Below are 71,285 nucleotides of genomic sequence, written 5' to 3'. Positions count from 1 at the left end.
GAAAGTCAGTGGCAGACAAGGGTGGGTATGGATTTTAGTGTTTTCACATTTGACCCCCAAGCCAGCATCAGCATCAGCTCAGAACATGCTGGGATGCAGGGTCCTGATGGTCAGAAGTTCTGAAGGTGTGGTTACCAGATCCCCCAGGAGATGTTGAGAATGGGCTGTTCAAGACCTGGACAGTGGGCATCCCAGCAAAGCACCTGGCCTCTGTGGGGAACAGAAGGGACAGAGGCTCAGATCATCGCCTAGGATTCATGGAAGGCATTCTTTATCTGTCAGAGAAGGATGTGGGAAGCCCACATCTTTGTTTTCTTCTGCTGTGGAAGGAGCAGAGCCCCTGGGCTGAGGACAGACTGGAGGCCGTGAATGTTGACCTAGCTTTCTAAGAAAGACTAAGAGAAAGGGCAGTGTGTTTGCCTCTGTAGCCATTCACAGAGAGTCGGTGACGCTGCTGCAGTCTGACAGGGTCTTTAATTGGGAACTGTCTCCCTTTTCTTCCTAGCTGCTGGCTCATATCTTTGGAGAAATGATGAACTGACAGCCACCGCTGGTCTGGTAGTGTCCCTGCTCCAGTTGAGGTGTGGGGACCCTGTCCCAGGTATTCAATGACATCCGGGTAGCCTGCCTGCAGTGGATAGAGCTATAGAGAGCATCTCAAGAGCTGGCTCCCTCTGTCTGCCTAGCTCAGGAGTTCCAGAATGCCTTTGTCACCAGTCTGGCATGAGGACCTCTCCTGGGAGCTCATTTAACAGCAATGTTCTTGGCAGGAAGCAAGCTCCTGGAAGCTTAAGTGTTCTGGATGCCCGCTTCCCCCAGCAGGGTCCTCCCATTGGAGGGATGAGGAAGCAGCTCCGTTTAGGCTGCAAATGGCTCCAATTAGTTTCTGAATCTCGACCTTCATTTATTCTGCATGAGGTGCGGAGGCTGAGGTGATTTATTCTGCATGAGGCGTGGAGACTGAGGTATGTCTCCCGTTGCAGCCCTTTTGTCCTCCCTCACTGTCCATCCTCCCTTTCCATGAGGAATGCAGAGTTCTCTTCTCTCCTGACTCCCTATCACCTTCCTCGTCTGTCCCAGCTTTCCATCACCATAGCAACTGCATCAGTACCGACCTCAGTGTCTGTTGTGATGTCTCCTTCATGGTGTCCTGGGTTTTGTCCCCAAGGCTAACTAAGCCATTAGGCACAGTAGGTATAGTACTAATCTACTATAAGAATATTTAACTTATTTCAAAATTAGAAAAAAAAAGGAAATTTTTAGGCAGAAGAAAACGGTGTGTATGTGTGTGTGTGCGTGCGTGTGCACACACAAGTGTTGGCACTGATACTCATGCATGCACATGTGGAACCTGGAGGTTGACATCAGGTGTCTTTATCATTTTATGCTTTGAGAGAGGATCTTTTAGCAAAACTGGAGCTCCTGATTGGCAAGACTGACTGGCTGGCCGGCAAGCTCCCAGAATCCTCCTGTCTCTGCCTCCCCAGCACTGAGATTACAAGTGCATATCACCATGTCTGGCTTTCTACTTGGGTCCTGAGGATCTGAACTGAGATATTTAGTAAGTACATTGCCCACCGATCTATCTCCCCAGACCCCAAAGAAATTTTTTTTTTTTTTAGCATGTTACAATATTTGTTTCTGTGTTTTGTTTTGAGACATATTTCATGTAGCTCTGGCTGGCCTCCAACGTGCTGTGAAGCCAAGAATGACCTTGAACTCCTGACCCTCCTGCCTTAGCCTCCAAGTGCTGGGATTACAGTTGTGTACCACCACAACCCTGCATGTATTTCTGTACAGAAGTTACCTTGTGGTCCTTTCTCTACCTCCAGCAGTGTTTTACTTGATATATGGTGAGCCTGACGCATCTTTGTAGGACCGGTTCAGTAATGATGAACAGCAGACAGGCTTTTATCCCAGCAGTGGGTCCTGAGCCGGCTGGACAGGAAGCCTGTGAGCAGTGTGTCTTTCCATCCTGGTCTTTCTACTGGGGGAGCTGTACCCAATTCAGCTGCCCCTGTGACTCGGGGCTCTTCCTCAGAGGGGCTGTGGCAAACCCTGGGTTCTGATGTCTTCAGGCAGATGGCATCCAAGGTGCCTTCTGTGGGGTGCTGGCTCCTTGCATCGGCTCACTCAGAGCTGAGTGTCCACCGTTACTTTGGCTGACAAGGGAGCCTAGCAGCTGGATCCCAAGAGCTTGCTAGCCAGCCAGCCTAGCCTAAGTGCTGGCCTTCTAGTTCAGTGAGAGACCTTATCTCAAGAGATTGGGGCAGAGACTGGGAGAAAAGCAATCTCTGCCTTTCTCCAGTAGCCCTGGCTGTCCTGGAACTCACCTGTAGACCAAGCTGGCCTTGAACTCAGAGATCCGTTTGCTTCTGCCTTTTGGTGGCTGGGATTAACAGTGTGTGCTACCATGTGGGCTGAGAAGAAGACGCTAAATGCTCTGCTCAAGCCTCCCCAGTGTTAGGAAATGCTGGTGTGCCTGTTATGCTGGTGCACGACCCAGCACGTGTGGAGGTCGGAGGACAACTTTGTAGTGTGGGTGCTCTGCCACACTCAGCCATCTAAGCTGGGTTTGGGGAATCTAACAGCTCCTCACGATTTCCCAGCCATCACTTCACCTGCAGAGCCACGTCCCCAGCCTCATGGTTCATCTTTCTATCTGGTGGGGCAGGTTCTTATCTCTAACCACTTGTGATTAATATCAGAATCAGTCTGTCAAAGCCATAAAGTGCCCTGCCGGCTTGAGACAGCAGTGAATTCATAGATTAAATCTGATCGTCTTCCCCAAGCGTGAAGGGGGAATATTTCTCCATCCTCCTGGGTCTCCTCCGATGTCCTCGGTGACTTTCATAATTCTCTCCATAAAGGTCTGGGATATCTTTCAATGGATTTATTCATGGGTAACTCAGTTTTTCTTGCTTTAATGATGGGACACTACCTTTCACTCACGATTCCTGACTGATTACTGTGGGCGCGGGGGACGTGAGCAGACTTTGTCCGCCGGAGCTTCTGCCGATGCTCTCACTAGTTCTACTTGTGTGTCCATGATCTTGGATTGTGTCCATAAACAACTGCAGTCAGTATGCACTAGCATTATATTCTCCCTCCCTCCCTCTATTTCTCTCTCCCCCTTTTTTCTTTTCCTTTTTCTCCCCTCCTTCCCCTCTCCTTTCTCTCCTCCCCTCCTTCCTCCTTCGGGTCAGGATCCTACTATGTAGCCTAGGCTAGCCCAAACTCTTGCACTTTTGCCTTCATCCTCCTGACTGCAGGGTCACCCCCACTTCTGGCTGACCTCCCCATCTTTCTGCCATGTGGTGTCTCTAGGACAAGACTGCATAAAAAAGCTGAGACAGATGGCTGGTTCCATTTCAATTTGTTACTCTTTCTATTGCGGTTGCTAGAGGCCGTAGCCAGGACACTGGGCATGCTAGATACATAGGCTCTACCCCAGAACTGTACCCCTCCTCTAACTTCATATTTTGAGACAAGGTCTTCATAATTTGCCTTGGCTGGCCTTGAACTAACCCTGTAGTCCAGGCTGGCCTTGAACATGGCAATCCTCTTGCCTCAGCCTACCTCATTTTGATTTAATTACATTTTAAATATCTGTTATCCATTGTGTTATGAGGCTTAAGTTCATTGATCGCCCCATGCTATCAGTCAGAAGCGCTTCCAGGCCACTGTGAGTATCCTCAGCAGGCAGCCGAGACGCAGAGCTGCTCCCCAGAAAAGTCGCTGTTGTATACTGCTTACTTTTTATTCACTAGGTGCTTTTACTTTTATTCCAGAACCAGGTAACACTCTATGCCACAAAATGCAGTGTGCTCTATGTATATGTTTAAAGATTATATACATATATATGCATGTTTATATGTACACACACACACACACGTTCTATCTGCATGTTTGTCTGCATACCAGAAGAGGGCATTGGATCCCCATTACAGAGGGTTGTGAGCCACTAAGTGGTTGCTGGGAATTGAACTCAGGACCTCTGGAAGAGCAGTCAGTGCTCCTAACCTCTGAGCCATCTCTCGAGCCCTGTAATATGTGATATATGTATGTATAGGTATATGATGTTTATTATGTATATGATGTATATAATGTATATGATGTATACATATATGTATATATATATATATATATATGCTGTGGACCAAACCCAGGGCCTTGCAGATGCCAGGCAAGTACCCTACCACTTCATTCCAGTCCCAATTTTCTTTATAAGAGGTCTTTCCCAAGGCTCCCCCAAGGCTGGCCTCCATCCACTTAGAAGGCAGAAGCAGAGGAATTTCAAGTTGAAGAAGTGTTTTAATTTTCAAACCTTGCCTTCATCTGACTGGGAGGCCCACTTCTCAGCTGTTCTAATCCTTAGCACTTGTTAAATTTCAGACAAAAGGTATCATTGCTTAGAAACATTATCTCAGTAAGGTCCACCTCCAGTGGCTCCTACAGATGGAGCTAATGGCAAGACTGTCAGTTTTAGAACCTTTTTTTTTTTTTTTTTTTTTTTTAATCTTTTGAGGTCATATTATAATTGTATCATTTACCCTTTTTCCTTTCTCCAAACCATTCCACACACACCCATGTGCTCTCGTTCAAGTTCATAAGGTCTTTTTCTTTAGTTGTTGTTGTGGTGGTGGCAGTGGCAGCGGCGGCGGCGGCGGGGTGTATGTGTGTACACGCTCATGCGTGCTTGTATGAATTTCTAAATATAAAAATACAACTCGCTTAGTCCGTATAATGTTTCTTGTGTCTATATGATTTCAGGAATGATCAACTGTTGTTAGATAACTGGCTTCATCCCCCGTGCTGGAATTACAGGCAGGCCACACCACCTGGCACTCACGTGGGCTCTGGGGATCCAGACTCCCAGGTCTTTAAGCTTTCAAAGCAGGCTATTTTGCCAGTGAGCCCTCTCCTTCTCCAGCATCTCTGAAGACTCCTCGTTTGTCTCCCTCCCTCCAGCGCTCTGCTGTGACACTCACTCCAGAACGTTCAGTCTCCTTTGAGACTGCCCCCCCACACACACACACACACCCTGCAGTCTCCAAACTTTGTGGATGTCTAGGTTATTGCAGGTTTGGTGGTTTGTTTGTTTGTTTGTTTGTTTGTTGGGTTTTTTTTTTTTTTGTCATTTGGGTGGCTGGATAGATAGATGGCTTAGTGGCTAAGAGCATGGGCTTCTGATTGCTCATCATAGCCCACTCAGCTCACAACTGCCTGTAACTCCAGCTCCAGGGGACACCTCTGGCCTCCATTGGTACTGCCTTGCCTGCTGGCTGCTAGGAAGTTGGTGGGCTGATGGCTCCCTGCAGGACTCTGGAGCTGCTCCTTCCTCAGCACTTCTCTTTCCGCCCACACTTGGCCTGTCTTCAACTTTGCTCATTTGTCTCTCAATGCAGAACGACTACGGAGTCATTCCAGAGAATTCTCTCTTCCACTTATACATTTCAATACCAACATTTACATTTTGTTCTTTTTTTTTTAAATCCATGCCCCTCTGTATTTTCTGCTTCAAGAAACATAGTTAGCCCACTTTCCTTTAAATTCTGTAGAACAGATTCCTAGCACTCGTTGACAGACTTCTTTAATAAGCCCAGCATGTGATCTGGAGTCCTTCAAGGACAGTTTCCATCCACAGAAGATTTTCCTTTGTGGAGACTGTGCCTTTTATTTCTTTACATGACTGAAAATTGTCTGCTAAAACTGAACATCTTGCCAGGTGGGTGGTGCATGACTCAGATTCCGGCGCTTTGGAGGTTGATTTTTTTATGTTCGAAGCCAGCCTGGTGTGTGTATCAAGTTCAGGGCAACCAGGAATACAGAGTCAGACTCCGTCTCCAGAAAACCAGACCAAAAACCAAGAACAAAAGACCTCAAACCAAACCCCCAAACAAGAACTGGAGCCACTTCAGGAACACAGTGTGACAACTGGATTTCTGCTCCCTCTGCTTCCCAACATTTGCTAATGTGTTTTTATTTTATTGTTTTTTATTTGTTTCTCTTCGTTGGTTTGTTTTGTGACCTTTCTGGACTAATTCTCTCAAGCTTGTGTTTCCTGCTATGTGCGAGATCCGAAGTCTCTGCTTACACACGATGAAGAATGACCAACTTCCTCCAAAGCTGTGGGGCCACAGGCTTCTGTGTGCGCTTTAACTTTCTGATGATGTGTGGCATCTCAAGGTCACCCAGAGGTGAGAAGTTAAAACCTCTGTAAGCTGAAGCTAGTTTTCCAGGAGGACAGAGGCTTCCCAAGCTACCTGTGGACTGTTCTATATATAATTTTTCATTTTAAAATTATTTTTTAGCTAGCTTGTGTGCTTGTGTGTGTGTACGAATGATAGAGCATGCACATGGAGGTCACATACCCATGTGTGGTTCCTAGGATTGAATTCAAGTGGCCCGTCTTGGCCTCTATTCTCTGAGCCCTGTTGCCAGCCCTGGGCTAAGATGCTAACTTTTTTTTTTTTTTTTTTTTTTTTTTTTTTAGACAGGGTTTCTCTGTGTAGCCCTGGCTGTCCTGGAACTCACTCTGTAGACCAGGCTGGCCTCGAACTCAGAAATCCGCCTGCCTCTGCCTCCCAAGTGCTGGGATTAAAGGCGTGCGCCACCACTGCCCGGCTGATGCTAACATTGTTACAATTACATACCACCGTCACTATTATCATTTTATTCTTGTTAACGTATTGCAAATGCTCTTTTGGGTTTTGCCACACAGCAAAGACTGAAGCAGATTAAGTGACAACAAGTCTTGCCAGTAGAACTTTCCAGAGAGCTCCAGACAGTTATGAGTACGGTAGTTCTCTGGGGACAGACTTTGAGTCTACATCCGGCTGGGTCCCCAGTGGCTGCTGTTCTCACAGCTTCTCCACAGTGAGTCTTTTGGCTTTCAAAGCTAACAGTCCAGAAAAGAAAAGAACAAAAAAATCCAGGGACCATGGAAATGCCCCAGCACTCCCTGACAGTCCTAAGATTCAGCTGTGTGCTTGAATATGGCCTTTGGCTACATATCACACTCAGAAAGTTGATTTTAAATGCTGACTGGACACTTACTGGTTCACTGAGGAGCAAACTCCTGGAAGTCAGGACCGATGTTTTCTGTTTAAAATGTCATGAACCAATTTACGATTTTCCCCAATGGTTCTCTGCATCTGCTGGGACGAGCCCATGATTACTGAAGCAGTTCCCCACGACAGATAATCTAATGGGTCACCCAACTCTGAAGCATCCAGGTGAGTTCCCAGGGTGGATACATGACTCTCCTCTGTGTTTGCAAGTGCAGGTTCCCAGGGTTCTGAGCCTGGGGAAAAAACTTGTACAGTTTAATGGAGTCTGACTGTGGAAACCAGGCAGAAAACTTACCCAGTCAGGATGCCTTACCCTCTCAAATATATGTCTGTGTTTGGTTTGACCCTATTTCTTTATACAATTTAATTTTTATTTTTCAGAAGTGTGTGTGTGTGTGAGTGTGTAGATGTGTGAGTGTGTGTGTGCATTTGCACTATTATGTAAGTCCTGGGGATGGAACACAGGCCCTCATTCCCATACAAAAGGCATGTCGCCAACTGAGCCATTTCTTCAGTGCCCTCAATTTGCTGATATTTTATTTAGAATACTGGGTACCCACATAGAAGTGTGAGCTTGATTTAAAATGTGCATCTCTCACTGTCCTTGTCTAGTTTAGATGTCCAAGTTAATACAGCCTCAACACAAAATGGAACAGCCGGAAGCTGGTTCTGTCAGTAAAGTGCTTGCCTTGCAACCACGGGGACCTGAGTTCAGATCTTCAGCACACACATGAATGCTGGGCCTGGCAGTGCACTCCTGTAGTCCTGATGCCGGAGATACTGAGACAGGGGCTTGCTGGTCAGCCAGCCTAGTCAGATTTTCAAGCACACACACAAGCACATACCTGCACAAACAAACATACCTGTATACACACACACACACACACACACACAAACAGACATGGTCACACAGGCACACTCGAATGCACACACTCACATGTGAACCCACAAGCACACACGCATGTGCGTGCACACACAGACATACACACACACTCACATTCACATGTGCATGTACATGAACACACGCAGACACACATACACACTCATGCACAAATGTCCACTCATGCCCAAACACGTGCGTGTGTACACACACACACACAAACACACACACACACACAGACACACACTTGTTCACTGTCCCCTTCCCAAACAAAGTAAAACATCAAGTTAAGCATCTGAGAACAGCCACTCTGCAGGGGCTCTGAAGAGAAAGAGGACAGATGCACCTTGGATGGATGAGGTGGAAGCGGCCAAAGAGACTCTGGACTTCCCCCTCAAGTCTGGGATACAAGAAGCTGTTGTGCAAAGCCAAACGGGGAACCCCAAGCCCTTGAGTTACCTCAGCAAGGAGGCAGGCCTATGGGGAATGACAGCAATCCTGCCCTCTATGACCTGGGCGTGTCCTGGGAACGCTGCCGTTACCTTACTTGGCAGGATGCCGGCTCGGATGAGGCTCATACCCGCCCCTGTGGTCTGGGTTGTTCAGACCCTGAAACCCCTTCTCAAACCTTGGAAATAAACTGGAGATCTCCACAGCCGAGACTGTATTTCCTGCTTGTGAGGCATCGGAAGAAGTTCAATCCTGACTGACAGAGTTAAGGAAAAAAATGGGGGGGGGGGGGGAGCTCAGTGGATAAAGCGTGCGCTGTGCAAGTGTGGGGACCAGAGTTTGAATCCCCGACACTCAAGTAAAAGTATGTATGTCTGGAGGCCTGGCTGGCATCCCAGTGGCCAGGAGAAGGGGTCAGGAACCCTGGAGCAGGCTGGCTATCTAGACCACGAGAGCCAGTTAGCTTCAGGTTCAGCAAGAGAGACCCTGTCTCAGTAAAGTGTCTCACTTCCTTCCAGAGTGAGGAAGACACTTGATGTCAACCTCTGGGCTCCACATGCTCGCACACGAGCACACACACACACACATGCACCCACATGTACATGAACACACATGCGTGGATGCATGTGTACTGTGTACTCCACACTCCTGCTGTGGAGGCTAAATTACAGTCCATATGAGTCAGCGTGTTATGTCTGTAACAAATAGTGGAAAAGGAAAAAAGGCTCTGATTTCTTGCTTTTGGGCTCCTGATGTGAGGCAAAGCATCATGGTGCTAGCAGGAGGCGGAGGAATCTGAGTGTCGATGTAGCTGGGAAGTGAGAGAGAAAAGAGAGACGGCCAAGACGACCGGCCTCCCAGTGACTTAAACCCTCCTACACCAGATATTTTTTTCAATTGTCTCTACTTTTTATAAAGATTTAATTTTTTACTTTGTGCGTGTGGGGTTTTGACAGGCCTGGGTATCTGTGTGCCACGTGTGTGCAGTACCTGTGGAGGCCAGAAGAGGGCGTTGGATTCCCCGGGAACTAAAGTTACAGATGGTTGTGAGCTGTCCTGTGGGTGCTGGGAACTGAACCTGAGTTGGGTACAAGAGCAGCCAGGGCACTTAACCACCGAGTCATCTGTCCAGCTCTAGTTCTGAGACAGGGTCTTTCGCCCAACCTGGAACTCACTTGTTTGGTTAGGCAGGATGCCCATTAGGCCCCAGGGATCAGCCTCCCCTGAGCTGGGACTGAGTTGATGCTGCCACGCCCTGCTTTTCACTTCTTGCGCTGGGGCTCGGGAACTCCACTCCCGCTGGCTGGCTTGTGTAGGAAGCACTTCCCCCACTGAGCTGTCTCCCATCCTCCCACAGTACCGTCTCCTGCTGTTTTCTTTGCTTCTTTTCTATTTATTTGTGTCTTTTTGTAGCCCAGGAACTCCAGCAGGAAGCTCGCCCAGCTTCCTTCATCTCGGGTCGGCAGCTTTAAACAGCCCCCGCCCCCACCCGCCCAACAAGCGCTCTCTGTGAGCCCCCGGTGGAGCTGAACAGACAAACGTCCTCTTAGGGAGCTCAAAGGCCGTTTCTGACTGAGGCTTTCAAGAAAAGAACCGCTCAGATGTGGAGAGATTAGCGGAGAGGAGGACGCCTCACACTCGCTTGTTCAACATTTATTCCAACCTCCTTCACGCGTGCCTTTTTATACCAAGAAGCCAGGAAAAGAAAACCAATTTCCCTATAACCCTCTTGCAAGGAAGACTTTCAGATGCGATTCAGCCTTCCCCAACCAGCGTCAGGCGAGCAGGACCGGCTTTGGAAAGAGTTTAAATGAGAAGAGAGATGGGGTGAGCGCTTCTTTTACTTGCGCGGTATGCTTAAGGAGCGTCCTGATTTGTTGGTTTCCTTGGTAACGGTGGAGGAGACCCAGAAGGATTCTGGGGACTGGAGGTTTTCCCTAAGGCTCAGCTCACAGCCTGCCTCTCCCCGCCTCGAAGGTTTGAGGCCTGCTAATGCCCCTTGCTAGGCAAAGCTCCTTCTGCTTAAACTACGGAGGCACCTTCTATTATCTCCGATGCAGTCTCAAGGGTTTTCGAGATGCAGTGGCCTGTGCTTGGTTTCCTGATCTGATTCAGAGCCAGCCATCGAGGGCAGTGTTTCCGTGTTGCAGTGCTTGCCTCCTAGGCACAAGGCCCTGGATTCTAACCGCAGCATTTGAGAAAACAGGGAAAATCTACGCAGTGCATTCAACGGAAGGGAGGACCTGAGAGCAGAGAGAATCAGACTCAGAGCCAGCTGACCACTTCCACAGGCTTGTTGGAAGAGCAAGGGAGAGGAGGATGGGGCTGGGGAGATGGCTCAGGACTGGAGACCCCCAGAGCCCAGGTACAAGCTAGATGCACCAGTGCAAACATCTGTAATCCCTACTAGGGAATGGGAAGCAGACACAGGGGAATTCCCAGTAGCCTGGCACACACACACTGGCAGAGAGACCTTCTCAAGCAAGGTGAGGAGGTGACAGTTGACACCCTGTCTTCTGACTCCCACATGTGTGCGACCCTTGCTGATGACATCATACTCTGCAGTGGCGATAGAAGGGACGTGTCCTGACCCCTGGCCTGCTAAACTCCCTTTTCACTGTATTGACTTATGGAGAAGTGTACCCTTTCACAGCCACCTGAGCCAGAGCTCTGAATGGCCGGTAGATGCAGAGACAGGTGGCCCTGGCCACACCCATCCTCACACCTATAGAAAGAAGCACACACATATTCACAAGTGTGTGACATAGCTCACAGTTCTATGTGATGGTTAACCCGGGCCTCATCAGAGATCCAGGGGGCATCTGAAGCTGCCTCAGACTAAGGCCTTGTCTGCTCTCCACAGGCAATGCACTGAAATTTGGTTCCGCTCTTTGACCCTGAAGGTTGCCTGACCACAGTGCAGCTGGCCTCTCAGCTCACACAGACTTCTTTTATTTTTCATTAATTTATTTATTCACTTGACATCCTGATCACAGCCCCCCTCCTCCCAGTCCTCCCTCATGCAGCCCTTCCCCCCACTCCTCCTTCCCCTTGTCTGAAAAGAGAAGCCCCCCCCCCCCGGGTATCACCCCACCTGGCCCATCAAGTCACTGCAGGACTAGGTGCATCCTCTTCCACTGAGGCCAGACAAGGTGGCTCAGTTAAAGGAATGGAATCCACAGGCAGGCAACAGATTCAGGGACAGATCCTCACCCCAGTTTTTGGGGGACCTGCATGAAGACCATGTTACATATTGCTACATATATGCACACAGAGAGGGGCCCTAGGTCCGGCCCATGCTTGCTCTTTGGTTGGCAATTCAGTCTCTGGGAACCCCCAAAGGTTCAGGTTAGTTGACTCTGTCGGTCTTCCCACAGCCCTCTTAACACAAGGAGAGGCCAGCCATTGGAAGGTCTGGAGTCTAGAGTCCTGGGTTTTTCAGTGGCTTTGATTGGCTGAAGTCGTCCTTAGGTCTCCATCCCAGAGCCTTCCACATCAGTGGATCCTGCAGAATTTGGAAGTCCTGGCACGATTACCCAGCGACACACCACAGTTCTGATCCTCTCCTGCTAAGAGTCACGTGTTCAGGGCTTGGTTTTCCCAGACAGTGGTGTGATGAAGAATCAGTGGAAACCTCAAGAGGTGGGGTTCTCTGAGGAGATGCCTCAGCTGGCACAGGCCCTGAGTTTGGGTTGGCACCATGGTAGGCCTGGTGATACACACCTGCAATCCCCAATACTAGGACATGGATCTCTGGTCCTCCCTGCTCAGGCAGTCTAAGCCAAATCAGTGAGCTCCAGATTCAACGAGAGACTCTTTCTTCAGAAATAAGGTGTGCTAAGACTGGGGATGGCACATGTAACCATGTGGCGCGTAGCATCCTGTCAGCAGGTCACAATTATCACTAAGCTTTATTATTCCAGCTGGTAATTAATTCCTCACAAAAAAAAAAAAAGAAAGAAAGAAAGAAAAGAAAGAAAAAAAAAGAAAAAAAACCCAAAACAAAAAACAAACGTAGAGTACCTCAAGCTTAGGGATGACAGACAGCTTATCTGGTGATGCTTAAGCCTCACTGTCAACTTGACTGGATTTAGATTCTCCTAGGAGATTGGTGAGGCACACCTTGAGGCGCACCTGAGGGGTGTGTGTGTGTGTGTGTGTGTGTGTGTGTGTGTGCCTTACTATGGTGGTCGATGACACAGACAGAAAGAATAAGGGAAAGGAGGCAGTCAGCTGAGCACTGGAGAGTATTCGTGCCCCAACCCCTGAGTCACTGTAGACTGCATCTCTCCTCAAGTTCTGTCAGGTATTTGATCAAACTAATGAGAAAGGTCTCTAAGGCTGAGATAGTCACCAGTGACAGCTGTCGTTAATTTTCCCTACTCCACAAAGATAGCTCGTGTCTGTTCTTTTCCTTTCAAGAGGTGGAGCTTAAAACAGGTGTGGTAATCCCAGCCCTAGGGAGGCTGAGATAGAGGATTTCTCTGAGTCACAAGTTAGCCTGGGCTACATAGCACAACCCTTGTCTTGACCCCCTGCCACCAACAAGAGACAGTGTGAAGGTGTATCTGTGATGTTTGCTCTTCAGTCAACAGAACTCAGAAGGCACTGTGTTCCGGGGCCTCGAAGGCCAGGTCTGAAGCAAGTTGGCAAATTCTTTTCCCTCCATTCCATAACCTTCACTTTTGAGATATTGTCTTTTGAACCTGGTTCCCCAGCTGTAGGAAGCCCAAGCAGGTGGAGAGTCTACACAGAGGAAGACCAGAGTCGGGCAGCTGAGAGCTCAGGCCACTGTCAACCAGGATTGAGCCACCTTGGAGACTTGCTGATGACACTGCTTATTGCGGCCCAAGCTGCCCTACGTTTGGGGGGCAAAATGTTGTGGACCGCTCTGTCAGTGTTAGAACCTGCACTGCCAAAAGCCTTGGGGGCTAAATTGTTAGAGCCTGCACTGCCCCAAGCTGCTCTGGTCCTCGGGTTTGGGTTCAGCAAGAGAGAGAGTGAGGACGGACTCGAAGAATGGAGACCAGACAGAGTGTGATTCAATCCCATTTATTCTTCAGCCTCTCTGCTTCTCTCCAAGTCCCTAGTGCCTCCAAGTTCCAAGTTACTTCTTCCAAGTGCTAAGTGCCTAATGTCTAATTCCAAGTTCTTCCTCCAAGTGCCTAGTGCCTAATACCTAATAATCCTTCTTCTGAGTTCTCTAGTCCAAGTGTCTTCTTCAATACCTAATTCCTACTCCAAGTTGTACTCCAAGTTGTACTCTCTAACCTATTTCCTAGTTCCAAGTTGTACTCTCAAGTGCTTAATAATCTGTTGTTTTCTTCTGTCTGTCTCTCGCCTTTTATATGTCTCACTTCTAAGCCACACCTCTAAGTCATGCCTTAGGCCTTGTCTCTAAATCTGATCTCTAAGTCACACCCTTAAGTCTTGGCTCTAAATCACAGCTTTAAGTCTCACACATCCAAGGGAAGATCCTGGGTATCTAACGCAAGATGTTATCAGAGTGTGCTCAGCTGTTGTAGGCTGATGTAATCAAGTCTCTTGTCAGGGTATATGGCTCAAGATGGTTGCAAGGATGATAGCTGCCTTCTGTCGGCTCCCCCCAACTGCTCATGGTTGGTGGCACCTTATGCTTTTCCAGTTCTTAGCTTGTGTGTTACCAGCAACTCCCTTCCAGATCCACGGCACGGGGCCACCACTAAGTATACAGAAGCCTTTTGAGGATGGAGTGAAGCAAGCTCAGCCATCAGTAGTCCCTTCTCCTCCTGTGAGACTGTCCCCTGAACTCTTCCTGCTCTGGGAAGGATCACTGAGGGAAAATAAGCCACCACCATCACCCTCAGCAGCACCTGCACCAGCACCAGCACCAGCAGCAGCTCCAGCAGCACCAAGTCGCAGGTGACCCTGGCATCTTCAATGTCACCCTGTCACTATCATCATGTCTTATCTCTCAAGCAGCTACAGAAAGACATGAGTTAGCATTCATCCTCACAGTGGCTTTTGGGGGATGTGTCATTATAACGTCCTTTCATAGAAGAGGAAATGAAGGTACGATAAGTGAAGACAGCCCACTCGCTGGAGGTCATTTGGAAGTGAACTTGGCCACCTGCTGCCTGCCCTAAAATCAGATGGAGACAGGGAGGTAAACAGCGCCCCTGGGGACGTACCATGCTCGAATCTATTTAGAGCGCTGTACTTTCCAGTCTCATAGAGGAGGCAGAGGGCTGAGGTTGTGGCTCCGTTAGGAGAATGTTTGCCAAGCACAAACAAGACCCTGTTTGATCCTCAGAATGCAATAAAGTGGGTGTGGTTGCTGTATACCTATATAAACTGGGTGTGGTTGCTGTATACCTATATAAACTGGGTGTGGTTGCTGTATACCTATATAAACTGGGTGTGGTTGCTGTATACCTATATAAACTGGGTGTGGTTGCTGTATACCTATAGTCCCAGACCTCAGGAAGCAGAGGCAGGAGGATCAGTTAAAGCTCTACTACACAGCAAGTTTGAGACCAGTCTGGGGTACTCCAGACACTGAGGAGAGGAGAGGAGAGGAGAGGAGAGGGGAGGGGAGGGGAGGGGAGGGGAGGGGAGGGGAGGGGACGGAAGGGGGAAGGGGGGAGGGGAGAGGGGAGGGGAGGGAAGGAGGAAGAGGGAGGGGAGGAGGGGAGAGGAGGGGAGGGGAGAGGGGAGGGGAGGGGAAGGGAGGGGGAGGGGAGGGAAGGGGGAAGGGGGAGGGGAGGGAAGGGGGAAGGGGGAGGGGAGGGGAGGGTGGGGTAGGAGGAGAGGGAGGGAAAAGGGGAGGGGAGGGGGAGAAAAGGGGAGGGGAGGGGGGAGGGGAGGGGAGGAGGAGAGGGGAGGGGTGGAAGGAGGGGAGGAGAGGAGGGTAGATTGTGTTCACCAGAATCTAGTCAAGGGAAGGAGCAGGGGGAGAAAAGGATTTGACTACCAAAAGTCAGTCTAGGGGTCCACGGCAGCAGATTCCACAAAAACTCAACGTCATAGATTATAAAGAGCCAAAGGTGAGGGACTCAAATTCCTCTCCTTAGGTCATTTTGCACTACCACATGTCAGCTTCTCCTAATATACCTGTGAGGATTAAACGCTACTGACTGTCAGCTAAAAAGCATTAAACAATTTAGAACTACCTCGGAGAGTGTGGGCAGGTCTGACCAGTGAGGAATCTTCTACCTGAGTTAAGTGAGGTTGGAAGAACCACCCTGAGTGTAGGGGACACTAGTCTGTGAGCTGGGATCCAGGCTGAATGCAAAGGAGAAGCCGAGCTGAAGCCCAGCATCTATCCATCTCTGTTTCCGACAGCGGATATGAGCTGCTGCCTCCTGCTCCTGCCTCTGCGCCTTCCGAACCATGATGAGTGGTACCCTCAAGCTGTGATCCAGAGCAAGCCTTCCTTCCTGAAGTTTTCATTTTTTTTCTCAGTGATGGGAAAGAGAGGCAAATACAGTATCCTGCACCTACGAACAAACAGTATGTGCCCATTAAAAATACAAAGAAATTAAAAAGAAGTAAACTTGGCTCGCTGGAAAATTAAAGCCCAGATAAAAAGGGTGTTTGCTGCCGCACACACGTCTCCTCTCGCCGCATCAACCTCCAAGAGCTAATGACTACTGAGGGCTCTGGGGGGTTTGGGATGTCAACAGTGTTATTAAGCCGCACTCCAAACTCCAGTGTGGAGAACATCACTCTTTTTGGGGGTGAGGGAATAAAACACCCTCTGGCATCTGAAGACTCGCAATGAGGGCTGCATCTGACATCTCCACCCCTTCAGTCACGGGCTGGGGCTGAGGGGAAGCCAAACTCCCATTTTGTTTGCTCTGTGCAGCCTGTCTTTCGGAAACCAGGCAGGCGCTAATTAGATAGCCACTCTCAAAGATGCTATCGCTAACTGGAAGCCATCCAAATTGCTCTCTTTGTTCCAAGCCTTTGGAAGATGTCCCCCCCCCTCCTCAGCTCTCATCCCAGTCCATCCTCACATGCCAAACCTCAAGGACCACAAATACAGCTAATTATGTCAGCACGGCCTGGTGCTGGTTTTCCGGATAGCATCTTTCATTAGCGTTGACCTTCAGGCTGTGGGAGCTGGGGAGGAGGGTTGTGGTATTGGTTACCCTGGTGACATGGTAAAGTAATGGAGCAGGAGGCAGAGGGCATCGGGGACATCTCTAACTCACCCCAAGCTGAGTGTCCTCTTTCTTGCAAGCTTCCTACACTCCCACAAGACGGTAGTCAACCGCGTGGTGACCCTGGAATCTGAGGGAGGCAGACAAATCGTCCCTCAAGAAGGTATCTTCATAGATGGTCTCATATATATGAAAAAAATTATACACACACATATATATGTGTGTATATATATGTATATATATATATATATATATATATATATGATTTTTTAAAGATTTATTTATTTCATGTATACCAGAAGAGGGCATCAGATCCCATTACGGATGGTTGTGAGCCACCATGTGATTGCTGGGAATCGAACTCATGACCTCTGGAAGAGCAGCCAGTACTCTTAACCTCTGAGCCATCTCTCCAGCCCCCCACAGATCGTCTCTGGAGTGAATCTCATGAAGGTGCATGTGTGTTGGTTCACAGGTACATGTGTGCTTACGCATCTGGAGGCCAGAGGTCATACTTTCAGCCTCTGATTGGTCGATTCTAGGCAGGTGTCCTACCACTGGACTCATGTCCCCTGTTCCTTATTGGTGGATTCTAGGTCAATATTCTACCAAAACCCCCTCACTAGGGGAGTCTAGACAGGCACTGTACAACTAAACTATGTTCTCACCTCTCACTGGTGAATTGTAGGCTAGGTCTACCTCTGAGCCACACACCAACCCCTCACTATAGGATCCTAGGCAGGTGCTCTACCAAGGAGCCACACCCAAGCCTCTCACTAGTAGATGCTAGGCAGGTGATCTACTATTGAATCATTGCTAATAGGTCACATCTAACAGGATTCAGCTACCACTTCCTGTCTTCACCTTTCAAAGTTTCTCTTACTGTCACCAAGAGTCACCAAAGCCACACGGAGGGACCAGTTACTCATCCTTCTTTCCTTAACAGGAGTTTTGAAAGTTCAGTCTCTGCCGGCTTGTACCCTCCGTTCCTCATCAGCCTGTCAGAGCGTGTGGGAGTGTTCCCCAGGCTGCTCGCCCATAGAACCAGCCATCTCATCAGAAACATAAGATCAGACTTCATTTGCATGGATAATAATGCCGACACCATTGGAGAAAAGGGGTTGGGATTACGACCAAGACTCCCGGAAACTGAGAAGCTGAGGACGCTATGGTAACCTCCTTCACTCCAGAGGGCTGACTGATTCTGACAGACAAGAGAGGAAGATTTTCGTTTCTTCTGTTGCCCAGAATATTTGGCCAGCATCCCAGCTGCCTCCGCTGCGTAGAAGTCACTTTGAATATGGTTCCCTCTCTTTGTTTGCGAGAGTCACTTAATAAAAGAAGGAACGGTCGACACTCTGCTGGCCCAGATCCGAGCATCTCCCTTGATTGGATCGGGGATGTGTTCTTTGTCAGGGTCCCTGTGAAGTGAATCCTGTGCTAGGTGCCAAGGGCAACCTGAACTTGCCGGTTTGGATGAACCCTGTGCCGGCTGCCTAGGGCAGAGTGGTTCAGTCTTGCGCATGCGCAGAGGCATGTGGCGCTTTGGGGCCAGTGAGTCCCAACCATTCCTGTCGGTTCCAACAGCTATTGTGTGGACAGGGCAGGCCCTGTGGTGTTGGCTTCCTCGTGTGTGTTATCTCCCTCAAATCACAGGAGCCTCACAGACTCAGCTATGGCCATCTCTGTGTATGCCCAGGGTCAATGTCCAGGGCTTGGGGACAAAGATGACTTTTCTGGAAGTCGTAAAGCAGTGACGTCAAGACATCGTCTGAGCCTTTTCCAGGGAAGACATGACACAAACATCAGTTCACCAGATGGGAAACCCACGGGAGATCATAAATTCATCCCCATCCAACTTGGTGAATGGATGAGTTTGTTGGGGTTCCTGACAGGGGTATGGATGAGGGGTTACGTACAGAGCAAGGAGGACTCCAAGAGACCTGCATCACCCTGGCCTTGGTGCCTTGTCACAGAAGCTGCAAGCCTGGTGCTCTCTGTCTTACTTACGGGAGTTGGGGAGTATCTGCTGCTCCTATCACCTTGGGGAGGGGCGTTGTGGGTCCTGTAAGCTTAAGCTCCCAGACTTTGAGAGATTTGTTGACTTTCTGAGTATTTTCTCTCTGGGATGGGATGTTCAAATTCAGAGAAAATTGCTAAACACACTATTTGCAGTATTTGAGTTTCTCTCTCTGTCTCTCTGTCTGTCTCTGTCTCTCTCCCGAGCCTATGCTGTCCTGGTTATTGTATGGTTCGGGGTTGGAAGGATCGAGTCCCCTAGAGCAGATGAGCCCACGGGGAGCAAGCCAGTGGGATGAGCCCACTTGATGAGGAGGGCTGATTGAGTTCTCGTTATAGGATCCACCTCCTTCCTCCACCGTCTTCCTGCTTTCTGTTCTAATGACCAGGAAATCCATGCTGTTTCTATTCAGGTGCTTTTTGGAAGGAAAAATCAAACTGTGTGTCTCAGGGAAGAGGTTGAACAGACAGACAACGGTTGCTCAGACAAGACAGGTGGCATTCAGAAGGGAGGGTGTGGCTAGAGCCACAGGTGGATCTGGTTGCAGGGACTTTCCTACAGGCCACACGGGTTGGGGTGGGGCCGGGGCTGCTCCTGGGAGGTGGAGGATGGGGCAGGTCCCAGTGGTGCGCCCAGGGCACTCACTCAGGGAGATGTCTACTTACTGAGAAGCCTCGTGCCCACCCTTCAGCAAGAAGCAGGGGGAGATGTGGTGTGTCTTGGAAGGGAGGAGCCGGGGAGATGTGGTCTTGGAAGGCTCTGGTTTGCTTGCCCAAGCCCCTCTTTAAATTCCAAAGCAAAGCTAGATTCTTGGGCTCCACAGTGGTCCATGGCGTAGATCTCAGCCTCAAATTTAGAAACATTCTCTATCAAGCCTAACACCCTGCCGTGAACAGAACTCATTTGAAGTTTGCATGCTGACTCAGTGTGTGCTGACCTAGTGTGTCCTCACCTAGTGTGTGCTAGCCCAGTGTGTGCTGACCCAGTGTGTCCTGACTCAGTGCTGGCTCAGTGTGTGTTGGCTCAGTGTGTCCTGACCTAGTGTGTGCTGGCTCAGTGTATGCTGACCCAGTGTGTGCTGGCTCAGTGTATCCTGACCCAGTGTGTGCTGGCTCAGTGTGTGCTAGTCCAGTGTGTGCTGACCCATTGTGGGCTGACTCAGTGTTTTCTGGCTCAGTGTGTGCTGGTTCTCTATGTGCTGGTTTCCTATGTGCTAGTCCAGTGTGTGCTGATCCAGTATGTTCTGGCTTAGTGTGTGCTGGTTCTCTATGTGCTGGTTCCCTATCTGCTAGCCCAGTGTGTGCTGACCCAGTGTGTGCTGACTCAGTGAGTGCTGGCTCAGTGTGGGCTGACTCAATGTATGCTGACTCAGTGTGGGCTGTTTTACTATGTGTTGGCTCCCTTTGTGACAGCCTAGTGTGTGCTGACCCAGTGTGTGCTGAGTGAGTGTGTACTGACTCGGTGTATGTTGACTCAGTGTGTGCTGGCTTCTATATACTAAGCCACTCTGTACTGAGTGTGTGCCGCCTCACTATTTGCCAGAAGCACTGTTTGCCCTTCTCTGCCAGTGTAAGTAGCACCATGGTGTCTCATAGTGGGTCTGGACCCTGCACCTGGCAGGCACCGCAGACCAGGGACCTCCACTCTCAACACCCTAAGCAACAGAAGACAGCACTGGAAGGAATAGCTTTTAGCCATGGGAATAAAAGGGTTACATTGATTGTCCACCTGACTAGGTTGAGGACACTGCGGAGACAACCCTCTTGGGCATGTCTGGGAGGGAATGATGGTGACAGAGGTGGGGATGGTGATGACGGTGATGGTGGTGGGGATGGGGATGGTGATGGTGGTGGTGGTGGCGGTGGTGATGCTTTTGTTGTTTTGGAGATTCTAGGGTCTCATGCATTATAGGCTATTGCTTTCCACTGACCTATAGTCTCTGCCTTCTCCCTAGTCTTTATTTTGAGACAGGATATCAATACATTTCCCAGACTGGTCTTGAACTTGATCTGTAGCCCAGACAGGCCTGGAACTCGTGATCTTCTTTCCTTAATCTCCTGAGATGTCTGGGATTAGACGTTGCGGCCATGCCTGCTATTGTAAATAACAGAGTTTATGCTTATTTGATACAGCAACAACAGGAAATGAACACACACCCTTAACTGCTGAGCCATCTCTCCAGCCTCTAAATTCTTTATCTTAAAGTGCATAATATTCTCTGTCTCTGTGTGTCTCTCTGTGTCTCTCTGTCTCTGTGTCTTTCTCTGTGTCTCTCTCTCTGTTTATGCTCTCTCTGTCTCTGCGTGTCTCTCTGTGCATACGCATGTGTGTTCCTGCCTGTGTGGACACAGGTGGAGGTCAGAGGTCAATGTGGGGTGTCCTCGGTCACTTCTCCATCCACCCTATCATTCGAGGCACAATCTCCCACTGAGCCTGGAGCTTTTCCTTGGGCTAGATTGGCAGCTGATGGAGCATCTGAGGCCTTTCTGTCTCCTCCCCAGAGCTGCAGGTGCAGACCTGTGCCCCATGACCGGCTTCTAGATAGATCCTGGGCTTTGAGATCAGGTTCTCATGCAGTGCTTCACTCTGAGCCATCTTCCACTCCGCACCCACCGGTTCTTGTGTATTCTCAGAGTCACGCAGCCACTGCCACTATTTAATTCTAGAACCTTCTCCTCAGCCCCCCAAAGAGGCTTGGCACACACGAGCAGTCACTCCCCATTCTCCTTAATGTCCCAGCCCCTGGCAACTACTAATCTTCTCTGTTTCTGTGGATTCTGAACAGGCTGTGGAGATGGAATCTCACCCTCCGGTCCTCGGTGCACAGCTCCCTCTGTTTAGTGCAGTATTTTCAAGGCGTCCGCACTGTGTGGTTTAGTCTGGACTTTCACTCATGGTGATGGTCACACCATGTTGTTCGTGCCCTTATCAGTTGATGGTCATCTGGGCAATCTTCACTGATTCTCATGAGCACTGCTGCCAGGAGCCGTTTTGCACAAGTTCTTGAGTGAGTGAGGTTTGGTTCTTTCGGGCATTTCCCCGGCTGTACCTCTGTTTCTAAATTGGTAAGTCCTCTGGTGAGTGTCACGGTGAGCTGTCAGAGCAGCACGTAGTCTCTCCAGTGGCTCCATCTTACACACCCACTAGCACTCCATTCTTTTTGCATGTGTATAGGTGCTGTCTGCATGTACGCTAGTGCACCGTGCACACGTGCAGTGTTCCCAGAGGCCAGAAGATGTCGGATACCTTGGGACCATAGTCATAGACAGTTGTGAGCCAACACGTGGGTGCTGGGACCTGGATCCTTGGCAAGAACAGCCAGTGCTCCTAATCACAGAGCCACCTCTCCCACTTGTCCCTTCATTCTTGCCAAGCCTTGTCATTATTCATTTCCACATGATAGCTGTCCTCCTGAGTGGTGGCTGGTGGCCCATGGTCACAAGTGCATTTCCCTAGTAACTGATGATGCTAAGCGTGTTCTCGTGAGCTTATTGGCCATTTGAGCATCTGCCTATTTAGACTACTTGCCTATTATAAGTTGGGTTGCTATTATTACTGTATTACTGTTGGGTCATAAAGGATCTTGATATATTTTGGCCATTAGATTTTTTTTATCCTTTCAGGCAGTGTTATATGGTATGTGTGTGTGCATGTTCATGTGTGTGTGTGTGTGTGTGTGTGTGTGTGTATGCATGTGTGTGTGGTATGTGTGTGTGGTGTGTGCATGTGTGTGTATGCATGTGTGTGTGGTATGTGCATGTGTGTGTGTTGTATGTGCATGTGTGTGTGTTGTATGTGCATGTGTGTGTGGTATGTATGTGTGGTATGTGTGTGTGGTGTGTGCATGTGTGTGTGTATGCATGTGTCTGTGTGGTATGTGGTGTGTGTGGTATGTGCATGTGTGTGGTATGTGTGTGTGGTATGTGTGTGTGGTATGTATGTGTTTGTATGTGTGTGGTGTGTATGTGATGTGTACGCATGTGTGTGTGGTATGTGGTGTGTGTGTGGTATGTATGTGTGTTGTGCGTGGTATGTGTGGTATGTGTGTGTTTGTATGTGTGTGGTGTGTGTGTGATGTGTACACATGTGTGTGTGGTATATGTGTGTGGTATGTATGTGTGTTGTGCATGTGTGTGTGTGTGCATGTGTGTGTGTGTGTGGTGTGTATGTGTGTGTTATTCATGTATGCCATAGCAAACATGTGGAGCCCAGGAAATAAATCTTGCCTCCTTTTTAGTTTAAAGTTTAAATTTAAGTTATACTCTCACAATGTTGTCCTTACATAATAGGACAACTCCAGGGTTTGAGATAGGCTCTTTCATTGCTCAGTGCTGTGTGTGCCAGGCTAGCTGGCCCACGAGCCTCCAGGGGTCCCCCTGTCTCCCCTCTTTCCATAGAGTCTCTGGATTACAGGTCCATGCGACCACATCTGGATTTATGTGAATTCTGGGGATTTGAATCCAGGTCCTCATATTTGTACAGAACACATTTTACCTATGAGCCAGCTCCCCAGTCCCAGACTTCTGTCAGCATATCCCCCCTTCCGTCTCTGTTGCTGTCTTTTGTCACTGTCTCCCATGTCTTTCTCTTGCTCTCTCTTCTCTCATTCTTTCTCTGCCTCTCTCCCTCCATCCCTGTTTGTCAGTTGGTAACAATGCTTCCCCTCCACCTTCTTGATTGCGTCTGAAGCAGGGAAGAGTGTTTCTAGCACATCCTGTCCTTGCACTGGACTTGGGTTTTTTTGCTGGACTCTTGCGCACTGTGATAAAATATCCTTGAGTGCAATTGAACAGGAGGGAAGCTTTATTTCAGCTTCTGGGTTCTGAGGGTTCAGTCTGTCATGAGAAGGAGGCTCTGGGGGAGCAGACAAGTTCACAGCATAGCCACCAGAGGTGTGGGGCATAGGAAGAGATGAGAGAGAGAGAGAGAGAGAGAGAGAGAGAGAGAGAGAGAGAGAGAGAGAAAAGAGAGAGAGAGAGAGAGACAGAGACACAGAGTTAGAAACAGATCTGGAGACAGAGGCTAAGAGAGGTAAAGACAGAAACAAAGAGACAGAGTCTGAGAGAACTAGTAAAAACTTAAAATGATAGAGATAAAAGTAAGGAAGAGACAGGGGAGGGGGAGAGTTCAGAGAGAAGGAGGGCAAGCACCTGGTCTGTGCTCACCAGACTGCACAGTGTCTTGTCACTTCCTGGACCCTGGTCTGTGGTCTCCATCATCACAGATGCACTCACAGGTACACTTAGCCATCCCCTGGCCTCTCTCAGACCAACTGAGACCAACCTACCCAGCATTCAATCAACTGGGAATCCAAAATACAAGAGAAGAGCTGTGTGCTGAGCACGTGCCTCTCCTCTCCTGACATCACTCCCCGCAGTGTAACGTGCCAGAGAAGGCACACACCTTCTCTTGGGTACCATGACATCTAGAGGCAATTAAGGCCCATAGGAGGACATGTAGGATTGCAGGCAGATGCCATGACATCTTAGATGGGGAGTGCTTTTCTTTAGAGATGGGGTCTTCCACAATAACTATGCTGGCCTGAAACTCACTATGTAGACCAGGTTAGCAGAAAATGTGTTGCAATTCTCCTGCTTTGGCCTCCAGAGTGCTGGGGTGGCAGATGAGTGCCACCTCACCTTTATGCACAGGGAACTTATGCATCCTCAGATTTTAGTGTTCTAGAAGTAATCCACAGGTGACACTAGGTGACTGGGCTGGGGGATGGTGGTTCAGTGGGTGAAGGCACCTGCAGGCTAGCCTGATGACCAAAGTTTTATACCAGGAAACACAGGGAAAGCTGCATGCAATGGTGTACATCCTCAGTTCCAACACCGCTGTGCTCAGCTGAGAGCTGGAGACAGAAGAACCACCCAGAAGCTCACGGGCCACTAGCCTGGCATGCTCAGTGGCAAAATACAAGTGTGTCCCTGCCTCAAGAACAAGAAAGAAAGATGAAAACTGCCTTCTGGCACATGTGCGCGTGTGCACACACACATACACCATGCATGTACATGGTTACACACACGCATGCACATGCACACAAACATATATGCACACACACATGCATGAATGCACGCACATGCACACACATACGCACATAAACACATGCTCTTATGCTTGTATAGGGCCATACCTACAGTTGCATGCACAAATGCATGCTTATACACAAACACACATGTGCACATGCATATGCACACATGTGAGCACACACAAACACACACCATGCACACAGGATAAAAAGACAAAGACAAAAATCAAAAAAGATAAGGAAGGAAGTTAGAAAGGAAGAAAATGAATACAGAAATAGAAAACATGATATGATGTAACTATTATGTACCTTCATTTTTTGAGACAGGGTCTGACCTTGAACTTACTAGGAAATTGGAGGATGACCTTGAACTTCTACTGCTCCTGCCTTTGTCTCCCAGGTGCTGGGATCAAAAGGTTTGAGCCTCCACACCTGCTTTATAATTCAGGCTCTATACATGCCAGGCAAGCACTGAACCAAGCGAGATGCATCCTTAGCCATTTAGCTAACCTAAAATTAGTTTATTTTGCAGGCTCCATACACTGAGCCTAAGAGAATAGAAGAAAAACATTTCTCCCTTAGTAGAATACAAATACATTTATCTAATTTAAACACAAGTTTAAAGAATCTTATTTTGGTTGGTGTGTGTGTGTGTGTGTGTAGTCGTACTCTCAGATGTCAGAAGAGGGCGCCAGATCCACCTGAGCTGGAGTTACAGGCAGTTGTCAGCAGGCCATCATGGATGCTGGGAACCAAACTCGGGTCCTCTGCTGGAGCAACAAATGGTCTTTACGGCTGAGCCATCTTTTCAGGCCCAGGATGAGCGGCTGGCTTCCCTCACTGAGAATGAAAAACCTGGGCCATGGCAGGGAGAGTACCAAATCCCAACTATTAGACCATCTTATGATGCCCATCTTAACTTTTAAGAAGCTTAAAGCCACAAAGCTTACGCAGTCGGCTTCTGACACATTTAAAATGCAGAGAATTTGACCCACATTGTCCATGTTGTGAGTAGAATCCGGATCAAAGACAGACAGATGCTGGTCTCCTTTCAGGAACACAGCGGCTTCCTGTTCCGTGCCTGGCTGTCCCCATCAGCAGCTGAGCTTGGAAAGTCTGTCCTCTCATCTGACCCAATTTGAGGCAAGGCCTGGGTCAATCCAACTCCTGTTTACGGATATAAACTTACCCATTACCTCTTTCCAGTGACCCTGTGAGACAGGATCAGCCCCCATTTTATAGATGCTGAATTCAGGCCCGGTGAGAATGAATGAGAAGTTGAACCATGGGAGACTGCTTTCAGTAAATGGCTCTGCTACACATTCTAGAGCCATCACATAGCGTTACAGAGCCCTGATCGCCTGATCTGTCCCAGTGGCAGAAGTGAAGCTTAGCTGGTGAGCTCATTCACCGTGTGCAAACCGTCCTAATTGCTTAAAAACAGTGTGCTGTCTTAAGTAGGTTAAACAGCCCCTTTCTGCAATCTTGTTTGTACTATTAATTTGAGTAACAAACTCTTAATGAAGGCAGGCAGGAGCCAACCCAGCCAGGCTGAGAGGAGGATTGCAAGATTCTGTTTGCTGGAGTTGGGTCTGGGGGTGTTGGCTGCCATGTGTTTCCCAGCTGTGCCACCAAGAACCCTTGGGATAAAGGGCCTCGGAATGCCGTAGTTGCCTGAATTATTAAATGAAGGGCTGAAACCAAAGCGTCTTCTTCTTCTATAACCAAAGAAATGTAAGAATGTTGCCAGTACAATCTTGCCAACATAAGGTCCTGCCGGGCCCGTTCAGCAAACAGATAAGACTCCATTTTAATTAGCACACTAATGATCTCCATCAAATGAATGTGGAAGAGAGCTCAAACACAGTTTATTTTGTTAAGTGGGCTCTGTGGTGCTCCCTGCGGCCTGACAGTGCTCCACTGCTATGCAGCCCAAGAGCCCCCATCAGACTTGTGTGGCTCCGTGTAAGAGAAGGAGCCATATCCAGACCTGGCTTATAGAAGCCCTTTTGAGAAATCAAAAGATGAGAGCTGCTAAACTTCACCAAGTCCTGACTAGAGTGGTCTGAGATGACTGGGGGAGAGACGGTGTGGGGAGGAGTCGAGGGCAGAGGTAGACCAAGCGACAGAAACAACCTGGTAGGCATATGGCTACCATAAGGTCCAACCTCTAGTTTCCTGTTAGTGTGGTGTAGACCACTGCCTCTTCACAGACTTCCTTACACCTGCTACACATTCTAGATTAACAAGATCTAGAACCGCCCAGGAGACGTATCTCTGGGCCTGTCCGTGCTGGCGTTTCTAGACTGGATTAATTTAGAGAGGATTGATTCTGAATGTGGGCAGTACCCTTCCCCAGGCTGGAGTCCAGGACTGAGTGAAGAGGAGAAACGGGGCGGAGCCTCAGCATCCACCTCTCTCCGCTTCCTGACTGTAGACACGATGTGACCAACATCTTCATGCTCCTGCTGTGGAGCCATCATGAACTGGACAGTCAGGGTGTGAGCTAGAACAAAGTCCTCTTTCCCAGGAAGAGGAAATCTCAATTGAGAAAACGCCTCCACCACATTGCTTGTAGGCAAGTCTATGGGGGCATTTTCTTGAGGAACAATGGGATGGCAGGACCCAGCTCACCGTGGAAGGGGACCCAGCTCACCGTGGTTAGTGCTTCTGACCAGTATAAAGAAGGTTTCTGAGTGGGAGCCTGGAGAGTAAGCCAGTAAGCAGTGTTCCTCTGTGGTGCCTACTTCAGCTCCTGCCTCCAGATTCCTGCCGTGAGTTCCTGCTCTGACTTCCCTTGACGGACTGTGACTTAGGAAGTATAAGCCGAGAAACCCCTTTCCAGAATCTCCAGGCTCTTTTAAGTTATAGTGTTTATTACACTGACAAAAAGCAAGCCAAGACACTTCCTTGTTTTTTGCCAGGCATTTAGACACTGCAAGGAGAAAAGTAATACACCCGTCACTAGCACCACCAATCCATCCTCTGCCAGGTGACTCAAGGGACACACTTAAAACTGAAGTTGGATGACACCACCCTGTACTTAGAAACCATTAGTGTCAGATGTTGGCTATTGATGTCATTCTCCACAGGCAGGGCCCAAAGCCCCTTGAAGGCGCCCAGAGCCCTTGTGTCTATAGCATCTATGGTACCAGGAGCATGGAGACAAGGTATTTGTGTCAAGGGGGCTGTTAACCTTTACGTGTGGTTTGTCCCCCAGGGTTCGTGTACTGGACGCTTTGTCACTAGGGTGAAGGTATGAAAGAAACCAGGAACTTTAAGAGGCAGAGTGTAGTGGAAGTCACGTGATGGCTCAGTGGTTAGGGTACCGGAGGCTTGGCCCTGGCATGGATTGGTGCTGTCTTTAAGAAGTTAGTTCCAGAAGGTGTCATATGTGATTAAAGAACAAGTCTGGGCTCTGGCCCAGCTCCTGTATGATCACTTCACACGCTCCTTTCTACCTTTGACATGAGGCCCTGGCCTGAGCCCGCATGATGCTGGTACCATGTTGTAAGTTCCCAACTGTAAGCAAAGCAAACCTCTTTTTTTTTTTTTTTTTTTTTTTTTTTTTTTTTTTTTTTTGTAAGCACTTAGCTCCAAGTATTTTATGACAGCAACAGTAATGGGCTTATACAGGAATACAGAAACCTGAGAGAGATCCTGATGCCCAATACTAGGGAATTAGGGCAATCCAGCAACTGTCATGGTGGAATATCACCAAGACAGGAAGTAGGCCTCTATGTCCCTGCTGATGGATGCAGAAAGAGTAGGAGAAGGACAGGGGAATGTCCCATTCAGAAGTCTGCTCCCCAGTCCTACACAGTGACATGCTTCTAAAGCCAGTCAGCACTGGCGAGCAAGGTCAACACTAGCAGTGGCTCATCACGCTGACAGCAGGTGCCCTTGCGGGATGAGAGCAGCGTTGTAAGTCACTGCTTTCCTCATCGCTGTGACAAAGAGACAACCTAAGGAAGAGAAGGCTTATTATGGCTCACAGTTAGAGAGTGCACAATCTCTCATGTCATGGCAGAGAAGGCATGGCCACAGGAGCAAGAGGGGGTAGGTCACATTGTATCCACTGTCAGGAGTGAGGAGTGTGAAGTGGCTGGTCACACTGTATCCACAGTCAGGAAGCAGGAACTTGAGATGGCTGGTCACATTGTATCCACAGTCAGAAAGCAGGAACTTGAGATGGCTGGTCACATTGTATCCACAGTCAGGAAGCAGGAACTTGAGATGGCTGGTCACATTGTATCCACAGTCAGGAAGCAGAGAGAGATGGACGCTGGTGCTTGGTTCACTTCCTCCTATTTACTCAGTCCAGGAGCACAGCCCATAGAATGATGCCGTCCACGGTCAGGGTCTTCCCACCTCAGCTAATTCAGTCTAGAATATTCCTCACAGATGTGCCCAGAGATTTGTCTCCTTTGATTTTCCTTGAATACCTATGATCCCATGTAAAGCCTCAGGCAGAACTCCTTGAAAGTCAGTTTTCAAAAGTCCTGATTGGTACAACTCAAAGCCATTATAGGTATTCCCGTGCCTTGTGAGTCTTCATGTGCCAACTTCAGTGCCAGTGTTAGAAGAAGCAACCTTAAGAGCAATCGTTTGTCTGAGTCATGTGTGTCATCCCATCTCCTTCCTGTACTGGTATCTGTGGCAGCCTGCCATGATATTATCCCTCAGTGTCTGGGTAGCCTGTGCCTGCCTACCCACCTTTGAGGAAGAGAGGCCAGATGCCGGCACATCAGTCACGATGACTGACTAGCCTGCCACCCTGTCCTTGAACCTCTCTGGTCCCTGAAATGAGATATTTTCTGGTGTCCACTGTACATCATGATTTTACTCTTCTCATCTCCCACTCTGGCCAGCCATGCTTCCTCTGTATGTGCATGCGTGCATGTTCATGTGTGTGTACGCATATGTGGATGTGTGTGTAGAAGGCAGAGGACAGCCTCATGTTTTGTTCCTCAAATGAACACAGCAAGTCCTCACCTGCCTGGAGTTTACTCAGTAGGCCAGCAAGCCCGATGGATCCTACTGTCTCTGCCTCCAGAGCAGCAAGATTACAAGTGCACTCGGCCTTCGTAGTATCCAGGGAATAGAACTCATGTCCTTATGATAGAAAGGCCATCACCCCAGCCCTAATCATTCACCACGAATACAGTCCTTGGCCCTGGTACCCCACAACTGGGAAGAGATTGTTACCATTTAATCACAGCTGCTGAGTTCCGCATCCCTGGGAAGATTCACACTTGCACAGTGAGGACCCACAATGAACACAGTCATTAGCATGCTGGGTATTATTCTGCTGCTTTCAAACTATATTTTGTTAAAATGCCAAAAGTAACTAACTGAGCCAGAAGCCTGAAAAGCAAGCAGGGAGTGGAGGCCGCTCCCTTGTCTTGCCTGTAGGGATGAGGAGGGATGTGGTGTCTGTGAGAGGAAGTCATTCATCAGATTCCCCTGCCCCAAAGTGTCCTGCTGAGTTGGCTGCCAGTGGGGTCTGTGGAACCTTCTAGAATGAATGAAAAACCAGTCTATCTTTGTGCTTAAGGCGTGTTTCCAATTATCTGTGCTGACAGAGCAGAGAGTCCCTTCTTCCTTGGAAGGATGTTCTCCAGAGGGAATGACAGTGTATACTCGGGTGGGCTCCAGGGAGAGGGGCTGGGGCCGCAGTGGGCACAGAGGGTCCCTTTGTACTGAGGAGAACAAGCGTCCAACTCTCTGTTTATGAATGGTCTGAATGGTAAAAATGTTATACTGTGTATATTTTACCACAATCAAAAGAGACCCAGGGATACATTTTTAAAACTCAAGCCACAAAAATAGTCATAATATTCTGATAGGAGAAAAAAAAAAAAAACCCAGCGTCAACTGCAGTGCAGGAGGGAGTACGGGAGTACATTTTTTATTTTTAAAATCACAAAATAAAGAAATCAAGCCCGGCATGGGCTGTTTATAGGAGAAATGGTTTCTACTTTCTTTGGAGGCTGTATTTTTCCAATTATATATCCTGCAGTAAATGTTTATATATCTGTGGTAATCAGAAAAACACGTAAGGAGACACAGGCTGTGAACGAGCTTCCTGCCAGTGGACCGTGTAGTTTAAAGTTGACCTAACGGCAAATGCCATACTCTGTTGGCTTTTAACACACACACACACACACACACACACACACACACACACATCCTGTCTTTTCACTTATTTATTTAGTGAGTATATGTGTATGAGTGTGTGAATGAATATGTGTGTGAATGAATGTGTGTGTCAATGAATGTGTGTGAAAGTGTGTGTTAATAAGTGTGTGAATGAATATGTGTGAATAAGTGAGTTGTGTGAATAAGTGTGTGAAATGAGTGTGTGTGTGTGTGTGTGTGTGTGTGTGTGTGTATGAGTGGGGGAACATGTTCATATTTACTGAGGTCAAGGGTGCTCCCCACCACACTTGAGTTGAAGATCTAAACTCAGGTCCTCAGCAGGCACTGCACTTAACTGAATAAGCCAGTTCCCCAGACCCCAGCTCCCCAACTCCCCTGCTCCCCAGATCCTCAGATCCCCAACTCCCCAGATCCTCAGATTCCCAACTCCCCAGATCTTCAGCTCCCCAGGTATCCAGTTCCCCAGCTCCCCAGACCCACCCCCACCCCCCACCCCAGCTCCCCAGCTCCCCACCCTTAATGTCTTTTTAAAGGGGGAGGGTGGGTGGGACTATTAATTCAGGAGAGTCGTACTGCTTGTATTCTCCCGGAGGCTAATTTGTCCCAGCAGTCCTCCACGCCCAACCCCAGCTGGGTCTAGGAATGGAAGGGGGCTGAGTAAGTGGAAGCCAGAGACCCAAAGAATCAAAGCCATTTAAAGCTTTTGGGTCCAATCTAGGCAAGAAAACCTTCTCTCCAGGAGGGTCGGGCTTGATTTGGCCCCCTAGGATTTGATTTAGTTACAGAAGGTCCTTGTTTTGTTTTGTTTTTGCAAGAATTCACTCCAGTTATTGAGATTCAAATTGAGGCCAGGTTAAAGCCGACCCTCCTCTGATCTAGCCGGTAGACCGCTGCGCGCGATCGAATCAAGGTGATTGTGGGAATAAATAGCAATCTGCAGACGGGTAAACTGTGCTCCTGAACTGAGCAAGGCCGCATCCCTTTGACACTCATTACAAATAAAGACACATCACACGTGGGTGGCGTTCGTCACCTTCCAACGTGCTTTCACCGTTTTTTGTTTTTTTTTTTGTTTTGTTTTGTTTTGTTTTTGTTTTGTTTTTTTAAATTGCGTTTTTCTGTCTAGGTAGGTAACTCCTGGGCTCCTGGGCCCTGTCATGAGCTGCTGGGGAGAGAAATGGGAGAAGGCGGGGCTCCGGCAGCGCCACCCCGTGTGGGTGGGGCTAGGCGGGGCGGGGCGGGGCGGGGCGGGGAGGGGAGGGGAGGGGAGGGGAGGGGAGGGGAGGGGAGGGGAGGGGAGGGGAGGGGAGGGGAGGGGAGGGGAGGGGAGGGGAGGGGAGGGGAGGGGAGGGGGATGGGTGCTGTTCCAAAGAAGTCAAAGAAGGCACAGGTTGGTCTTAAGTGACTCTGTTAAAGGGACCTTATTAGACTGCCTTGGAGCCTTCTCCCCCAAGGCTAAGAAACTGACACACCACCTGTAGTTGCCTGGAATTTCTTGGAGACGCTGAAGTCTGGGCAGTGCCATGGTTGCCCTTGGTGGGGAGCAGCTTTCAGTATCCCAGAGGATCTTGGCAGGCAGTGAGGCCTACCTGTTTCCTTGACCTTGTGCGCCAATAGGGTGTTAAGCAGTGGGAGGGTGATGATGGTGGCTGCAGTGGTGACACAGTATCTCTCACAAGCAGGAAAGCAACCCTGTAGCCAGGGAAGCAGGTTGTGTGCTGTTTTGGGAGACATTTCAGGCCTCAGAGCTAAGTTCCATTAAAGGCCGTGGTGGGCACCGAGAACAGAGTCAAATATTACCAGTGATTTTCTGTGGTCCCCTTGGGGGCTAGCCACTCTGCAGACAGAGGCCATGCTGGGGGCGGGGGGAGGGGTCTGTGCTCCACAAGAGAGAGGCCACATTTCAAAACCTGGGGGGGTGACATTGATGGCACCCCCTGTTGCAGCTGGTCCTTCTCCGTTGCTGCTAGAGAATAGCTCTGCGCCCCACGCCTAATCATCCCTTCATGGTTTTGTAACCTTGAGCAGGTGGCTTCGGTTTTTTGTGACTCAGTTTCCCTAAGTTGTAAAACACTACAGTGTCTAATCTGCAGAGTTGTTCTGAGAAGTAAATAAAGAGATAGCTGTAGCACAGTTGTGCTTGCCCAGGGTGCTCAAGGCCCCGAGTTTGATCCCCAACATGGAAAAAGAGGACAAGCCAGTGAATTATCTCAGGTAAAGTGCCTAATGGGTGTTAATGACTGCTGTTTAGGGAGCTGAACTAGTGAGTGTGTATGTGTGTGAGTGTGAGATGTGTGTGTGTGTGTGACTGTGTATAACTGTATGTTTGTGACTGTGTGTGTGTGTATGTATGTGAGGCTGTGTATATGCATGTGACTGTGTGTGTATGTGAATGTGTGTGTGATTGTGTATTTGTGTCTGTGTGTGACTGTGTGTGTGACTGTGTGCATGTTTGAGCACACACACAGTCACACACACGTGCAAACACACACACCTGAGTGCGTGCTCGCACTCTTTGAATGCCAGATGTCAATTTTGACTAATTTCTCAGGTGCTGTCCATCTGCCTTGTTTTGGGAGCTTCATTAGCTGGCCAGCAAAATTTCGTATTTCTGTCTCCTCAGTGTTGGGATTCTGTAGGCATGACATCACTCCTGGCTTTGGCACATGAGTTCTAGGGATCTGAACTTGCGACATCAAGTTTGCACAGAAGGCACTTTACCTTCTGAGCCACCTCCCCCGTACTGTGACCTAGATCCTTCTAAGACTTTCTCTGACTTGGTTCAGAGCATCGCCCTGTATTCCTGGGCCCTGGAGACGGCCCTGTCTCTCTGGAATGACAGGGAGATGAGCAGGTCCTCAGACGGGAACCCAAGTTCTAGTTTGGATAGAACCGAGACCAGCCAAGGGGCTGAATGGTGAAGGACCAACCCTTGATGCCAGACAGACCGAGGTGGTCCCTAGCTCCTCCCCCTTGTCAATGTGTGCTCTGGGAAGGGAAGCTGCTTCACCAGCTTGAACTCTAGTTTTCTCAGCTAAAGTGGTGGCCTTAGCTCAGACTTCATAGGCCTGTTGTGCATTGCCAACCCACGCCCACCATGGCTACGTGCTTCTCTTGTTCGTCTCTGAATCAGCAGTTTGTGCTGGGTTCAGCCTGGGTTCTTCTGCTGGGCTCAGTTTTGGAATTTGTGGTCAGAGCATGTGGGAGATCTCATTTCCTGGTTAGGTCATTGGCAGGCTGCTGACTGGAGTAATTGTGCCATGTGCCTGTTTAGTGGCTAGCCTGGGCTCTTCTACGTAGCTGCAGTCTCGGGTCTTCTTGGAGCAAACTCTATTCTCCAAAGTGATTACTGGGGCTGGGGAGATTCTGAGCAAAGTGCTTGCCGGAGAAGCATGAGAACGTGGCTCAGATCCCTAGCACCCACATTTTAAAAAAGAGGTGGGTCTGGGTGCCAAGGAGGTGGGTCTGGGTGCCATAGCATTCACCTGTGGGCCCAGTGAGGGGAGAGAGAAACAGGTAGATTCCCGAAGGTCACGGGCCAGGCAGCCCAGCTGAACCAATGAGCTCCAGGTTCAAAAAGATAAAGTGGAGAGTGAGTGAGGAAGACCTGACCTCTGACCTCTACATGTGTGAACACATGTGTGTATGCAACTCACGTGAACACATGCACAGATTTATATGAACATATACATAAAAACATACAGACACACACACAATTGTCTACATACCTGAACACATGTGAGTATGCAATTCACATGAACATAGCACAGATTCATATGAACACATATATAAAACACACACACACACACACAGACACACACAGACACAGACACACACACACACACACACACACACACACACACACTCAATTTCCCAGCCTCTGCTGTGGCAAGTATATTAGTCCCACAGAGAGGTCAAAGCAACTCATGTGACCAGATTCTAGGTCTGAAAGAACTGATGGGCAAAAGATTGGGGAATTTGCCCTCTTACCACACCTTGTCTGAGAAGCCAGATACCATGCCATCTGCCTGTGGTCCCAGCTACTTGGGAGGCTAAGCCAGGTGGATCCCTTGAGCTCAGGACGCCATGATGAAGTTTGGTACGGCTCATGGATTGGGGAACTGGTGGGCTTCTGGGACGAATTAGTCCTGAGGATTCCGTATTAACCAATGGACTCTACCCTAATCAGGAATTTATTGATGGAACCATAATTTGATGATGTTGGAAGATGATGCCAAAGAAGGAAGCAAGGCCTTGTTGAGGAAAATAGGCTACCAGAAGGATGAATTTGCCTGGCCCCTTTGCTCTTGCTGCTTCCTGGCACCCTGGCCTGAGAAGGTTTGTTCCACTACATAGCCCCGGGCCTTGACACAAATTCACACACAATGAACCAGGAGTCCATGAATGGACCGTATGAAACCATGAACCAAATTAACCCTCTGCTTCTGTAAGCTGTCCCCCTACATCTGTCACATGGAGGTACACCTGATGCCCAAGTCTCTTAAAAACAAAATAAAACAAACCTGTTTCAAAGACACAAAGACCTTAGTAGACTTGGCTTTGGTGGCTTGGGTGGCTCGGGTGGCCCATGTCTGGAATCGCAGCAGGAGTAATGCCCACAAGTTTAAGGTTAGCATGGTCTACGTGAAGAGTTACAGGCCAACCAGGGCTACTTACAAAACCTTATCTCAGGGCTGGAGAGACGACTCAGCTGTTAAGAGCACTGGCTGCTCTTTCAGAGCACCCTGGTTCGGTTCCCAGCACCCACATGGTGGCTCACAACTGTCTGTAGCTCCAGTTCCAGGGGATCTAATATCTTCTTTGGGTCTCTGTGAGCACCAGACACACACTGGAGGCATACAGACACATATTCAGGCAAACACTCATATACAGAAAATAAAAATAAATAAATCTTTTTTTTTTTTTCAAATTTCTTTTTAGTGAACAGTGAGCCTTACAAGCCTGGTGTATTTAGTTAATGGGTAGATAGCGACTGTGTTTCTCTCTTTGGATATTCTTAGCATATGCTCGTCAGGGCTTGAAAGCTGTTAACGATGTCCTCTTTTCCCCTCAAATGATGGCCCTCTGCTCTCAAGCTTGGACTCTCTCGTCCCCTCGGATCGCGGGGGTGGGGGGGGTGGGGGGGGTGGAGGCTTCTGATTCCTGAGTAGGGGCTACACTTTGGTTGGTTATAGAAGGAACTACACAGGACAGAATGGCCTTCTGCAACTCTTCCCCCCATTCCCCCCTCCATGAGGAGACAAACCTGACTGAGCGGGATTTGAACGCGCGCGCGGTAGAGAGAGAGCACGGGCAGAGGGCCCCGCGCCATCTGCAGACGGCCGCCTTACGTGCCACCTCCGATTCGCTGCCGGCTGCAACTCTTAAAGTCAGGGGACCAACATCTCATCGGGGAGGTAAATTCAGTCAGAATAGGAAACCGGGGGAATCTATGGGGGTTCGGGAGAGGAACAGAACCACTTACCTTGGAGTCTGGTGTGAGCCTCTTACTGTCCCGGAAGCAAAGCTTCCAACGTTATCTGTTATCTGTAGCCTTTGTAGTGAAGGCCTTTCTTCCCACAGGCATAGCTCTTTTGTCTTGTTTTGTTTTTTCATTGTTGTTGATGTATTGGATTTTTTTTTTTTGCTGTTGTTTTTCCGTTTTTTTGTCTTTGTTTTTGTTTGTTTGTTTGTTTGTTTGTTTTTTAATAGCAGTGACCCAGCTTTAAGGCCTGAAAACATTTGACCTTGAGTAGGGCCTTATTCCTCCTCTAAGAATTTTCCCGGCATCTCAGATAAGCCCTTGTTTCTGGACTGTACCCTACCTGCCTGCATCCCTGAGCAACAGAGTTTGTTTACCTTATGGACTGTCATCCTGCAGGTGCTACCTGCATGTGACTCTGTAAGGATGATGGGAATATGCGTCTTTCAAAAGCTCACACCTTCACTCTGAGTGGGCCTCGCTCCCCCCCCCCAACACTGCCCCCCGGGCCCTTTCCTTCTCTTAACCCCTGTGCTTAAATCTGAGCTAAAATATATTTATTAAACCCAACTCTGCCAAAACAAACAAACAAACCAACCCAATAACTACAAAAAAAAAAAAAAAAAAAAAAAAAAAACAACAACAAAAACCCACTTACATAAATAAGGTCTCATATAGCCCAGGCTAGCTCAAACCTGTTGCGTACCAAGGCTGACCTTCAAGTGCTCCTCTAGTCTGTACATCTCGAATGTTGTGATTACAGACATATGCTACCACGACTGGCTTAAATAGTGTTTTTTTTTTTTTTAATTTCTTTGTGTTGCACTGACCCATCTTGGTTTTCTTCCAGGCTGTACCTGAGCCACATACCCGCCCTCGGCATCCATGAGGCAAGGTGGCTTCCGCTGTTGCTACCGCACATGTACGGAGCCCTGGGGCTGAGAACGCTGGTATTTCCATCTCTTTTCACGCAAAGAGGCAAGCCAGACTCTGTTACAGTCTCATTTTTTGTTTTATTTTGACCTGCCTCTCACTTTTCAAAGGACCCCAGGCTGGGAGCTGTTTGTAGAGTCTTCCCTCCAGGCTGCCCTTTCTTCTGTTCCCCAGCTCCCTGAAGGTGCCTCCAGCCCTGGTTTCATCTGCCTCCTCCTGCTGCAGCCTCACATCTGCCTAGGGGCTGCTGCTGGCTGAAGCTGCAGCTTCAGGGGACTGGGGGGTGGGGGGGTGGGGGAGCACAGAGCCACAGGGCTCTTCCAGGTAAGGCTGACAAAGGCAGGAAGCTGAGGAAGCCTGGTGTCTTGCCCAGCCAGGATGTGCTTTCCTTACTCCTACCCTGTAAGGGAAAGGTGCCCCTCCCCTTGGAGCTGTAGGGTTTCCAGGTGGCCTGATGCTTTCCAATGATCCTCTGAGCTCTAAGTAATCCTAGGAAAATGGCCATGTTCTGACCTGGGAAATGACCAATCAGTGATCAGGCCAGTCCTGACCTCCTCCTCACTGCCTGGGCACAGCATATGTTTACACTTCTGAAACTCAGATGCTCCTAAATAAGACTGGCTTTCATCTGGAGAAACCTCAGACCTTCTCAGACAAGAAAGGGACACTGCAGCTTAAAGCACAGACAGTCTGCCTTCTGAGAGGCCAAGACACTGGTCAAGTGAGTTGGAGCAAGGGAGGGGGGACCTGGCCCTTCCAGCTGGACCCTCCCTCCAGGATAGCTGGGGGTTCTTCTGGGACATGTTCTGAAGTTGTCCCTGGGCTGATGGCTTGACAGGGAATGTCTTGTTCTCTCACTACCCCCTTGAGTTTAGCAGGGACAAACCAGCTTTACAGACATAGGCACTGAGAGAATGGAGACCATCCTTTCTGAGTTGAAGGTTCATAAACAGAACATGATTGATTGGCATGGGTAAACTGGGGTTAGAAAACAAAAATCCAGGAGTGACGCCGGCATCAAGCCAAGGTGAAGCTGGCTTCCAGCACACTCGGACGTTCGTTTCCAGTTTTGAGACTGGCCTCTAACTTACTATATAGCCAAGGATGACCTTGAATTTCTGAGCTTCCTGTCTGTGTCTCCCAAATGCCAGTGTTATGGATATGGGGCACCACACCCAGTTTACACTATGTTGGAGATGTAACCTAGGTCTTCACGCCTGCTAGGCTAGCACTCAACCGACTGAGCTACACCCCCAGTCCCTCTAGCAGACTTTAAATAAAAACTCTTTAAGATTTGCCTTTGGGGAAGATATTTCCTTAGTCTTCACACCTGTAAATGGGGCTGTTTTGGTAGTGAGGGGTTGCGTACGCTATCGTGTATAATGTGGACAAGGACCTTGCACTGACTACCACGTAGGAAGGGTGCCTGGGCTGCCCCTCCCACCAGCCAGCTCTGATTTTCCCTTGATGATTGAGCATTGCCAAGGTCAGCTGTGTGACCGACAATCCAAAATGTGTCAAGCTCCAGTTCCGGGTAAATGCTATGGGCTATGGTTGTTTTGGCAACCATATACTTTCAGATAGGACCTGGACCTGTCTGTCTTCTCTGGTTTTGGTGGAGGCCTCAGAGAAGAAAGAGAAAACAAAGACCATTTGTTTTATTTATGATAGAAAAAGAAACCAACGGGCCCAACAGGAGGGAAACGTGTTTAAATAAAGTGCGATCCATTCACTGGATGGGATATTCAGTGCCTTTTGAAAATGGTGTTTACTGAGGGTTTGTAATAACACGGAAAGATGCTTATTCTGAAAAAAAAAAAGAAGACCCGCCGTGTGCAGAAGGAAGCAACAGAATTGTATGTTCAGCACAAACACACCCGGGCAAAAACCAAGCCAAACAAAACCTACAAACAGAAGAAAGAGACCCGAGGGACACACACCCCAGCAGGAGACGTCTTTGGGTGGCAGAATTGACAGTTTTTTAAAAAAATACATTTCTCTATCTTCCAATTGTCTCTCTATTTATTTTTCTATAAAGGGACATGGACTGGCTTAAAGTGGAAAATAATCCAAAAATCGTCTTTCCTCCCCTAAAGCAGTAAGAACTCTTACTAGAAAAAAAGCAAGACAGATGCTGCTCAGGCCCCGCCCCGCCCCGCCCCCTCCCGCTGACGTTTAGGCCACTCGGAGGCCGAGGCCGGGATGTCCGCAGACCCTAAGCTATTCCCTAAAGTCAAGTGGGCACTAGACTCTGAGCTAGTGTGAAGCAGATGCCAGCAGGCTGCTCACAGCCACAGACTTGGACATGGAACCTGTGACTCGCTTGTAACTGCCCCCGAGTGCACCAGGTCGGCTTCTCTCCCAGGGAACAGAGCCAGATCAGTGCTCTATTCCTCTTCTACCCCGAGAGTGTCCTCCTCAGAAGCATCTCTGTCCCTGCGCCCGCCCATGTGACAAAACCCCTCCCCTTCCCGCCAGGTTAATCTCCAACCTGACCGCTCCTCTGATATATTTGATACATTTCATCAGGGAGACTTCATTGTGTTGCAGGGCCTGCTTTGACCTTGCCTCCGTAGTTACCCATGCTGAGTTCAATCTCTTCGTGTGCTGTGCTTGGTCTGAGTCAGCCTGGTCTCCTCCATTGGAGAACTGCTGCTCCCCCACCCGCAGAGCAGTGCCCCGGCCAAGGCCCAAACAGACTGTACGTGTCCATCTCACCAGTGAACTCTGTCCACCGTGCCTCCCTCCGCTGGGTTCCCTACTTGGCTCTTCTGGAACCACTTCCACTCCCCAGACCAGCTCCTCGGCAAGCCATGACTGTGGGGCTACTGTTTTGAACTGTTCTGAGGTCATTCTAAGGGCTCATCAGGAAAAGATACAGGGATTGATTGGTGATGTCTGGCCCATGAGCGTAAGGGATGTACATCAGCTTAGTCTCAGCGCCCCTTCTCTCAATAATGACAACGCTCAACATTCACTGGGGTCTAGAACACAGTTTTGTTTTGTTTTTTTCACCTCCCCTGGATCTGCTTGCCTGGTTCTTACTACTTTTGGTGTGTCACCGGCTTCTGGAAGTTTCCTTAATGTGTTTCATCTTCTCCTGGGCCTAGAACCCAACCCAGACCCTACCCAGCTTGGTTGACATCTTGCCTTCTGTCTGGCTCATTGCCAGAGGTTGCCCTCAGAACTGGGCTAGCCTGTGCCTGGAAGCTGGGTGTATCTTCCAAAAGCACCTGGCCCCGCTTCAGCCTGGCACCGCCATGGCAACCCCCGCTTTGTGATTTTTTTTTTATTGACAGCATCCCTTTCCTCATCCCACTGTTCCTCAGCGGTTGATGCATGAGTAATGTGACATGGCCTTGACAGGGGGTGGGGTAGGGGTTAGGGGGTAGGGGGAAGGGGTGGGGAGCAGGGGCCAGGATTCACTCCCTGGAAACCCACCATGGCCCAGACAGCCTTTCTTGCTCAGCTTTCAATTCAATTGTGTTCAGCTAGTTCCTCCTCCAGGCCTTTGGCCAGGGATAGTCACCTTGTGTGATTCAACAAGCACTCTTTCCTTATCTCCACGTCAAAACTCCTCCTTGTTCTACAACCTAATCCGAACCTTCCAAAAAGTGCCCCAGCTGCATGGCCACCCTTGGGATCTGGGAAGGTTTTTCAAGAGGCAGTGTCCAGATTCTTGTCATCTACCCGCTTGTCAGGCCTTGCCTGACTGCCACTCGCACCCCCTGGTTCCTGACTGGCCTCAAGAACATCATCCCTTTTCTCTCGACATTCTTTGTCTCCCTCAGAATGGAGCAAGGCCTTAGTAGGCAGGATAACAGGGTGGACCAGGGTCTCTGCCTTTCTTCCTGGAAGTTGGGTCCCCTTTGATGTGAAAGACTGAGGGCCTGGATGCTCCGCTAGAATCTTCCCACTCCATAGCTCCATCCTGGACCTGCGTCTCCTTATTCCTTCTCTTCCAACTTAGCAAATGAGATGGTCACCAGACAGACACAGAGACGGTCACACGGATGAGCTGAAGAGTGGTGGCTGCCCTGCCCAGGCAGTGACGATTCTGAACTGGGGAGTCTATTGAGGTCAGGTGGTGGTAGGCGTGGCAGGGGTCTAGAAAACCTGGAACCGCATCTGCACCCTGCTTCCCAAGACATCAATTGTGCAAAGATTAATATGCAAATAGAACTCCTGCCAAGATGGACGCCTTTCCACAAAACTTGTGTCCTCTGCACACAGTGCTTCTGTGGATGCCTTTAGCTTTAACAGTGCCTGTCCTCGCCAAATCTCAGGGCTATCCTGAGCTCCTGCCCAAACCTCCTTCTTCAGTTCTTTCCACCTATGCTCCAGATGCTTCTAGAAGCTTCTAAGGTGGGCCTCGGTGCTTAGGAGTTGGTGAGACCATTGTTTAGGAAGGTGGTCTGTGGTAGCTCGCTGAAAGCCAACCAGCTTGAGAGGTCCCCTGGAAGTACCCTGGCCCCTGGAACTGTGATTGGGATAAGACTGTGGCCCTTCATTTCTGTGGGGTCCTGAAATAGCCCCTGCTGGGAATTCTGATATGAAGCACCGCGCTGGGTCAGTCACTCATGCAGTTGTGGGGCGCCAGCTGTCCCGGGATGCTAGGTTCTAGCTTCAATGTTGTAGTAGGCCTGCAGCATGGCTGTTAAAGAATCCTCCAAGGCCCTGTAGCCTGTGGTGGAGGAAAGACAACTTTCCACTCCACCGCAGGCCATGTTCTTGCCTGCCTCTTACCCAGAGTGATGGGCAGGGAGTTTCTCTGAATCCTGTTGGAGCCCAGAGGAAGGACTGCTAGACAGGGGTCTGAGGCACATCAGGGACAGGTAAGGTCAGGACGGCAGGCAGAAGGGTGCCCCGTGCAGAAGGGAAACCCTGTAACTCCTTAGGCACAAACCTGGGCGAGATGTGGTCCGCCAGGAAGCAGAGCATGCGCCTGCGTCCCACACAATAGATACGGTCATCCACCACGGCGCACTGGAAGGCATCCGGGTAAGGCAAGCGGTACGTAGCACACTCATACCAGAGCCGGGTGCTGGCATTGCAGCGGTACACGCTGATACCCAGGCTGCGGTTGAGATCAAAACGGTAGAGAAAGCCGTTGACAGCCACCATCTCGGCCGTGCGGTCCTTGCTGCCCCCAGTGGGGCCTGCCCACCAACGCTGTTCTTGGGTTGAGAATCGGAGCAGCAAGTAGCGCAGGCTGCCCCCGGTGACAAATATTTCATTGGCGCACACCGTGGCTGTGTGTGCCAGGGCAAATGTGTCATTTGGGAGTGGTGGGGCAAAGGTCCAGCGGTCCAGGCGAGGGTCGTAGCGCTCCACTGTGTTCAGACACTCACCTCCAATGGCATAGAGGTGACCTTCCAGGGCCACCAGCCGGCAGTGAGGCCGGGCCTGGTTCAGTGGGCACACCTCACTCCAGATTGCCGTCAGGGGGTTGTAACAGAAGACGCGGTTGGAGGGCTGGCCCCTAGGTCCCTGGCAGCCAGATACCACAAACAGATAATTGAATAGGGTACAGAGAGCACAACCCCGGGACATGGCCTCCTGGGGTAGCTGGGCCAGCGGGTGCCAAACATCCTGCACATTGTCATAGCAACAGAGGCGGCCACTGTCTTCCTGAGGACACATGTCTGCCACCACCAGGCACTTGTGGCCGCGGAACCTGCGCTGGAGGATCAGCTCTCGCTCTGCTCCGCTCAGGCCTCCATAGATGTCTGTGCTGCGGAGAACCTGAAGGTAGTTATCACTCAAGACCTTGTAGGCCGCCTCCTTCAGAGCCTCTAGGCCCTGCCGCTTGGCCAAGGTCAGCACCTCGTAGCAATTGCCCAGGTCCAGGCGGACATCCAGAGCTGAAGCGCGGGTGAGCGGCATGTGGAAGAAATTGGTCCCAGCTACAAGCCGCACATGGGGCTCCCCATGTTTGCAGGCTGAACTGAGCTGGGCTCTCTGGTCCAGGTGGGCAGGAAGGGGCATCCTGATGCCTTCTGGCTGCAGCTGGAGCTCTGGGTTCTCAGCAATCTGCAGGAGGCTCACCTTTCTGCTGAAGCCTGGTGCAGAGGCGGGTGGTACAGGCTTCGGGGATGCTACTTCAGACTCATCTTGGTCTCTGGAGGCTACTCCTGTGACAAGGGGCTCTGGTCCAGGCGCAGGGGGTGGCGCATCAGCCAAAGTTGCTGTGCAGGGGACTGGCCTGGAGACAGCTTTCGATGTGGACTCCACAAAGTAGTCGTATACTCTGCCCTTCAGCTCTGGTCCCTCTGCTTTCTGTATAATATTTTCTTCCATCCGGATCCGGGCCACAGATGAGAAGGTATGGGAGGCATTGGTGGCTCCTTCCTGCTGCTGCGTGGCTAAGCCCATGTCTGCAGCAGCCTGGAGGGCCCCGGCCTCTCCCTTGCTGACCCCTGTCACATGGGTGAAGATCCAGCTCTGATTCATGTCACCGTTGACCAGTGTGGGATCCGTCCAACAGCTGAGGGCTTCCGGGTCCCCAGACCCTGTTTCCTCTGGGGGTCTGCCGTCTGGCCATGGAGAGAGCTTGTCACCCACACAGCTGCCACCCACTCCTGGGACAAGCCTGGATGGGGAGCTTGTAGGTTCACAGCCTGAATGAGGGAGGTGGGGAGGGTTGGACTTACCTCTAACATCTCTTCCGGCTTCCTGGCCACCGCAGGGAGGAGACAGCTGTTGAGAGTCTGGACGCTGCTGCCTGCCCTGACTTTCCTCAGAGCCTTTTCTTATGGACTCTCCAGACCTGAAAGTGTCCAGAATGCAGGAGTCTTCTGGATCCTCCAAGCTGTAGTCCAGTGGGGCCCCAGCCCCCTTGCTGGGTTTTCTGCGTCTTGGACCCCTTGGCAGGGTCCCCGGCGGAGCCTCCTGGAAGGCAGGTTGTCCCAAGCCCTCTGTTTCATTTTCTGCTTTGTGACCCTTGTTATTTCTCCCCGCCTGCCCGGCTGGGGCAAGCCTGCACTTGTAGAGTTTGTAAGCCGCGGTTACCAGGAGCAGCGCAGCTGCAGACAGCACCACCTTGCTGGTCAGCTGCATGTCCAAATGCCAGTCGTGAGCTTCTGTTCCTTTTCTGGTGGGGAGCATGCTGGCCAGAGACAGAGGAATGCCAAGAATCCGATTAATGATTGCCCAATAGGGACCAGTTCCTGGATCCTGCTGTGGAGTGGGAGGGAGTCCCTAGCCAGATCTGGCCAGCAGTTGCTGGAGCAGAGGTGACTTTGAGTCCGCTGAGGCTGCACTGGGGCAAGGGATGGATAAGGTCACAGCTGGCCCCTTTTGATTCTTCCCTGAAGGGAGGGAGGGTCCCGACTGGAGACTGAGCTTCAGATCGGTCACCTGCGGCCCCTGGTGGGCATTCAGCATTCAGAGTGTCCAGCGGGGATTCAAAGAGGAAAGAAACTCTTAGCAGAACTGTCGCCAGATGCCTGGAAGCCTGTGTGCAGTTGGTCTTCGTGTGTGAGGTTGTTTGTTTTCTCTCTTGCAAATCCTTAGGTGGGAGGCTTGGGGCAGCTTTTGTAGTGGTTCCTGGGGGCAGGTGAAGCCACAGTTACCGGGCGTGTAGAAATGGTCTTGGCCCTAACAGAGGGGTCAGCATTTAACCAACCAAGCAAAGAAGCAATGGGGGACCCTGAGCCTGGGCTGGCAGCCAAGCCACCTGACTGGGCTCTTGGCTGCCTCTGCCCTCCTTCTGTGCCCAACAAGTTGAAGAGAAACCAGCTTTGCTGAAGCAGCCAGGAAATACAGGGCCTTAGCACCCAGATAAAGTGAGACCCTAGAGACCCTCCCCCTTCTTCATGATGAGCCAACTTCACACGAAAAGAGGCCCACAGAGGAGTCCTCCCAACCCCCAACGCACATCAGCACTGTGGACCCCAGACCCAAGTCGGCTGTTCACTAGCTGTGTGACCTTAGGCAAGTAACTTCACTTCTCTTTGCCTGCCTAAAAAGTGTCAGGGGACAGAGGATGACAGCATCGTTACCTCATCAGTACATGAAGCCCCATGTGCATGTGCACCAAGGTTCTCTAGCGGTTCTCAAGGGGGTGGGGTGCCGAGGTCGCAACAGCAAGGGAAGCAAAGTCATTGAGGAAGACTTGGGGCCCAGCCCTGCTCTGGGAAAACCTCCACCCGTGCCCAGGATTCAGGTACTCAGCTGCCTAGATGCCCTATGCACACTCTCTGTTTTAAAGGTTCTCTGCTGATTGCAAAGTGAAAACAGGATCCAACCTGAAGGCCCAGGAACTTGGTTCTGAGGGTTCTGTCCTCGAGGAAAACTCTAAACTTTTTTGTTATGGTATGTCACACACATACATGTGCACCTGTGACATCAAAGGACAACCCAAGGAGTCTGTTCTCTTCTGCTGCCATGTAAATCCTGAGGAATGAACTCAGATTGCCATGCTTGGTTGGAGTTCATGTGTCTCCTGAGCCATCTTGCTGGCCTCCTGGGATTCCCCTTATCACGTCCTTATTGTGAGAGCCTCCACCCAACAGCCTCAGTTTACCCTTCTGTGTGTAGCAGTGTAGTGTGCCCTACTTTGTTGACTCCTGCAGGCCAGGCCTCCTTATCTTTGCTGGTGGGGATCATCCCAGCTCTCCAGGTCCAGTCAAACTCCAGACCTCCCTGGGCCCTTCCTTCCGTGACCCCTTCCTGAGCGCTCCATCCTTCCAAACCAGCTTTTCCTTCTCCAGTCTCTTCTTTCAGCCCTTCTCCCAGTCTTTACTACTTGTTTATAACTGAAGACCCTGAACAAGGTGTCTGTCTTCTGCAGGATTGACTCCTAGCCAGCCGGGATAATACGGGCTAGAGCCAACAAGGGAGGGGACTGTCAGCTGAATCAGGTGGGCTGCTGGTCACAGCTGATGCCCACAGACCCCTCTAGGAAACCTAAAACGGAGGTCTCCACCTCTCAACAGCCTGCATGTTAATGTTTGAAATGTGGCTTTATTGTTCCTCTGTTACAGGAAGGCCACCAGAGCAGAGAATGCAGCCAAGAGAAGGGAGCTGTCGCTCGTGGTCCTCTAGAAGGGGGAGAGGGTCTACTCTGGGGGCTTCCGGGAAGGTCAGAGCATGGAGGGGAAGAGGGGAAGCTGATCGCTGCAAAGCTGGAAGATCAGAAGTCACGATTCATACAGAGAAGCGCAGAAGGCAGACTGGAGGCTCTGTGGTCCCTTGAGGCAACATCTCCCTTGCAGTGTTAGGATTCTAGCGTAGGCTCCAGCCCAGGGCTCATTCCGTCGGCAGGTGAACAAACGCTACCTACATGCCATAAATTACAGACTTTTTTTTTTAATGTCTCTGTTTAAATGAAACTGAAATAAACAAATGAAGATAGAAGTGAAATTAAAAGATAATTGGGAGTCTATATTGGACGTCTGTGAATGTGCCTGCCTGACACCAATCTGGTCTCCTGCGTGCCTGGGCAGGATAAACTGAGAACTCTCATGGTGGCCCCAGGGGAAGGCAGAGTGTTCAGATGGATGCCATGCAGATCAACAGGCCCATGCTGGGGGTCAGCTTTGCATCTGGAGGGCCTCCGATGGGCCTAGTTCTGTTCCCCAAGGTAGAGGTTCTACCCATGGTGACCACGGCAGGTGACCACGACACTGAATAGAGAGCCCAAGGCCGAGAAGAGCAAGGAGGGGGAACATTGGAGAGCCACAGAAGACACGTGTCCTCTTAGTGCACAAACGCGTGCCTCCATGTGGCAGACTGTGTCTTCTTACTGCACAACAGTGTGCCTCCATGTACTCGTATTCATGAGGGAAGGTACGCAAAAATCAGAAACCAAGTTGATCCTGGTTTGACTGATGGGGAGACTGAAGCCTAGATAGAGAGTGAGGTTTGCTCTGGCATCAGGCTCTGGGATTCAGGGCAGCAGGCTGGGCTGGTGAAGGCTCCTCCCACTCACCCGGAAGATGCCCAGCACTCTTCTGTGGTGATTTTAGTTTCCACACTCACACAGGGGTGTTTTGTTGGCAAGCTCATGTGGACCTGTGCTGGGCCTTGGGTATTCTGTGTCCCAGAATGGCTTCCCTGGCTTCCGGGCATGGCCTTCCCTGCCACCATGCTTCCTGACTGATCAGTTTTGAGAGCTGGGAACCAGATCCAGGGCCTTGCACATGCCCTACCTGGGTCTTGAGATGCTGAAATAGGCCGGGTTTGGGATTCACTCTGGGAATCCCAGCACTAAAGGGGCAGAGGCAGGTGAGTTCAAAGCCAGCCTAGGTTACGTGGTGAGGCTGTCTCAGAACACAGACACACAACCATACTCTCTCACACACAGTCAAACATTCACACACACACACACACACACACTCACACTTAGACATACACAATAACTCACACTTTCATACATTTGCGTTAAGGCTCAAATTCACATGCTTACATACTTATATCCTCATACATACAAACATCTCTCACGCAAACATTCAACAGTCTCACCTGTGTGCACGCACGCGCGCGCATACACACACACACACATGCTTATTGAAACGCACGCTCATACACTGAGTCCCCCAAACATGCACTGACTCAGCCAGTCACACCCACACATTCATAAACATCCTCATAAACACACTCACAGGTCACAACCACTCACTCATACACATACCTTCGCACACACTGGCAAACACATATTCAGGCAAACACCCTCAAATGCACGCCTATTCACAGACACGTGCTCACACTCACACATGCACACACATCACCAAATGCAACCACACACTCACAATCGCACTCATAAAGACTCACACAATCCACACTCTCATACTCTCTCACTCACACCTGATCACAGTCACACTAACACACAACACTCTCACACATGCAGAAGATCACACATTTACATGCACACTCAAATGCCAACACAGGGCCACAGTGACACACAGAATATTACAGATGCACTAATCCACACACAAACTCACATCTACACGCATTCATACACACGCTCTTTGATGTATACACACATAGTCTCATACACTCACACACACAGTGACATGAATTTACACATACACAGTGACACACATGTTCTCACACTCAAACATATACATACTCTCTCCCACAAGCACACTCAACAGAACTACACGAAATCACACAATCATTCACACTCACACCATCTTACACACTCACGTCACACACAGTCACAGGGACACAGCCACTGCAGATGTACTCTGATACACCCATGCACTCCCACACAACCACACTCTCACACGTACATACACCCAAACTCACACAATACTCTCTCACACTTTTCCACACCCCCACACGAAGAATCATACACACAATCACACACGACTGGTCTCACACACCCAGACACTGTGACCCATCGTATTTCACGTCACTATACACCATCCCACACTCACACACTCACACACTCACTCACTCACATTCACTTTCATACATTCAGTGCCCACTGGGACAGACACACTCTAGGCAGGACGGGAGGACAGAGAGTTGGGGAGACTGTTTATAACCATTGAGGGCTGTGTAGGATCGGGCGACATGAGTCAGATGACGTGGGGGTCAGAATAGTAGTTGTTCACCACCTGATCACTCTCTCTCTGTCTCTCTGTCTCTCTGTCTCTGTCTCTGTCTCTGTCTCTCTCTCTCTCTCTCTCTTTGTGTGTGTGTGTGTGTGTGTGTACATGAATATTCAGAGCCCCCAGGGATCAAAGTCTGGTTTCTTTCCCAGTCTTCACATTATTTTTTGAGACAGGGTTTCTCACTGAACCTGAAGCTTACTTACACAGCAAGGCTGGCTGGCCAGTGAGCACCGGGGTCCTCCTGTCTCTGCTTCTCCAGCACTGGGGTTATAGGACCAGGCCACTGTGCCTGGATTTTTACATGCGTGACAAGGATCTGAACTCAGGTCCACATACTTATTCAATAAGCACTATGCCAACTGAGCCATCAACCCAGAACCTATCAACCCATTTTAGTGATGAAGATGTTGAGGCTCCTAGGAGGCAAGGATGATTCTTCATTCAAGGTCTCACATGGAAGTTAGTCTTCCCTTTGATCTCAGACCCTCCACTCACATGGACCATGGGCTGCTTATGTCCCAGGTGAGCATAGGTCAGGGACGGGACTCTGGAGATTCGAAGCATGCTGCAGCTGGTGAAAGGGTGCCTGGGAAGAGTGTCGAAAGCTTGGCATGGAGGGCTGTGCTGTTTAAGTATAGACAATGAAGTAAGGGCAGGTTGGGGTTTGCCTGTGAATTTGACTTGGAAATTGAACGTGACATGATTTGTGCCTGCCATGGGAGATGGCAGCCCATTTCCTCCCCAGGGTAGAAGGAGGTGAAGGCTAGAAGCATCCTGAGGTGGGAACACGAGCCAGTAAGGCCTTCCTACATGGTCACGATCCCCCTTCACTGTGGGCCCCAAGCCCACAGTCACAGTAACAACAGTAGCCTGAGTACCAGTCACTGGGTTCCTTCCACCATCCTAGCTCTGAGCTTGGAGGAGCTGCAGATATGGTCCCTCCAGCCCCCAACAGCTTTACCAGGCTGCAGATTTGCCTAGTCCGCCACTAAGTAAGCCATCCCTAAGGCCATTCTTGAGAGATTTTCTACATTTGCTTCAAACAATATGGCCTAAGAGCTGTTATCATGCTGGGACTTGGGTCCCACCAGAGCCCCTGAAAGCTAGAATCTTCATATTAGATCCTGCATGATTCTAGAAAGGACCCAGAAGCACCTAGATAGATACGAGCCCTGTTGCTCATCCTGAGACAGTGGCTCCTGAGACAGTGACTCCTTGATATTTGAGTCCTTGTATCTGTCTATTTACTGTTAGATTTATTTATTATTATTGCTTTTAGTCATTTAAGTGCATAGGCGTTTTCCCTATGTGCATGTGTGTGCGCCACCTGCAAATGCATGCCTGGTGACTGTGGAACCCAGAGGAGGGCATTGGGTCGCCTGGAACTAGAGTTACAGGTGGTCGTGAGCTGTTTTCTAGATGCTGGGGACAGAACATATTTCTTCTGGAAGAGCAGCTGGTACTCTTAACTATCGAGCAACCACCCTGGCCCCGATTTTTCTTATTTTTAATTGTGTGTAGATGCATGTGTTTTTATGTGCACATGAGTGCAGGGGCCAGAGAGGTTGGATCCCCTGAAGCTGGAGTTACAGATGGCTGGGAGCTGCCTGGTGTGGGTACTGGGAACTGAACTGAGGTCCTCTGGAAAGCAGCCAGTGCTCTTAAACACTGACCTCACATCTGGACCCCAAAGATGGATGCAGGGAGGTTACCGAATGTCTTTGTCCCTCTTCCCAATGTGGCCACATTGAATAAGTCTCTGCTTTCTGTTTTTACTATTAATTTGGCTGCTTCGCTTGGCTGATCACAGGCAGGTGGCTGAACCTGGCTTGAAGGCACAGGCTGCTGTCACACCCAATCCAGTGGTTGTCCCTCCTCTATAATGTCCCTGTCGCCTCCAGCCCTGCCACACCAGTCGGCTGTAGAGAGCTCCTTGTGCCTGGCTCTCCTTCCAGACCTTCCAGAACATGTCTCTTCGGCTCTAACATGCCTTTTCTGCAACATGCTGGCTGCAGAACATCCTGGGGCTCCCTAAAGCCTCTCCACTCAAATCTAAATAGCTGGCCCATCCTGCTCAGTCCCTGTGATGTTCTGGCCTCATTTGTCACTGTCTCCAAATACCCGTTCTGCTTCAGCCAAGCCCATCTGTTTACTGTCCCTTTGTCTCCACTACCACACGGGCCATCGGCCATCTCTCTACTCACGGGTTCCTCCCCAGATGTCTGCTGTTCAGCTCATATTTACAAAACGCAAGCTTGAAACTGGGGTTTATCCTTAGAGCCTCATACCAGGTCAAGAGTTCTCCACTCTGACCCAGCCTCCAGCCACTCTGAGTGTCCCGAGGGAAGTGGGGCAGTTGGGACATGGCTAGAAAGGTGCATGCTCATGGAAGTTTCTGGAGCAATTCTGGAAGGCTCTCGTCCTGTGCTAAAGGCAGGCACACGCTGGACTCTTGAGAAATCCATGTCAGGCGGGCACCTAAGGAGGGTGACATGGTTTGAAGTATGAATTTTGGACTTTCTTTCTGCAAGAAAGGGCCACGTAAGTTTGGAAGCACTATATTAATGACCCCTGGGCTTCGATTTTTTTTTTCCATTTCTAAAATAAGGTCAGTGAGACTTGCCTCTAACTGTCACTGCTGAGGTAAGGATAAGGTGCCTTTGGGGCTCCGGTATCCTGTGGAAGGCATGGGGAGGCATCGACAGCCAGAGAAGCCAACCCCTTCAGGCCTTCACGGTGTTTACGCAGCTCAGTGTGGCCCAGCAGGGAGATTTCTGCTCATTGGAAACCAATGGTTTGTCAGATGGAAGATGCAGGGGGAAGAAGGTGGAGAAGGTGGCTCCAGCCAGGACTGGGGGGTGGTGAGAAAGAGGGGCTCCTGACAGAACAGTCTAGAAGCTGGGCCTGTGCTAGACAGCAGAGCCCTGCATTCGATCAGGAGGCAGCTGGCTACAGAAGGGTCTGGTCCCCTGGGGATCTGATACTGGTGATGAAGTCAAAGATAGTTATCAGCTTTGCAAAAACACCTACTATGTGCCAGGCACTGAGCTCAGGACTTCACAGTCTTTGTTGGTCAATTCTTATGCCAGCCCTGGAGCATACACGGGAAAAGTGTCCACTCAATTATGGCTCAGTTGAATTTTCCTGAACAACCAGAAAAAAAAATATTTCCCAGACTCCTTTGCAGCTGGAAAAGAAGTGTTTGGCTGAGTCACAGCCTGAGAGGGGTGAGCAGAAATGACCAGGCGGTTGAGTCCAGGAAGGGAGGGATCCTCGAGTTCTTTCCTTTCCTCTCTGTCTCTCTGTCAATATGTCAATCTGTCTGTCTGTCTTGTCTGTCTTTCTGTCTATCTCCTGCCCTGGTAACAGGTTAGTCTCCCCTGGACTCCCAGTTCAGAAACTGCCTTGAAAATAGTCTACAATTGACTTAGGCAGTGAAGCATTTAACTTGGTGGGTGCAGAAGCTTCTGGATTGGTGTGAAATTTTTTGGGGTGAGGGTGAGGTGTTTTGGGAACTGACTTTTAAGGGATGAATGAATGAGGCCCTTCCAAACCAAGTCTGTTTGCACAAAGGCTCTGAGGCAGGAGACTTGGGTTAACGGGCCCATGTAGCAGTGATTGAAATGAATCTCTAACTGGGTGAAATGACATGGAACCAAGCAAACAGTGGCACCTGAAGCAAGGAAGATGGAGATGAGAACCAAGGGCAGAGACCGAGGAGATGGCTCAGTCAGTGAGATGCTTGCCCTGTGAGCATGGGGATCGGAGTTTGATCACCAGAACCCTTGTGAAAAGCAAAACCCATGGGCGAACACCCAAAATCTCAGTGCTGGGGAGACAAAGACAAGATGATCTCAGTCAGCCAGCATAGCTAATCAAGTGAACTCCAGGCTCAGTAAAAAGCCATGTCTCAAAAACTATGGTGGGGAGCAAGGAAGAAGACACCTGATGTCAGTATTGGCCTCCACGCATGTGCATACATATCAGAATGCACACATGAACACACACACACACACACACAAGAGAGAGATAGAGAGAGAGAGACGGAGAGGGGGAGGGAGAGGGGGAGGGAGAGAGAGAGATAGAGAGAGAGAGAGAGAGAGAAAGGAGAGAGAGAGAGGAGAGAGAGAGAGGAGAGAGAGAGAACCAGGGAAATAATTCTTCTTTTGTTTGGAACATTCCAGAAGATACAAGGTTTGGTGGTCTCCTCAGTAGTTGTCAAGAGTTGTCTGAAGGAAACCAGAGAAGAAACAGCTCCGTGTGGATAGAAGAGAGTGTCAACTGCTATCCCTCATTCAAGGCCCCCAGACACTGCCCGAGACTACTTTTGGTTAGTTTGTCTGGTTCCCAAGTTTCAATCACTTCAAGTTTTGTAGTGTGAAGATGGCATCCTAGCTTATGCTTGCGGCTGTCTGCCTGGTGCTTTCCTCTTGTGGGCGTCTAGGTGCCTGCCTGCATGCCTATGTGTGCCTGCCTAGGTGACTACCTGCCTGCCTGTCTGTGTGCCTGCCTGCTTGACACTATTCCAAGGCAGCTGGCTATCCTGAGTCACAGCTTCTGCAAGCTGGAGAGACCTTAGATAACCTGACTCTGGTACTGTTGGTAAGAGGGCAGAGCTCGTGCAAAGAAGTAGCTTGCCCCAAACTAGTGAGTCTGCCAGGACCATTGCTCCAGGACTCCGAAGGTCTCACTTTCAGGGGGTCCCCATGTTCCCACGTGCTCTGGGACAGATCTACCTCTTGGGTTCTTGCCCTATCCTCTAGATAGATACTTCCTACCTTCACAAAGGGGAAAGACCCAAGAGTGAAGACCCTAGGAGGTGAAGGAGCTGGGGTTCCTGCAAATTCCTATCCTCCTGAGGAATCCTTCTCTCAGGTGCCTTCCCCAGGAGAAGCTGAGACAGAGCCAGGCAGAGGAAGTGACACAAAGCCAGGCAGGCTGTGCCCGCAGGCATGGCCTGACTCTTAGCTGGTATTTGATAAATGTTTGCCGAATAAACAAACAAGGGACTGAGGTTAGACCAAGAAACCCTTTAACAATCACCCTGGCCATGGGGCATGAAAAGCCCAGTACAGAGTTTCCATGATCTCTTTTGTTTCTGAAAGGCAGTACTCCTGTGTCCCCAGAACCAGGATCCAGGGGGAGGATGGGAAGGCCACAGACAATGGGAACACCTGGCCCTGACTCTGGGAGTAGGGTCATTGCTTTGCTCAGAGATCATGGAGGAGGTAGCAGGGGTGGAAGGGGAGGGGTGGATCCTGGGAGGGGCCCAGCTTGCACGAAGGCTCTAAGGTAGGAGCCAGAGTTACAGCAGCAACCACACCAGGGTGAGCCTGAGTGTCTGTGCCAAGAACCAGTGACATGAAAGGGTAAAGCCTGCTGGGGTCTCTGAATTCAGCTACGTGTTCTTTCTAAAAGCCATCCAGAGGCTGAGAGGAAATTAGGTGTCCCCTCTTGCCTGCATGTTCAAAGCAGGACCCTGCCAGGATTAGTGGTGGGCAATCCTAGGTGCCCAGGCTCTTGGCTGTTGGGGCCTCCAGTTATGCCCCGCTGTGACACCAAAAGCTGCTCCTTTTGAGTAATGCAAAAACATCATCAAATGCAAGCAAGGAAATCATAGCTGGCCTTTATGCTTCCTGCCTCTCTCAGTCCTGAAAAGCAACTCCGAGGGCCATATGCTATCACTCAGATAGGGAAACGGAGACTCTAAGGGGCTAACTGATACGTAGTAAAAAGGACTAGAAAACCCAGAAGTGTCTGAAGTCTGTAGCCGCTCTGCAATGCAGGGAGTGAACTCTAGCTGACCTGTAACCCCCAGACTGGGCATCAGGCCATTGCCTTTCTGTGGCTGAGCTAAGGTTTGTTTGGAGGAGGGTGACCAGCCACGGGGCAGCCTGTAGAACTAGTTTTTCTTGCTGTGTTTTAGCTGGAGGTTGTCACTGGACCAGACTAGTTTTCCAGAACCTTCTAGGCATATAATCGCCTTTTGTCCCTGTGGGGTGGGGGAAGGTAGAGGGAGGCTGGGTGTGGACGCTTCTGTCGTCTGTACAGAGCAGTTATGTTGGAAGTCCGGGAGCAACAGAATGTCGGGGTGGGAGTTCTCCAAACTAGAATAAACTTTGACCCTCTTGCTATTCTTCTGTGGTCTCTGGGTCCAACTCACCCCATGCTGGCTACAGTTTCTATCTGTAGGCCAATGTATCAATGATGGATTCCTATGGATTCAGCCAGGAGCATGGTTAAATGCTCACTACAGCGGCATGTGAGGTGCGTATGGATATTACTCATAGAAGAAGAGAGAAGAAATGTTTCTGTGTGTGCACTGCTGGGAGAACTGGATGTTCTCTGGTCTGATGGACTGTCTCCTAAAACAAAAACTGGGCTTACTTGTAGCCCAGTGGTTAGAGCTCTTGTCTAACATTCACAAGGTTCTGGGTTCGAAGTCCAGCAATGTCAGAAGAAAATAAAGAAAAAAAATAGAGGCATGGGGAAGAAAGAGAAAGATTCCCAGAGAGACACTGAAGAAGCCAGGATGTCATCACAATTGCAAGTAGAGTTGCTGTGAGTCCTTGTGACTCTGCAGGTGTAGGTAGAAGTGCATTGAGCAAGGTCTAACTGAATGACTAGGTTAGCCTAGAACTCTTCCTTCTCCTGCTGTCACCCCTCCAGAGTTGGGGTGACCCACCTGTACCACCCCACCTGGCCAAGAGTGTAAGAAATACAGGAAGGAAAGCTGAATGGCCTGAAACAGAACGAGAGAACAGATATAAGGAATGAAGGAGGAAGGTGGACACGTCACAGGCAGGCTTGCAGTGGGATGACAACACCTCAGGGAAACCTTGCCCTGACTCCCTGGCCATGGGAGAGGTTGTAACCAAATTGACCATAGAAAAGAGCTGGTTGGTAGAATAACAGGATTCTCTAAGGCTGAACATCTGTGCCAGGTACCCCAAGCCCTTAGTCTCCCAGAATCCCTTGTGCTGGAAATTCTTGTGTAAATGCAAGGGGGAGGAGCCAAGAGCCTGGCCCAATAGGACAAAGCTTCGGAAGACCAGCCAGGCTAAGCTCTGCATGCATCCAGCCTGGCCCTGGTCCTTGACTGTGCAGCTGAGCAGTCTCCAGCTGTCACTTGTAACCTTTTGACGTGACACCATGAGTTCAGGCCTGAGAACAGCGTGATCACCTTAGAAAGTAAAACTGCAGAAAGAATCCTTATAGTGTTGGGCGTGAGCTTACGATCTTGTGTTAAGCTGTGTTCACAGCTGTCTTTGAAGTGAAGGTCAGGGAAGCCTTCAGGGAAGCAAGACTAACAGGCAAAGCTGGGCCCCAGCTGGGTTTGCAGAATGTCTCCCAGGGCGAGGCTCCCTGTGGAGATATGAGCCTCAGGAAAAGGCCTCAGATATCCCCAAGGCTACTCTGAAGGGTTTCAGAACACTGCAGCCTCCCCGTGGGAATAATGGCAGGCTGAGAGGTATAAGCTTCCCCCCTTCCCCCTCGGGGCTGGAAGAAAAGCTCCCTCTACACACAGCAGGCCCTGGGATTCTCCAGGCCACTAATGGAAAAGTGTGTGGCTCTCTGAAGATGATGGGGTTGTGACAATTTGGGCTTGACATGCCTAACCCCCTGCTGGGTATCTTGTGTCACAGGCCAGGGGTGCCAGTGTGTGTCTGTTTAGGCAAAGCCCATGGAGAAGGTAAAACATAGTATCCTACACATGAGTCAGGTAACCCATCACCTCCTGGAGACCAGAAATTACTGGATTTGTTTCCTTCCAAGGCTCCAGACTTCCTCTTGTTTCAGGGACATTGACTGCTTTCTGTTGGGAATGCTTTTCCTCCAGAACCTTGCACGATTCCCTCCTTTGAGTCAGTTGGACAGTCATTCAACAATTCTTTTCAGAGAAGCCTTCCTTGACTAGCCATAGCAGAGACAGATACCTTCTATATATACACATACACATCATATACATCATATACATACATATACATCATATATATATACATATACACATCATATACATACACACATACACATATACACACATACACACATATACACACATACACACATACACATATATATGCGGGGTGTGTGTGTGTGTGTGTGTGAGTGTGTGCAGATGTCCCAAAAGGCCAGAGGGATCAGACATCCTGGGGCTGGAGTTACAGCCAAACAAGGGTGCTGGGAACTGAACTCAGGTCCTCTGCCAGAGCAATAAGTGTTCTTAACTCCAGGGCCATGTCCCCAGCCCCTGTCCTTCTTAAAGGAAGCAACAGAATCCTGGAGCATTAGCTGAACAGCTAAGCAGAAGCATGAGGTCTGTTTGCACCCTGCCCTGAATCGAGGAATGAGTATTCCAGTCATTGCTGGCTAGTGATGGGTGAAGGGATAGGGGAGTGGCTTCAAGCTTCTCCCGAAGGGAAGACCTGTGACCTCTTCTTCCAACTGGCCCTTCTGGCAACCTGTTCAGAGGGGCTGGAGGTGAGACAGCTGGTGGGAGGTGCTGAAAGATAGAAAAATCATAAGTTGATCCCCTGAACCCTACTCTTAAAAGCAAAGACATAAAAACCTGTAAGTCAAACACTGTGTCGCCTCAGTCCCAGGAAATTAGCTGAGCATTTGAATAGATGGCCCTAACTAAACAAACCCTAAGATGTATGGTGTCAGGATGCTATGGGCCCGAGATTAGCCTGGCCACGCTTTGAACTAACAGCCCTGAGACAGTTGGTGCCAGGATGCTAAAAGTTCGAGATTAGCCTGACCCCCTTGAACTGGAGCTCATGATATATTGTGTGAAACTAGTTTGAAATAGCCAATTATAAAGTGACATACCATCCATCTTAAGAATTTGAGATCAAATGTATCGATGACCTAGTGACCTGTTCCCCCTCCTTCCCCCTTCCTTAACTCCACTCTTAGCCTTCCCCCTTCCCTAACTCCACCCCCACCTGGTTTGTAGATTCCCCCTTAAAAGCTATAAAATTCTTTTGTTCGGGGCTGAATTCCTCTGCCCCTGTGTGGGCCTTTGGGAAGACAGCCCTGGCTAGCCAGTAAACCTCATGCGATTGCATCAAGTTGTGTTTCTCGTGAGTGATTTGGGGTGCGTCTGCAGTTCTCCGGGGATCGTGAGTTCTTTTTCGAGTGGGCTTTACAGTGCCACCATATGAACCTGGAGGAGCGGAGCCCTGGTGATGGGCAAGACAGAAAGACCAGGAGAAAGCTGGAAGGATGGCTCAGTGGTTAGATGGCACGTACTGCTTTTCCAGAGGACCTGGGCTGGGCTCCCAGCACCCACTTTGTCCAGCTTACTACCACTTATAACTCCAGTTCCAGGGGATCAGATCCTTCTTCTGGTCTCTAGAGTCACTGCACACACATAGCAGATAGATACACACATGGGCGCACGCGCATGCGCGTGCGCACACACACACACACACACACACACACACACACACACACACACATAGAGGTTGAGCTCAAAAGAGAGAAAGAGGCAGTTGGTGTGGTTTAAGCCCCTGTCAGTTTGAACTGTGATTGCACCCAGATGGGCTCCCACATGCTAGAACCCTTATTTATTTATTTGTTTGTTTGTTTGTTTTTGTTTTTGTTTTTCCAGACAGGGTTTCTCTGTGTATCTCTGGCTGTCCTGGAACTCACTCTGTAGACCAGGTTGGCCTCGAACTCAGAAATCCGCCTGCCTCTGCCTCCCAAGTGCTGGGATTAAAGGCGTGCGCCACCACTGCCTGGCATGCTAGGACCTTCTAACCACCTGATCCAGAGGCCCCATACCACTGTCATTGTATTTTGTTATATTTTCTCCTGCCGTGACATGATGTGTGTAACCTGTTTTACTGTGCTGTTGTGTGTTCTCTGCCTCAGCCTCATGGGCTAGCCAGGTGAGCCCAGAGTCTGCTCTTTCCCTTTTCTCTGTCCCCAGCTCAGTACCGTTCCCCAAACACTTGTGGGGACAGAAGCTGTGTACGCATGCTCCACACGCTTTACTACTTTTGCCACTGAAACTGCTAGGTACCATGGTCTTTCCAGAACATTCTTACCCTTACTCTGCCAAAGGGGAGACAAGAGCTAGGACCTCAGGGGACGTTCTGGGAGCCTTAGGACCTTGAAGTGGACGAGCCAAGACTTAAACACAAATTTGTTTTTTCACCAAATAAACTTCTCTTTGTTCCCCAAAGCAATTATGAAATTGTAGCTTTGGTAGAAAAAAAGAAATCCAGGCTCCCATGACTCAATAGCAAGACAAATAAGCCAATTAAAAATGGGCAAAGGGCTTTAATAAACATTTCACCAGAGAAGATAAACAAATGGCCCCATGAGTGAAGCGAAAGATGCTTGGTGCCATTTGTCATCCGAGAAAGTAAAATAAATTAAAATCACAATGAGAGCAAGACTCTTCCCATGGTTAGGCCGACTATTGAGAAAACAGAAAACCAGTGGGACAAGATGGCTCAGCTGATAAAGGTGCTTGCTGCCAAGCCTGAAGACCTGAGTTCGATCCCTGGGACCCACACGGAGGAAGGGAGTGCTGACTCCGGAATGCCGCTCTGTCTTTCGTACGCAGGGGGTGGCACTTGGCACCCTCATGCTCCACCCCCCAATTTTTAAATATAATTTAATTTTTAAAACAACCAAAGACAACATTTCCTACAATGCCTGGTGGCACACACCTGTGATCCTGGCCCTCTGGAGGTAGAGACAGGAGAATGAGGAGTTCACGGTCATCCTCTGTACATAGTGAGTTCAAGGCTTTCCTGAGCTGTATGAAACTCTTGTCTCATAAAACCAAATCAAAACAAATCAAAACCAACCCAGACCATGCAGTGCTGGAACAATACAAGAAGCTGTGACCCCCATAAAGGCAAGAGGGATGTCTGGGGTAGAGCTTAGTGGTTTCTTTTCTTTTGTCTTCCTTTCTCTCTTTCTCTCTTTCTTTCTCTCTTCCTTTCTCCCTCCCTCTCTCCCTCTCCCTTCCTCCCCTTCCCTCCCTCTCTTCTTTCTCTTCCTTCCTTCCTTCCTTCCTTCCTTCCTTCCTTCCTTCCTTCCTTCCCTCCTCCTTCCATCCCTCCTTCCCTTCCTTCCTTCCTTTCTTTCCTTCCTTTTGAGCCATGGCCTCATGTAGCCCAGAGCAGCTTTGAACACATTATGTATCTAAGGATCCCCAGACTTTGGCTATAGCTCGGTAGGAAAAGTATTTATCCAACAAGCACGAGGACCTGTGTTTGAGCCCCAAAACCATGTATGAAAGCCGGGCATGATGTGCAGCCTGTGATCTCAGTCCTGGGGTGGAAGAGACAGGTGGGTCCCTGGGGCGTGCTGGCCAGACAGCCCTGAGTGCGAAAGCCTATGCTGTTTCGCTTCAGCTTGATGGAACGAGCATTAGACTAGACTGTGGTGATCACTGGACAACTAAAGTTTACTAAATATCATAGGCCTGTGCATTTAAAGTGGGTCAATTAGAAAAATATGTGAGTTTAGCCCATCAAATCCCATCAAAGGAAACTGCTATGAGTTCTTAGGGTCTAAGAATTCTTGCAGGTTGCATGCAGGCTCTGGGTTTAATTCCGAGAGTACCTGTTCCCTCCAGGGGAGCAACTAAGCTTTGACCTTATCGATAAGATTATGAAATCAACAAACACATGGCCATGGTTCTCTTCACTATGCTGGAACACTAGTTAAGATAAATAGGAAGGTAAACACATTTTGCAAGGAGGTTGCCTCCCAGAAGATCTGCAGAGCATCTGGGGGTGTGATGGTGAGAGTTACCTACCTGTTTGACAGACTCTAGTCTCACCTGGAAGACCCACCTCTTGTTATGCCTGTGGGGAATGATCTTGACCAGGCTAATTGTGGCAGGAAGACTCGTCCGTCCACCGTGGGTGTCACCATTCCCTGGCTGGGATCCTGGACTGTAATAAGATGGAGAAAGGAGCTGGGCAGCAGCGGGCATTCACCCTTGTCTGCTTCCTGATTGTGAGTATGATTTGATCAGCTGCTTCAGGACCCTGCTGCCTTGCCTTCAACCGTGATGGACCACATCTTGAACTAAGCCTTCTTAATACAGCAACTGGAAAAGAAACCAGGGCAGGGTTGATTTGTCAAGACCACTTCTTGAGGGGCAGAACTCAATAAGAGTTGATAGATTTTTAAGGATGCTGTATTGTGTCCCGTATTTTGCATCCTGAAATGACATCACATTTTCTTTTGCTACTTTGTAAAAAAAGGTGTGTGAGATTAAAGGTGTGTGACTTAAGAGTGACCTAGCGATCAGATTTAGAGACAAGACCTAAGGGCATGATTATAGGTGTGACTTAGAGGCATGGCTTAGAAGTGAGACATATAAAAGGCAGAGACAGAGATCAGAGAATCAGACACAGCAGACAGAGGAGACAGAGAAGCAGGTACTTGGGAGAGAACTTGGAAGAGGTAACTTGGAACTTGGAGGCACTAGGAACTAGGAACTCAAGACTTGGAACTTGGACTAAGAAGAGAGACTGAACAATAAACGGACTGAAACGCACTCTGTCTGGTCTCCATTCTTCGAGCCCATCCTCACTCTCTCTCTCTCTTGCTGAACCCCGACCCACAGACCGGAGCGGCAGCTTGGGCCAGGATACAATGGCTGCCAAACTCGGGGCAGCCCGGGCCTCAATATTTTGCGCGGGCCTCGACATTTTTTGGCCGCCCGAATGTGGGACTAGTGCGGTTCTCAACACTCTAGGTTTGATTTCCAGTGCAACTTAAATTGGGCATGGTAGGTACGCACTTGTAATCCCAAACTAAGGGGTGGGGGACAGGACAGGAGATCATGAGTTCAAAGACCATCCTCAGCTACAAAATGAGTTAGAGGCTAGCCTGAGCTACACATGAATTCTGTATGCTCTGCTTTTCCTCCCACAGAATCCCTGTAAGTTGGGTAACAGCCTCACAAAGATGAAGTCTCTTCCCTTAGCCTGGGCCCCTGAGTACATGGGCCAAAGATGCCTGCCAGCTTGCACCTTAAGGGTGACATGGGGAGAGGATTCTTTGCTGTACTGAGCCCCAAGATCTGTCAGCGCAGACTCATAGTGCAACTGTCTAGTGCTGGGCTATGTCCGTGTAACTGCTCACACACCTACCTGCCTTAGTGGCTGACATGGGTATCAACCTCACACCAACATAGAAGGACAGGAACAGTGGAGCATGTGACACCAACCTGAGAAGTCCTTTCTGCCCTAAAGTAGGGGCCTGCCAATCCCCAGAGCTGCACATTGCCAAGCTGTAGGGGAAAGAAACAACGTGCCTTTCGTTGGCGATAACTGTTGGACAGCCAGTCCTGAAGGTCGCATCTATAAGGTTTGTCTCAACTTCCTCTTCAAAGTCCCCTGCCTGGCTTTCTCTTGGAGAGACCTGAGTACGCTTGGATTGCTCTGTCCTCTCCTCAGAAACCTCAGGGAACTATGGCTACCAGGCTATCAGGGCTGGAGAGCAGTTTCGAGATTATCCCTAGGGATGGGAAATGGGGCTTGTGCCGGCTGCATTTCCAGCGACAACTTGGCCAAGCTGTGGTGTCTGGAGGTTTGGTGGAACGCTAGCCTGGATTTGTCCATGTGCTTAGACTCTAAATATCAATCGACTTTGAAGATTGTCCTTAATAATGAGTGGGCCTCGTTTATTCTGTGGAAGAACCTCAAGAGCAAAATCTGCACTTTGGGGACTGAAGACTGTCATATGCAAATCCTGTCTCAGTTTCAAACTTGATACATACCAGATTCCGTATCTGTATGAGTTAATTCCTTAAGACCCCCCCCCCAACCCAAGGCCATATCTGTCTATGATCAATGACAGCATCAGAAACACATGTCCCATTGAAGCAGAGACCTTCTCTCTGTGTAACTTGCTGTGTCTCTGGCTCCTAGGACACTGCTTCCCACTTAGGCAGAGCCCTGGGATGGTTTGTTGAATGAATGACTGACCTTTTGGCAGTGTCTGCTATAGGCACAGACATAGGAGCTACGGACCGTTTCCTATTCATTTCATAGCCGCTCAAGTCCACAGGAGGTCTTTGCTCAAGGTGACTCCTGTGAGGGCATCTCTGGCCCTGAAGACTCCACTGTCCAACCTGATAAGGGATTTCAGGGCAGCAGTTATCAGGAGGGCTGGAGAAGCACCTTCAAGGACAGGTGGTCCTTCCCCCTATTTGTAAGGAATGGTTTCAAAGAGATACTTTTAGCTTCTGGCAGGCAAGGTGGACTCCTTTCCCTGATGGGCACCCAGCTCTGGAATGCCAGGACCCCTACCTTGGGCAAGATCTGAAGTGTAATCTGTCAGGGAAGCCCAGCTGCCCAGGCCTCTGACTGGGGCTGGCACACAGCAGGGCTCCGTTTGTTGAATGACTAGAAGAACGTCCAAGGCAGGTGGAGAAGGGAGTGGAGGAGAATTGGGCTTCCACACCAGGTTCTTCTTCATTCTTGGTAAGGTTAGGATCAACATGGAGATCATCTGAGTCAAGCCTGGGGTCAAGGGCTTGGGGTCATCCTGTACCTCCATGGTGGGCCTGGTTTCAAGGCCCAGGTTTGTCTACCTTCCTAGACGAAGACTCCTTGCCCATCTCTTTGTCACTGAGCCTCTGTGGTACTGTGGGCCAGTGGAAATGGCTGCATCTCACGGCAGCCAGGCCTGGCCTGAGTTCAGATCTTGGCGCTGGGGACATAAGATTATCCAGAGCAAGCTCTAAGCAGGGAAGAGTCAGACCCTCGCTGCTGGTCGGTTCAGCACCAACTTAAGTTTGCAAAGCTCTGCAGAGGGCACGTTGCTCAGTGAATACACAGCTAACACAGGCTTCCAACTGCTTCTGTGTGGTGGTAGTGACTGAGAGGGTCCCCACAGCTAAGTCCTGCTTACAAATCCATCAGGACTTGTGGGAGCTTAGCACAGCCCAGTGATGAACTTCTAGTGAACAGCATAGAGAAAGGAGGCTGGCTGCAGAGGGGCTACTCCCAGGGGTGGAGAGAAAGGTGGTGGAAGTTGAGGTGTGGGGGTTGTGGACACAGCCAGGTAAGAGGGTAGGGGCTTGGACTTATTCCTTCTAGTTTCTGAAGAACCTGTCCTCAGGCAGGTTGGTATGTGTCTGTGTGGATAACTATATGTGTGTGTGTGTGTGTGTGTGTGTGTGTGTGTGTGTGTGTGTGTGAATGTATACATGTCTATAAGACCTGTCCTTTTTCTTCAGAAAGGTTGGTATATGTCTGTGTAAATAACAATGTGTGTGTGTGTGTGTGTGTGTGTGTGTGTGCAATCTGTCCTTTTGCTTTGGAAAGGTATGTGTCTGTGTGAATAACAATGTGTGTGTGTGAATATATGCATGTCTATAAGTGTGTGTGCATGCTTGTGTGTTCATATACATGTATGCATGCTTGTGTGTATTAGTGTATATTGTGTGAATATTAACTGTGTGTATGTGTTTATGTGTATGTGTGTACATGTATGCATACCTATATGTGTTTGCACGTATGCATGTATGTATACATAATGAGTGTGTGTATGTGTATGCACATTCATGTGTGTACTCATGTATGCATGTGTGTATTTGTGTTTGTGTATGTGTGTGTTTTGTTTACCTGTGTCATGGCAGGAGCTGGTCCTTGTCATTCCCGAGATAAGGCTGCTTTGCCAAAGAGTTTCCCATGGCTGCTTGCAGGGCCAGGGTCTTGCTGGACTGAGGATTCTGGAGGCTCTTTAGCTCCGTGCCTGAAGTGCTGTCCCCAGCTCCCCTGGAGGCCTGTGCCCTGCTCAGCTTTAGCCTCAAGCTGCTACTGACTTCGTTCACACCTCATTCTCCAATGGTGTGTGCGCAGGACAGGTAGGCAGGCTTATCTCTGTATCAGAAGCAAGAGAGGATTAAGAAGTTAAACCTGTCATGGGGGAAACACAAGCAAGTTCGTGAACGCACGGTAAAGCCACCTGCAAATGGCTTCTGGAGCCTCTGCTGTGGATTACCCATGCCCTCCTGGACACGATACTCTAACAGGTTCAGGGAGGGGCTGGGCAGGGCTGGGCAGAGACTCCCACCATGGCTTCAGGCTTCAGGCTTCCATGGGCAGAGGATGGAGAGCTAAACTCTGAATGAACCCCATGCCAGGACAGCTTTAGTTCAGGAAAATGGAGATGACACCATCCAGAGCCCAGGTGGGCATGTGGGTAGACCACATGTCAGGGCAGGGAGACTGTGGAGCCCTGGGAGGATCAGGGGATGCACCACAACCAAGTGGGGAGCCCAGGGAGTGGAGGTGGAGTTAGTGGGCATGGCAGGAGCAATGATACCATTGGGTAATCTTAGCATCCCTGCAGTGTGGACTGCCTTGGCCACTTGGGCTCTGGCACTGGGTAAGGGTGGCTCATGAGAGGTCCTGGGGTTGAGCTCTGACTGGCTCTCTGCATATGAAAGTCTGCAAGGCTCTGGAATCAGTCCCATGAGACACTCCTCACCCTTGCAAGGATCCCAAGACACATCAGGGAATCAAGATGATACTGTACATTTACTTAATACTTTTACTACATACTGTGTGTATGTGTGTATGTGTGTGTGCACACACACAGTGGGTATGTGACAGTCAGAGGTTGGCTCTCTCCTTCTGTCATGTTGGTCCGGGGAATAGAATTCAGGCCATCGGGCTTGGTGTCCAGCACCCTTACCCACTGAACTGTTTCATCGGCCTCACATACACAGGTGATTGCTTGTCTAGACTGTCTTTAAAAAGGAAGAAGAAAAAGGTTTATGCTCTCAAATAACAGTCAGGGACTCTGGAGAGGTAGCTCAGTGGTTAAGAACATTTGCTGCTCTTACAGAGGACCTGAGTTCAGTTCCCAGCACCCACAGAGCACCTCAGATCACCTATAACTCCAGTTCCAGGGTTATTGGACACCTCTGGCCTCTGAGCTCCCCTACACTCACAGCCTCATGCCCACATAGAGACATGTAACATACAGTCATGTAAATATATAAATTTACATACATGTTTATACATATATGTTAATTTTTAATCTTGAAAAAAACCTAGCACAAGCCACACAGTTGCCAATTATAAACTCAGTTGCATGTTGCTGGAAAGAGCAGGAAGCAGCCAGAGAAACTGAGGCATGAAGAGTTTCCCCGGCCTCAGACTGAGGCTAGAGGGTCCCGTCAGTCACAGCTTTGCCGTGCATGCACAAGTGACCTTGTCCGTCACCTGGCACTGTGTATATAGTCTTGGGGTCTCCATGCTGGAATCTGCAGTTATGCAATAGCTTAGTGACTTTGAGCACATTACAGAAATTCTATGTACCTTAGGCTCCTGGTGTGCATCATGAGTGTTACAGAACAGAGGCAAGGCCATGGAGGACAGACACACACACACACACACACACACACACACACACACACACACAGAGAGAGAGAGAGAGAGAGAGAGAGAGAGAGAGAGAGAGAGAGAGAGAAAGAAAGAAACCATCATTATCCTCTGTGCTGATGGCAACGAACTGAACCATTTCCCTGGGCGAATCCCCTGATTGGGGTCTTGGTGAGAGTCAACTCTGTACCATGCTGGGTTAATGTTTCCAACCAGGTCTGGAGTGCATGGCTGATCTGCAGCTGCTAATGTCTCAAGTCACCAAGGCAGAACAGGGCACTTGTCACGATCCCAACACTAACTATAAGGCGTAATCATGATCATTGAGAAGATGGCCAATTCCCTCCTACCACAGATAACACAGCATTTGGACATAGAGAGTGTGATCTTTATAGCCCTGTAGACTCATGTGTTTGAATGCTTGGCCCGTAGGGAGAGGCACTGTTAGGAGGCAAGGCCTTGTTGAGGTGGGTGTGGCCTTATTGGAGGAAGTGTGTCACTGTGGGGGCGGGCTTTGAGGTTTTCTGCGCTCCAGCTCCACCCAGTGTGGCTCACAGTCAGTCTCCTTCTGCTACGTTTAGATCAAGATGTAGAACTCTCTGCTCCTTCAGCACCACGGCTGCCTGTATGCTGCCATGCTTCCCGCCATGATGATAATGGACTAACCATCTGAAACTATAAGCCAGTTTCAATTAAACATTTCCCTTTAAGAGTCGCCATGGTCATGGCGTCTCCTCACAGCAATAGAACCCAAACTGAGACGGATGGAGAAGCTATTCCCCCAACAGGGTGGTTCTGACCATGAGCCGCTGACAGTGAACAAAGATGCCCCCTCCTCCTGCAGAGCTTGCAGAAAGACCAACAAAGCACAGCCTGTGTAGACTGATGACTGCAAGCTTCAGGGTGTTTATCCTGAGTGTCAATCATATGCAATTGTAAAGCTGTAACTTACCAAGTGATGTACAGACAGTCTGTAAGCCGTGGGTGTTGCAGGTTGAGCCTGTAACAGAAGTCTAAATGGGAAACACTAAGCAAAAAAAAAAAAAAAAAAAAAAAAAAAAAAAAAAAAAAAAGAAAGAAAAGAAAAGAAAAAAAAAAAAAAAAAAAAGAAAGAAAAAAAACAGCTATGGGAGTGGAATCCAGGGACCTGCCTTGCTAGGCAAGTCCTCTACCCCTCATCTGTACGCAGGCTTTCTGTTTAGTCTTGAGAAAGGACTCTCTATGTAGCCCAGGCTTGCCTCAAGCTTTCTTCTATTTTTATTTATGAATATCTCTTTGTGGGTATATGCATGTGTGTCAGCCTGCCCACATAGGCCAGAGGGTGTCAGGTTCCTGAAGTACCAGTTACAGGCGAGTGTGAGCAGCCTGATACAGAAGCCGGGATCTGAACTCAGATCCTCTGCAAGTGGAGTGTGTGCTCTTACTCACTGAAGCATCTCTTCATCCCAAGGCCTCAAACTTGCAATCCTCCTGCCTTAGTCATCCAAGTACCTGGGATTACAGGTGTGTGCCAATGAACCAGGCTTCAAAATCTGAACAACTCTGGCAAAGTCTAAACGGCTCTGAGCTACAGGATTTCAGATAAGAGACACTCAGCTTTCACTATATAATTTCCATTTTACAGACAAGGAAACTGAGACTTAAGAAATTACACACACTGGTCAAGCTTACAGGGCCACCAGACGCTGAGTCCAGGGCTCTCTAAGCAAATATGGGAAGCACTCTATCAGGTCTGCCTGTGCTGTGCTGCCCAGGGCTCAGTCAGGCCTTTGCCTGGGGTGGCCAGGCATTTCAGTGACTGTTAAGTTGTTTATTCTTGTTCCCATTGTCCTGTTAACACAGTAGCTCCCAGGGAACTCTGTGGTCCCGTCTGTAAACACACAAAGCGTGTCAGCCTCAGGAGGAATGGGGTGGAGATCAAAGGGAGATGGTAGGTAAAGCACGCTGAGAGGAACAGGAGCCTTCTCCGTGTCCTTTCAAATTCCCACAATGCCTCACAAGATCTCAGAAAGCCACAGCCTTGGCCAATGGGGAGTGCAGAAGGGGTCATTAAGCAAGTGGAGAAAAGCAGCTTAGAGTTCTTCCTCTCTGGGGGTGGGGGTGGGGAAGATGTTGGGCCCAGGGCCTTGGCTTGGAGTGAGCTTGAGAGCTGTAGTAGGACCAAGCTCTTTCACTGAGGGGTTTAGGAATCGGGGCTACCTGACAGGCTATGCATGGGGTTCTCCAAGGGCAGAAGCTGCAGAATAAACAACATCAGGACCCAGGAATTAGGGCAGCCCTGAGGCCAATGCACCTCGGCATCCTTGCAATAACTTGAAGATGCACCGAAGGAATCTCAGGTCTCAGCCGAAACTTAAAAATTAACTTCTCCAGAGACACGTTCCGGGAGAGGCACTTTCCAAAGATTTACACACACACTTTCCAGGAGAAGAACCCAAGGTAAGGGAATTAAAAGGTTATCCGGAAGCTGGGCCCTTAGTGCAATAAACCTGGGTAAACAGGGGCTATGATAAGATAGACTTAGCTAACACTCATTATCATAAGATAATGTTATCAAGAAACCAGGTGTGGGAACAGCTGTTTGAGGTTAGCCTTTGTGGTTAACATTGTTTAAGAAGTGATTGTAAAACTGCCCTTGTGAACCCTATGAAAACAGTATAAAAACTGTTCTTAGCTTTAGCTCGGAGTTCCTCTAGCCTGCATGCGGTGGGGGGTGGGGGAAACCCCAGTGCACTGGATCAATAAACCTCTTGCTTTTGCATCAAATCACCTGTCTGTGAGTGTTTCTGGGGGAGCACATCTTCCTGGTTTGGATCTTAGGGTCCAACAGTGCCTGCCCCAGGGATGAGGATCAAGGCTTGAATGTGATGGATCACATCACAACCAGTCAGGTACAGACACAGCCCCAAGGAGAAGGGAGAGGTCCAGGTCCAGCTGTTGCTTAGATAGAGCTGTGAGTTCATGGAGACCTCTGAGGAGTCACCGGCTGCTGGTATTCCTAAAGTAACAGCAAGATGTGGGATTTTTAGGGTACAGAGTCCTAGACCAGTAATCCCAGCTACTCAGGAGGTGTAGGAGGGACTATAAACTTAAAGTCAGCTCAGGCCACAGAGCCAGACTCCATCAAAAACTAAGGATTAAAAAAACGAAAGAATCGGGGACCCAGCAAGTTGGCTTAGCAGGTAAAAGCCCGGAACCCTGGTAGAGTAGAAGAAGAGAACCGACTTCACAGAGCTGCCCTCTGCCCTGGCATGCCGTGGCACGCACTGGCTGACACATACATAATAAAATATATATTTTAAAAAGTGCCAGGGATGATGTTCACTGCGAATGGCCTCCTGGCCGAGGACACATGTCCATTTCTGTAGCTTGGGCTGCTTCAAAGCAGAGCTACCCAAAGGAGCCATCTTAGCATGAAATTCAGGCATTCATTGATAAGACCATGGTCTCAGCCTTTGCTAATCTAGCTTTGAAAATTGCATGGTTGTGGGGACCTGGTGACACATACTTTAGTCCCAACACTGGAGGCCGAGACAGATGGCCTCTGACTTCAAAGGTAATCTGGTGGACAGAGCGAGTTCCAGGATAGCCAGAGCTACGTGGAGAGACCCTGTCTAGAAAAGCAAAACCAAACCAAACCAACCAAATAAACAAAGCATGGTTCTCCTTATATTTCCTCTTCTCTTGCTTTCTCTTCTTTGCTTGGGTTATCTTGGATGCCTGGTCCTTTTTGCCTCTCCCTCACCGGTTCTGGGGTCACAGGCCTGTACTACCGTGCCCAGTTTATGCAAAGCTGAGACGTGAACTCAGAGCCCCATGCGTGCAAGCCTGTGCTTCATTAACTTCATTAACTGAGTGACATCCTCAGCCCTCAGAACCTTGCCTTAACCCCAAGCGTGTGACCAACTCCGCTGGCTTTCTTGGGGCCACAGAGCAATTGAAAACCAAGAGAGTTTGAGGGAAAACAGGGTTAACTGGATCATTGTCAATCTCTCTGTGGCAGACAGATTGGGCCGGTGCTGTTGGGCCCAAGTCTGTCTGCTCACCACATGAAATTTAATGTCCATAAGGACAAAGGTTTTGGAGAAGGGCATCGGGGTTTTCCCAGTGTATCTCTTAAGGAGACAGTGGCCACAGCTGGATGGCATGGAACCCCTGACTACAAGCCAGACAACTGCTCCCCATACCTCAGTGTGTTTTTCTCATGACTCAAGCATCCTGTTGGTAGGCCTGCATGCTGAGATTGGGGCTCAGGAGAGAGCAAGTTGCCCACCCCTTGCTCCTAAACTTCTCTCCACACCTGGGCTTTATCTGCCGGTCACCAGGGCTCTGTCATTGTCAGTCCTGCTAGAACAGACTCTGGGCTCTGGAAATCTGAATGTTTAGCAGGTCCTCACTGCAGCTGACAACTGGGGAAACTGAGTCTTAGAGGGGAGAAGAGCCTGGCCAAGATCATCATAATGAACTGTAGAGTTGAGGGCTGGAAAGATGGCCTCATGGTTAAGAGTACTTGCTGTTCTTCTAAAAGACCTGACCTTGGTTCCCAGCATTCAGATTAGATAACTCACAACCATCTGTAACTCCAACTCTAGGTATTCTGATGTTTCTAGCCTCTGGGGGCACATGTGTGCACCCCCAGATTAATATTAATTAATTAGTTAATTAACTAATAAACTACAGGGTTGGTGCTAAGAGGTCAAGTGCAGTCCGCCAATTTCTGGTTTTCTGGCTCCCCCTAACTGAGTGGGGTGTGTGGCACCCACTGTCAGCCAGACAAGAACTTGGGTGTGCAGGCTTGGATATCAAGGCTGCCTAGGATTCCAGCTGCAGTTCCACTCTCTCAGAAGCCAAGGACATGGGGGGGGGGGTTCGGGAGGGGGAGAACAGAGGCTTAATCTCCCAGAGCAGTGAGTCTCATTTGCTGGAGTTGGAGCTCTGCCATCCACCTGCTTGAAGAGTCGCTAATAACTGCTGTGTTTTAACGATGTTAAATCAGCTGCAACAATATTGAAACTCCGAAGGCTCCCGCCCGGAATTGAGTGCATAGGTAGGGATGAATTCCAGAGTGTCTTTGCCTCAGGGCTGGGGAGGAGGAGGGGAGGGACCCAGGAAGGGAGGACAAAGACAAGAAAGACTGCTACAGACCAGAGAGCAGACAGCAGGAG

General features: G+C 49.5%; 1 protein-coding gene across 2 annotated transcripts; it reads right to left on the bottom strand.

Annotated features, from left to right (window-relative positions):
- Window positions 1-37,235: 37,235 nt before the first annotated feature.
- Window positions 37,236-44,625, bottom strand: Klhdc7a (kelch domain containing 7A). 2 transcript variants are annotated; one of them, XM_076933861.1, is made up of 2 exons: window positions 43,829-44,625; window positions 37,236-43,711 (listed from the first exon to the last, which is right to left on the bottom strand). In XM_076933861.1, the coding sequence occupies exons 1-2, from the start codon at window positions 44,280-44,282 to the stop codon at window positions 41,979-41,981; spliced, it is 2,187 nt and encodes a 728-aa protein (XP_076789976.1). In that variant the 5' UTR covers window positions 44,283-44,625; the 3' UTR covers window positions 37,236-41,978. The 2 variants fall into 2 exon arrangements, with proteins under 2 accessions (XP_076789976.1, XP_034357624.1); XM_034501733.2 differs by having other exon boundaries at window positions 37,236-44,625.
- Between the last annotated feature and the right edge of the window lie 26,660 nt (window positions 44,626-71,285).

Source organism: Arvicanthis niloticus, chromosome 5 (genome assembly GCF_011762505.2).
Source record: "Arvicanthis niloticus isolate mArvNil1 chromosome 5, mArvNil1.pat.X, whole genome shotgun sequence".
NCBI classification, from domain to species: Eukaryota; Metazoa; Chordata; class Mammalia; order Rodentia; family Muridae; genus Arvicanthis; species Arvicanthis niloticus.
Note: the sequence above shows the minus strand (reverse complement) of the source record. Positions and strands in the feature narration are given on the sequence as shown.

Bases quoted from the DNA above. Each gene is read 5' to 3' on its own strand.
- Klhdc7a (XM_034501733.2), bottom strand. From the start codon at position 44,282: ATGCTCCCCACCAGAAAAGGAACAGAAGCTCACGACTGGCATTTGGAC.